General features: G+C 33.8%; 5 protein-coding genes across 15 annotated transcripts; 4 read left to right on the top strand and 1 right to left on the bottom strand.

Moving 5' to 3' along the window:
* Window positions 1–12,799: 12,799 nt before the first annotated feature.
* Window positions 12,800–16,922, top strand: LOC104900323 (hypothetical protein). The gene is made up of 5 exons (XM_010687722.4): window positions 12,800–12,980; window positions 14,631–14,882; window positions 15,592–15,803; window positions 15,905–16,163; window positions 16,475–16,922. Exons 2-5 carry the CDS (start codon window positions 14,631–14,633, stop codon window positions 16,763–16,765), a joined length of 1,014 nt encoding a protein of 337 aa, XP_010686024.2. The 5' UTR covers window positions 12,800–12,980; the 3' UTR covers window positions 16,766–16,922.
* Window positions 16,923–17,042: 120 nt separating this feature from the next.
* On the top strand, window positions 17,043–21,222 carry LOC104900322 (hypothetical protein). Of its 2 annotated transcripts, XM_010687719.3 has the most exons (5): window positions 17,043–17,334; window positions 18,496–18,743; window positions 19,306–19,517; window positions 20,097–20,367; window positions 20,707–21,222. In XM_010687719.3, the coding sequence occupies exons 2-5, from the start codon at window positions 18,498–18,500 to the stop codon at window positions 21,013–21,015; spliced, it is 1,038 nt and encodes a 345-aa protein (XP_010686021.2). In that variant the 5' UTR covers window positions 17,043–17,334; window positions 18,496–18,497; the 3' UTR covers window positions 21,016–21,222. The 2 variants fall into 2 exon arrangements, with proteins under 2 accessions (XP_010686021.2, XP_010686022.2); XM_010687720.2 differs by having other exon boundaries at window positions 17,043–18,743.
* A 1,843-nt stretch (window positions 21,223–23,065) lies between these two features.
* LOC104900321 (hypothetical protein) lies at window positions 23,066–26,798 on the top strand. 2 transcript variants are annotated; one of them, XM_010687718.4, is made up of 5 exons: window positions 23,066–23,576; window positions 23,780–23,995; window positions 24,677–24,888; window positions 25,515–25,776; window positions 26,164–26,798. In XM_010687718.4, exons 1-5 carry the CDS (start codon window positions 23,391–23,393, stop codon window positions 26,509–26,511), a joined length of 1,224 nt encoding a protein of 407 aa, XP_010686020.2. In that variant the 5' UTR covers window positions 23,066–23,390; the 3' UTR covers window positions 26,512–26,798. The 2 variants fall into 2 exon arrangements, with proteins under 2 accessions (XP_010686020.2, XP_057252281.1); XM_057396298.1 differs by lacking the exon at window positions 23,066–23,576 and adding an exon at window positions 23,586–23,681.
* A 1,781-nt stretch (window positions 26,799–28,579) lies between these two features.
* Window positions 28,580–41,826, top strand: LOC104900320 (hypothetical protein). 6 transcript variants are annotated; one of them, XM_048633748.2, is made up of 16 exons: window positions 28,581–28,869; window positions 29,661–30,054; window positions 30,337–30,580; window positions 31,264–31,532; window positions 32,421–33,182; window positions 33,268–33,326; window positions 34,184–34,246; window positions 34,364–34,452; window positions 35,330–35,395; window positions 35,482–35,688; window positions 35,812–36,111; window positions 36,212–36,283; window positions 37,560–37,630; window positions 37,722–37,779; window positions 39,919–40,171; window positions 41,075–41,826. In XM_048633748.2, the coding sequence occupies exons 2-16, from the start codon at window positions 29,771–29,773 to the stop codon at window positions 41,662–41,664; spliced, it is 3,387 nt and encodes a 1,128-aa protein (XP_048489705.1). In that variant the 5' UTR covers window positions 28,581–28,869; window positions 29,661–29,770; the 3' UTR covers window positions 41,665–41,826. The 6 variants fall into 6 exon arrangements, 5 of the variants coding, with proteins under 5 accessions (XP_048489705.1, XP_048489704.1, XP_010686016.2 ...); XM_048633747.2 differs by adding an exon at window positions 29,512–29,559 and having other exon boundaries at window positions 35,482–36,111; XM_010687714.4 differs by adding an exon at window positions 29,456–29,559 and having other exon boundaries at window positions 35,482–36,111.
* Window positions 41,827–53,300: 11,474 nt separating this feature from the next.
* On the bottom strand, window positions 53,301–65,527 carry LOC104900318 (transcription factor TGA9). Of its 4 annotated transcripts, none has more exons than XM_010687711.4 (13): window positions 64,802–65,527; window positions 64,512–64,683; window positions 64,032–64,123; window positions 63,331–63,407; window positions 62,768–63,046; window positions 61,721–61,762; window positions 61,421–61,480; window positions 61,221–61,298; window positions 60,822–60,870; window positions 58,591–58,862; window positions 57,349–57,570; window positions 55,096–55,238; window positions 53,301–53,670 (listed from the first exon to the last, which is right to left on the bottom strand). In XM_010687711.4, exons 2-13 carry the CDS (start codon window positions 64,634–64,636, stop codon window positions 53,580–53,582), a joined length of 1,530 nt encoding a protein of 509 aa, XP_010686013.2. In that variant the 5' UTR covers window positions 64,637–64,683; window positions 64,802–65,527; the 3' UTR covers window positions 53,301–53,579. The 4 variants fall into 4 exon arrangements, with proteins under 4 accessions (XP_010686013.2, XP_010686012.2, XP_010686011.2 ...); XM_010687710.4 differs by having other exon boundaries at window positions 58,591–58,874; window positions 64,512–64,688; window positions 64,802–65,521; XM_010687709.4 differs by having other exon boundaries at window positions 58,591–58,874; window positions 64,802–65,520.
* Window positions 65,528–71,051: the final 5,524 nt, after the last annotated feature.

Here is a 71,051-nt window from a genome sequence, read left to right as displayed (position 1 = left end):
GTGATATGGTCTACATTTTCAAAGATCTAAAATTGGTTTGGTCTAACCTTTTCTAGTTTCATCTAGTCTAGTTTGTTATAGTTGTATGACTGAATTTGACCATATTTTTATGTCAATTTATAATGAAAAATATGTTCATGTGGGTTGTTGTTGAAATTGTTGCGACATATTATTTTCGAAAATCTAATTTTCATCATTTTTACTAATACAAAATTAAAAATATTTAGTAATTAATAAACAATTTTTAAAAGGTATGATCTAAATTTTTCTAAACTAATAGGTCAAATTAGATTTTATACAAATAAGTAATAATTTCCAATAATAATGGGGATCAGAATATAGCCTAAGATATTCAAAGTGGATTTTGCCTGGTTAATTCAAAGTGGACAAAACACAAGTACAAAAGAGTGTCCGTACAACCTCAAACTCTAAGGCCTAAGCTTACCTCATTCCCTCAATTTAACTGTTTCACTTACCTCGTTCCCTCAATTCTACGAAGATCTTAATACTTCCTCCTTCATTCTGAAATAAATGAAACGATTTCAAAAAACTCTTACATAAAAGAGAAAATTATTTTATTTATTTCAAAATGTAAAAAGTATATTAAGATGAAAATTCAGCTCTTCAAAATGATTATGATCCATATATTATCTTTCAAATTAATTCAGACCACTAAATTTCCTATAAATATGACTACCAACAAATTTCCAATGATTTTATCGGATTAAACATCTTTTAAATATTACTTCTTTCATTTCCCTTATTATTTATCCCTTTCCCATTTTATTTTTTAAATTTTCATAGTTATATTGAGTTAGTAGGTGCTTTGTTTTCTTGTGGTATAAGAGAAACTATTTTTAAAAAAATAAGATGAATGTTCCTTGCACAAGTGCGAGAAATTTAGCGATCTCAATTTATAAGAGGAAAGAATCAAATCCTTAATCAATTACGCCGACTTTAATCTCACTTTGTGACGGAAATGAATCAAACCCTCCTTGCAACTTGCAAGGATTGAGCAAATACTTGGTGATGGTCAATATTGATTATCGAACACAAAGGACAAAATAGCACACTTACTTATGTAATGTATTGGATATATAACACATGTAAATATGTACTAATAATTTAATATATGAAAAGTGATGGAACCTGAAAGCTCTTTGTTTATTTTAATGCACTAGATGACAAAAAAAAAAGGTTTATATGAAAATCTCTATTCCTAAACACAAGTAGGTAGTAGGTTTCGAACTTGTGACCTCAAAGTACCACCTCCACCAAGCAAGTTTGATTATGGCTATCATACATGTGTATATGGTCCTAATTTACGGTCAAAATAGAATACATGAACAGTGAAAAGATAATTATAAGAGTTTCACTTTCAACGAAACTTCAATCCTCCAGGTAGGACACTTCGGAGTATGATCTGGATAAAGAAACCGCAAATCAACCTATTTTATCTAGTTTGGATTGGTTTACAATTTCAAAATATGGATGATTAAGATTTTGACTATCACATTTTGCGGTTTGGGTTTGATTTTAATTTTTAAGAATTAAACGACATCATATGCCGCAAATTATAAAACTCGTGTTACAAAACAGAAAAATGTTGGTTTGATTTTAGTTTTTTAAAAACTAATGGGCAAAGTAAGGAGGGAAGCTAAACACAATTTGAGAAATTACTAATAACGTTTGTGACATTAATAAAAAAAAAAACATTCATTGCAAATTATAAGCACTTATCACAAAATAAGGTTATACTACAAACTGTACTGAACCAAACCGTTTGACGCAGTGCGGTTTGACTTGAGAATATGTTAAACCGTTATTTTGTGATTTGGTTTGGGTCATTATGTCCCAAACTGCACCAAACCAACTCGTTACCAAAGTATGAAGGGTAAAAAAGTGGTTTATGCATGAAAGAAAACTTCCTAGGAGGAGACCTAACAAAACTAAGAAAGGTAATAGATACAAACCATCAATCCTAAACTGATTAGGATAAAATAATTATATACTAAAATCGACTAAATCAAAAGGTTCTATATCAAATACAACTTTTAGTAAAATCGACTAAATAATTCCACTTTTACTTAGCATGAAATTCTACTACATGTCATATATATTTATATGTCATCTAAACAATTAAACTGAACTTAATTTAATTAAACTGGCATAATTAAATTGCATTAAATTGAATTAAAACTATGAGAGAAAACTAATTAAACTGAATCGAATTTGTCTGAACTGAACCGAATTTTCATTAATTCAGTCTAAAAAAACGGAACCCTTAATATTAGATTTCTCTAGAAGAGTTTCAACGTGGAATTTCTTTTCTCCTGCCTTTTCACAAATCCAAATATTTATATAATGTGGACTGGACAAGACGAATTTAAGTAGAAATTGCCTTACATTCTCAAGCTATTAAAGGCACTAGGGACTTTTGCAGAAGCGGCAAAACTCTAAACATAAAGCATGCAAATTATGAAATGGTTCTCAACAGAATCTCTATATATAACCAAACCATTATTTTGTAAGCTTACACCTTGATTAACACATAATTTGGAGTATAAAGTAATTCCACCATTAATAAAATAAATGTCCAAATACAAAGGGAATATATATGTAGTAATGGAATTAGTGACTTAGTGGTGAGTCGTCATTTCATTGAAAAAGATTCAATCTTGTGTCACTTTTTCTTGCTTAAATTAGTAAATGACAAGAATGTATTACTATAGATAGAAGATTGAAGCACTTAATGGCTACCAGTCCTAATGTTACAAGTTACAACTAGACGTTTTAAATCTCTATTTTCTTTATTTAGAATTGATATAACCTAATTATTTTCCACCAGTATGATTCTGATTTAATTACATTCTTTATGGATTTTAGTTTGTTTGTGTTTCTTTAGTATATATGCTAATTCCAATTGTATTAAATTATGCCCCCATATACTCTATCGGTCTCAAAATTAATCTCGAACCTTTAAGAAGACTTTCGAGGAGGATCTTTTCGAATTACTAGATTGGTATAAAAAGTGATAAGATGAACAAGTTATGAATATGATCAATATTAATCTCAAGTACGTATGTGAGTACAAATCAAAGAATTAAAAAAACATGTCAACCAAATTAATTTACTAAATACGTCTAAAGGCCCATAGAAATATTAGGATAGTCCGAGATTATGAGATAAACTCAATCAAAAAATAGGGACATTATTCGAGTTTTGACAAATTTGTATATATACGTCTTGGATGACATATTAGATATTAGTATTTTAGAATAGGGGATATTGAATTTTTTTTAAAAAAAACAACTCCAATATCATATAAGTTTAAATTTTTTTTTCTTGAATTTAAGATATTCAGTTGAATATCATGAACTTAATTGTACATTCAACATGATATTTAATTTAAACCACCACTTTGAATTATTTTCTTTAACTGAAGTACTTCTTCCATTTTCAAAAGGATGCAACAAAAGGGTATTTTATGTGAGACATGAAACATTCCTTTGTTGCATGCATCTTTTTGAAAACGGAGGAAGTATTATTAGTGTTTTGGGAAGCAGAGCATAAAGAGAGGGGGGTGTAGGGCTTGCAAGTCCACCAATAACTTCATCATTAGTATGATAGTCTTTTTGGCTCCTTTCCAAAAGGCCTCATAATATATAATATAATTGGTTAACTCTTACAAACTAAGGTAACTCCTTCTTATATCTCCAATGTGGGACTTGGGATGTATCGCCAACCAGCGGAACACGACGCCTGACCACCACAATATCGATCAGGAAGACTTTAAGACACAAGGCATATATCGAGCACAGATTTCCCATCGTGAGGTCATACTAAGAGCCTCCACACCTTTTTAGATCTCATGCACCATGCTTCCAAGCTATGCCCGCCAACCCACATGTTTTCGCTCCATGCTTCTAGGTTGCACCCCAGTCATTTTATTCTCTACAATTGCATGCACATGCATTAACTGAGTCACCTATCTTCGAGAACCATACAAAATACCACCAAAGACTTGTGTCGTACCCACGCCCTAGAGCTACACCACTTTGCACCCTGTGTGCTCCAACAAGTCGACCATTGGGTCCTCGACACCATTGTATGAACGTTCCAGCTCAACAGTAGTCCACTCTTATACCATTTGTAAGAATATGTATCGGAGGCGTTAAAAAATCGGAAAATCGAAATCAGAGTCCTAGTGCAGTACTGTTCGTGGTTTTCTCCCTATTTAAGGGTTTCCACGTCAAATCTTCTTGTGTTCTTTATTACTTTAATTCTTAATTCCTCCGTATATTATACTTTGATTGCTCGATTTGTTAGCGAATATGATACATATTCCTACACAAGGGTTAAACAGGAGGTTCGAATTAATGTTATCACCATGGTTGGTGATGAGACTAGGTTTAAGTTAAGTCTGACAGAAGAAAAAAATTATTCACCAAAGATTTAGGCCTGCAAGATGTTGAAGCTGTTTATACCAATTTTTCATGTAAACCCTAATTTCTTCTCCTTTTTTTTCTTTTTTTTTTACCAATTTTTCAAATACCCATATCAAGCTAGCAATTTATTTTATAAAGAATTGAGCAAATATTATTTCAGTGGTCAAAGTTCATAAAACTTCATCGTATTCGATTTTTATCTAAGTAAGAAATTAAAGTCATATTGATTGAGATATTATGGTTATACTTGTTTATCGTTAAGTATAGTATTTTTGTAAAGAAAATCACTTTATCAATGTTTACACTTACACTTGTCCATAGTTACTGTAAATATTTTTTTCGGTATACATTCCCATTACCATATCTTTTTATAGGCAGCATTTATGATATAAATATTGATGAAGAAAAAGAGATATATGAGTTGGAGACTGGAGTTGCATTTCTTAGGTGAAAATCTTCCCTTGATCTAGTGAGACTTCTACAACTTAATTATATGACGAATTAGCAAGAGGGGGAACCAAGGAAGAACACAATGAAATGTTGACGCGGAAAAACCCTAATGAAAATGGGTAAAAATATCGCTGGTGGCTATGAGTCCACCAATTCACTAATGCAACTATCGTCAATGGAATACGATAGTCAATACAGATCTAATGCTAGGAATTATTAGTGTATCTTTATAGTAGAAATGTAATCTAAGGAAAATTAATGAAAGGAAACAATATTGTTTGTAATTGCTCTAAGTGTTTGGTCTCAAGTGAATGTAGTCGTTATATCTTGTGATATCTCTTGTATTTATATTCCTTGACACGTTCCAATAACGGCTCCCTTGACTCATGTATTTCTCACGAGGATTGCTACATCTACTCACTGAATAGACTACCCATTAGAAACAGACAATTAAAAAATAAATAATTTTGTTGAGTTGGACTTCACTTATTATTAATGTCTATCTCTAGTCGGTAGATTACCCAATGGGTAGACAAAGTTTTTCCCTCCTCGTCACTTATAGGCCGTTGTTTGTGAGCTTAGTATGGACAAGTGGACAACTCGCTTAGTCGCTTAGTCTAGACAAATCGTCCCTTGTGAACGCCGACTAAACCTGTAGGAAAAAATCGAGCATAACATGCATCATCATCGAGGTTGATCTAGTAGTTTTCTTTCTTAAAAAGATACATATAAAAAAATCGAGCATACCAAATTGCGGATAAGCTAGCAAAGGAAGGAAGGATAACTTAGATGTTAATGTAACTAGGTTTATGTCCACCCCACCTAGTTATATTTTGAACTTATGGGACGAGTTTGTACTAAGGCTTTTAGCCATTAATGCTTAATTCATTTCCGTATTTCAAAAAAAAAAATGGCGCATACAACATACTAAACAATTTCCAAGATGGATGCTAGCTATGTGTACGTATAAATATTATATATAGTATTAACAATTAGATCTGTAAACTAGACTTATAACAAAAAGAATAACTTAATGAGAAATTGATGCCATGATAAGGATTTACCTAGACACTTCCACGATTCTCACCTATATATACTCCACAAAAAGTTTGAAGTGACAAACATATGCATATAGTATAATATATCTTTTCTTTCCTCCCTTGTTCCAACCTTTTGCATGTGTAAACTTTAGATTATGTGAAGCTACTCAGCAATGTATAATGGTTGGTTTGCAATTGGGAATCAATCTATTCACTTGTTGATGATATTATGGTGGTAAATGAAAAAATATTTTATCCTTTCATTACTGGATTATTCTTAGTGTTTCCTTGTTCTTATCTTTGACTTTTAAGACTACAAGATAGTATAATGGCCAATAAACATGCAAACACTCGTCCATAGTTTTTAGATTGTTTAATGGGTAATTATTAAACATAAAATTCTCTTTTCCTAGCCGAGTAATGTGGTAATCTCACTTTTGAGTTGAGAAATGGCAATAGTTTTAAATGAAACATAAGATGAAATGACACTATTTATTTATCAATTTTGATTCCAATTCATTTTGTTTGGGCTCATTTTTTGGACCAGCTCACCTATGACAAAGTTACTAAAATACCCCTACATCTAGGGAAGCAAATCCTCCACCAGCTGGAGCTGACTAAAATACCCTCGTTTATTGGGGCTCCTATCCTTTATAAATAGGGGTTGTCTCATCAGACAAAGGTACGCAATTCTAAGCTACAAAAACGAGAGCATCTCTCTCTACATTGATCCCTTTCTCTCTCTACCTCAATCATCAACTGACTTGAGCGTCGGAGGGGTGATCCCGGGACCACCCCGGGGTAGGCTAACCTTGTTTTGTAGGATTCCGACGTACGGACAACGGAGCTCAGACATACCTTCTTGGGGCCTACATCAAGTCTCTCAGCACACATCATCATTTGTGATCACCCTCAATTTCTTAGCAGAAACAATCGTCGTTATATAAGAAAAACATAATTAAGTGGAACCTTATCAGATTCGTCTTGATGCATACTATCAAATTATAACGTTTTTATATTTTTTTACGTGTGCACAACTAAAGTTATTAATGATTAAAGAAGCGTGTTGATTTACGTGAAAAGAAAACGTTTCGTTTAAAACAGAACGAAGGAAGTATATATATACAATTAGAATAAATAGCCTATGTGTCACCCAAAGAAGTATGCTCGCCATGTGGCAGCAAAACCATTCTCCCCAAGCTTCGCCTTGCCATGTGTACTACTGATGGACGCCATTGCACACGTGTCATACAAGTATATAACCTTTGATTGTGCTGTCTAATTACGCCCTCAATCGATGATTAGAATAATCAATTGCAATCTCTTATATTAGGTAACAATCAAACTATCCGTGAATTATGCACAATCAATCAATAAAATCAACGTTCTAGAATAGGGGTGATCATGAGTCTGATTTGTTCATGAACCGTTCGAGCTCGACTCGTTAAAATCTCGTCTCAAGTTCGAGTTTGGCTCGAGCCATTAGCGAGCTAAGCTGAGTTGAGTTATGACAAACTCGACTCGAAAAGCTTGTGAAAAGGCTCGATTACTTTTTAAATATGAAAATAATATATTATATATTCATACACACATAATTTTATTATTCAAGATATTACACAATGATAAGTTAATAGTTTTATTATCAAAGAATAAACTCAAAAAAATAAAAAGTATTCAAAAAAGAAATATAAAGCCTCTAACTCCAGACATTTTTGGCTGTTTTTGGGACATTTTGGACTTTTCTGACATGGTCAGATTATCTCCATAAACACTCTTAGTAGTGCCGATGTGACTTCTAACGTTGCGAGCGAGGGGGCTTGGCACCATTTGCATTGCCTCGAAAAGTTTTCGAACACCCTCATTTGTTCATTTCTCGTGAAACCTAAAATTGCCTCGAAAAGAACGTAAAAGCATCCATATATTTGTTCCAAGCAACATGACTCCTTTCCTATGACCTCTCATGGCCATAGGAGGCATCCCGTGACGTTAGGAGCTCGGGCCCCGAGAAAATCCAAAAGCGTGTATTATAACCTTCAATTTCGGCTGTTTTTGGCACATTTTTGGACTTCTCAAGGCCTGGTCATATTTTCTCCCAAAACATTCATAGGAGTGCCGATGTGACTTGTAATGTTGCGCGGGTCCATGGCACAATTTGCATTGCCTCGAAAAGCCTCTAACTCCCCCATTGTTCATTTCTCGTGAAACCTAAAATTACCTCGAAATGAACGTAAAGGCATCCATATATTCATTCCAAGCCACATGATTCCTTTTCAATGACCTCCCATGGCCCTAGGAGACATCCCGTGGCATTCGAAGCTCAGTCCTCGAAAAAGTCCGAAAGCGTGTATTATAACCTTCAATTTTAGCTCTTTTTGGAATATGTTTGGACTTTTCTGGACATGGTCATATTTTCTCCTGAAACATTCCTAGGAGTGCCGAAATGACTTGTGACGTTGTGCCGGTTCTTGGAATAATTTTTGTTGCCTTGAAAAGCCTACGAACACCCCATTTGTTCATTTCTCGTGAAACCCAAAATTGTCTTGAAATCAACATAAAGGCATCCGCATATTCGTTACAAGCCACATGACTCTTTTCCAATGACCTCTCATGTCCCTATGAAGCATCATGTCGCGTTCGAAACTCGGTCCCCGAGAAAGACCGAAAGCGTGTATTATAACCTCCAATTTCGGCTGTTTTTGGGACATTTTTGGACTTCTCCACGCCTGGTCATATTTTTTCCCGAAACATTGATAGGAGTGCCGATGTGACTTGTAACGTTGTGCGGGTCCATGACACAATTTGCATTGTCTCGAAAAGCCTCTAACTCCCTCATTTGTTCATTTCTCGTGAAACCTGAAATTGCCTCGAAATGAACGTAAACGCATCCACATATTCATTCAAGCCACATAACTCCTTTCCAATGACCTGCCATGGTCCTAGGAGACATCTTGTGGCATTCGAAGGTCAGGTCCCGAGAAAGTCCGAAAGTGTTTATTATAACCTTCAATTTTGGCTGTTTTTGGGACATTTTTGGACTTTTCCGGACATGGTCATATATATTTTCTCCTGAAATGTTCCTAGGAGTGCCGGAATGACTTGTGACGTTGTGCCGGTTCTTGGCACAATTTGTGTTGCCTCGATAAGCCTTTGAACACCACATTTGTTCATTTCTCGTGAAACCTAAAATTGTCTTGAAATGAACATAAAGGCATCCATATATTTGTTCCAAGCCACATGACTCTTTTCAAGTGACCTTCCATGTCCCTAGGAGGCATCCCATGGTGTCCGGAACTCGGACCACAAATAAATCCAAAGCGTGTATTATAACCTTCAATTTCGGCTGTTTTTGGGACATTTTTGGACTTCTCCAGGCCTGGTCATATTTTCTCCCTAAACATTCATAGGACTGCCGATGTGACTTGTAATGTTGCGCGGGTCCATGGCACAATTTGCATTGCCTCGAAAAGCCTCTAACTCCCCCATTTGTTCATTTCTCGTGAAACCTAAAATTGCCTCAAAATGAACGTAAAGGCATCCATATATTCATTCCAAGCCACATGACTCCTTTCCAATGACCCCCCATGACCCTAGGAGGCATCCCGTGGCATTCGGAGCTCCGGCCCCGAGAAAGTCCGAAAACGTGTATTATAACCTTCAATTTTGGCTTTTTTTGGAATATTTTTGGACTTTTCCGGACATGGTCATATTTTCTCCAGAAACGTTTCTAGGAGTGCTGAAATGACTTGTAACGTTGTGCCGGTTCTTGGCACAATTTGTGTTGTCTCGAAAATCCTATGAACACTCCATTTGTTCATTTATCGTGAAGCCCAAAATTGTCTTGAAATAAACTTAAATGCATCCACATATTCGTTCCAAACCACATGAATCTTTTCCAATGACCTCTCATGCCCTAGGAAGCATCCTGTAGCGTTCGGAACTCGGGTCCCGGGAAAGTCCGAAAGCGTGTATTATAACCTTCAAATTTTGCTGTTTTTGAGACATTTTCGGACTTCTCCGGGCCTGGTCATATTTTCTCCCGAAACGTTCTTAGGAAAGCCAACATGACTTCTAACGTTGCGCGGGTACTTGGCACAATTTGCATTGCCTCGAAATGTATCTGAACACCCCATTTGTTCATTTCTCGTGAAGCCCAAATTTGCCTCGAAATGAACGTAAAGGATCCCATATATTCATTCCAAGCCACACGACTCCTTTCCAATGACCTCCCATGTCCCTAGGAGGCATCCCGTGGCGTCCGAAGCTTGGTCCATGGGAAACTCCGAAAGTGTGTATTATAACCTTCAAATTTGGCTGTTTTTGGGACATTTTATTATTTTTCCGAGCCTGGTCATATTTTCTCCCGAAACGTTCCTAGAAAAGCCGACGTGACTTGTAACTTTGCACGGGTGTTTGGCACCATTTGTGTTGCCACGAAAAGCCTCTGAACACCGCATTTGTTCATTTCTCACAAAAGGTTCCTAAGAGTGCCGACATCACTTGTAAGATTGCTCGGGTGGTGGGCATCGTTTGTGTTGCCTCGAAAAGCTTCTAACACCCCCGTTTGGGATCTTGTTAGATTCGTCTTGATGTATACTATCAAATTATAACTTTTTTATATTTTTTACGTGTGCACAACTAAAGATATTAATGATTAAAGAAGCGTGTTGGATTGCATGAAAAAGCAAAACGTTTCATTTAAAACAGAATGGAGGAAGTATATATAAACCTAAAATAAATAGCCTATGTCTCATCCAAAGAAGTATGTTTCAAATATTTTATTTACATTCAAATTAAACATCGAATGTAGGTTGTATGCAGAGAATAAAGGAGGAAAACAATACAGGTTTTAGGGCGTCTCGATGGATTAGAGAAGAAAGAGAGAATGTTCATGTGTGATACTGAAGTTAGGGTCAATAAAATGCATTATAATCTGGAATCTATGATATAATTAGCATAATTTAGCACTTAACTAATCTAACTAATATACTTCAGCGTTTAACGAATTCATCTAAAAGCAATTTAAGGCTAGCGTAACTAATAGGTCCAAGCGTTTAACTGATTCTACTGCTAGTTTGATGCACGCGCATGATGTTAGCATGACATCAGCCGGTCTCACATTAACACTAACATGAGACCGTCTTTTCAAAAACAGACTCAATAAACTAAACCCATGGGCGAAGCTTCGCGCATATATCTAATAGGAACCATGAAAAACTAGTCATTGGTAGGTTCTTTTTTGTCTTGATCAAATGAACAACTAACATTAAATGATTGTCATACAACCATTTGAACAAGTAATGGTAGTTAAGCCTTTTTCTAGTGTTCAAACGAGTACTAATGGTCCTTAAACAACCATTTATACAAGAGTTGGGCCTAGACTGAAACCCTGAGAGCGAATAGGCCCAGGAGTTTCATTGCTTTACTTGCTAAGAATACTGTTACTGTAGTGGAGCTACTTTTATCAACATACTTCATTCTATAGTTCTATACTTCTTATTATAGGGTTTTAATATGATTAATTTGGGTTTTTGTATTGAAAAAGGACTTGCCATGTTAAATCAAGTAGAGGTCATTTGTGGGTAAAATTGGGCTCTTAGCTTAACCTATAGTTTTATCCGTCAACTCGCTTTAGTTTCGAATTAAATATTGGAGTTAAATTTATTTCATCTATCTATCATCTATCAAATTATACCTAAAATAAAATGAATGAGATATATGTCACATTCATTTTTCGCCTAAATATTTTGTGAAATATTTCAGGAATAAAATATAGTATGACAAAACAAATTATCTTCTTTTAATGAAAATCTTCAATAATCTTCTCAAAAATTATATTATACAAACTAATTTTGTTAAATTTTTATATTAATTATGACGTTTGTAAATTTTATAACATTTAAATTTAATCCAGAAAAGAGTGTGTGCATTTGTTGCTTTCCACCTCAAGAATGTTATTTGTCCTTTTAAAGAATGTTCAATAGCAATCGGTTTCTACTTATCTCTTTTTGCTTTGAGATTGAAGTTTACCTCCCTCTTTGGCAAAATTAGACACGTTATTCTTCACAAACGCATCCTTCACTTGCCACAATACTAAAGTTGGCAAAAATTAATCCAATCTACCAACCTAATTCGAATCCAATCCAATATTAACGAGTTAAATTTTGAACACATTTAATTAAACCAGACGATTCAATCTACTCCCTTTAATTAAATGGATTGGTTCAATTTGAAAATTTCAACCTAAACCGTTTACTTAAATGCGTCATGTTCGGATTAAATTGATTCAATAATTCGTTTATTTTGCATTCAAAGAACCTATTTTTCAAGTTAAATGAATTGGAATTTGTATTCTTGTTATGTATGGACTATTTGCACTTCAAAGTTGTTAGAATATGAGATACTTAAATAATTATAATCCGATCGCCGTTAATGAAAATTGAAATATGCTATAAAATGGGTTAGTAGGTCTTCAGGTTGACCTATTAATTATCAAATTGGGTTGCGTTGAGAATCCCAACCCATTTAACTAAACAAGTTGGGTTGGATTAAGGATCTCAACTCGTTTAAGTAAACAGGTCAACCTGAATGCGAACCAGATCGACCTATTGTCAGACTTACTGACCAGTTATCACCCAAAAGAAAAAAGAACCAAAAAAGGGTGGAAATTAATTTTCGAGATTTCTTGTGGTAAAATACCTTTGCCAAAAAGAAATTGGTTGGTTATGTACTTATGTATTAAGGGTATAATTTTTTACATTTGGATGAAGTGATTGTACTTAAGAGAGTCAGTTACCACTTTTGGATAAATCTAATTAATGGCTTATCTTTTGGTAGCTCTATCATATATGTATATGGCTATATGCTATAGACTATAGTGGAGAACTAGTAATAAATCTGACATCAGTGATTCTCTCATTAAAAGCCCAGTAAAAAAATGGTAAAGTGGCACTCATCAAACTATATGGGTTTCTGGGTCATCCTCTACTGACAGCAGCTCAATGCTCTGAAACTTCATTTTCTGGGATTTTTTTCTTCTTCTAAGGTAACTTTTGTCTTTGATTCTCCACTAAAACTCTTACTTTAATGTTTAAATCTGCTTGTTTTTGTGGTTAAGCTAATTTAATGGGATGTAAAAGATTGAGTCTTTAATGCCAAGAAATCTTGAAAACTTTAGTAAAGATTGAGTCTTTAATGCCAAGAAATCTTGGAAACTTTAGTGATCTACATCTAACATCTTTGGAATGATAAAATGTTGCAAAATGTGTATAAAAGAAGCTGCAGGGTGCTCCTGAATTCTGGGCTTGTATACCCAATACAACAGCTTCTTTTGTTTACCTTGGAAATTGAAACTAAGCATGAAATTTGAAAGTTAATACTGTGATATTACTTTTTGCAAGCCAATTGACTTCAGTTAGAAGTGTGTTACTTTAATGGTGCTAAACCTTTTTGAGGTTGATTTATACTGTGTTGAGGTAACTTGGGTTAGATTAGATTTCTTGATGTTAGTTGTTTATTAATGAATCCATGTAACACCCACCCTATGAAGCATGGGTAACTTCAATTTGGCAACTGTATGTGCACGGGTCGTGGGTACGTTTAGATACTTAGTGGAAACTTGAACTTACTTGACTATGCTATTATCTTATTCGTCTTACTTAATTAATTAGATTATAGTTCGTCGTGTAATTTGTAAAAGTTCATTTAATTTCCTTTAACTATATAGTAGTAGTACATATTTGAAATGGATTAGTTTTTGATGTATTATATAAAACTCACTCTATCCTCATTTTCTAACACACCTGACGTATTTTGTGCTCGTTTCGTGGCTTTACATACCCAATTTGTGCAATCTAGCTCACACCCACCTAGGATAAGTGTAATTGTATTTTTTTTCCAAATATGATACTAATTGAGCCTTACTGATTGCAATTTGCAAATATGGCTTATTATGTGATGGTACTGAGTATTGTTTTGGTGGAATGTCACTAACTCCAACTGCACAAAGTTGGAGAGAGTTTTATTTGTGCTCCTAACAAGGAAATTGCAACTATTTTTAGTCCTTTGCCCTTATGTATGTGTGTGAACACCTAGACTATTTTTTATCTACTACTTTCTCCATTTTTTTAATAGATGTTACATAGAAAAAGTGGAGTGTTTTTAAGAAAGGTGGAGAGAAAAAGTGGGGATCACTACTTTTTGAATAAAAAAACATTTGTTAAGGAAAAAATATGATTATTTTAAAGGAGAAAGTAGGGGACCATCAACTTGTTAATAGTATTTTAAAATTTTTATGGTGAAAAGGGATCCATTTATATTTTATGGTATGTAGCATCTATTATGACATTTCCATTTAAGGGAAATGTAGCATTTATAAAAAAACGGAGGAAGTATATTATTTATGGATGAACCTCTTATATTCTTTCTATTACTGTCTTTTGGTCATTTTCACATAATACTAATGTATCCAAATTGTTGGTCTTGTGAGACATTATTTTCATCACTGTTTTAAGTCCTTTTCTGGATTCCAAATTTGGAGATTATTTTCCTCAACACTCATACATTCAGGTCTAAATAAATGTCTAAAACTCTTAATGATATGATCTTGAGATATGCAGAATAATGTATACTATAGTTCAGCTTATGTTACTTTTGTCCAATGCAAGGGATGAATATCTTCCTTTTTCCTTCTCAGATGTTTGTGCAGATAGTTGTATCATTTGCTATTGTTCTTCTGGGTTATATTTACAAGTTGATAAAGTCTCCCCCTCCAAAAATATGTGGTTCACCTGGTGGTCCTCCAGTGACTTCACCAAGGATCAAACTTTCAGATGGCAGGCATTTGTCATATAGAGAGGCAGGAGTTAACAAGGATGAGGCTAAATACAAGATCGTAATCGTCCACGGATTTGCTAGCTCAAAGGATCAAAATATCCCAGTCTCTCAAGTATGAATCAACTCTACTTCATCCCCCATCCCAAAGGAATTGAAACAAAGGGAACATTCAAGTTACTAGTGTAGTAATAAAGAGTAGAAATTTCAATAATCAAAGTATTTTGTAACTTTATCTACATAATTAATAGGATGATGATCCTATAGAAGGTTGTTTTGCTTCATATAGTCTCAAAAGTAGGTAAATAAATGTTGCATTATTGGCTAACTGTAAAACTAAAACAGAATTTTTATGTAGGAGTTTCCAACTAATACAATAGTATAGATAGAGTACATTGCAAAACTATCTTTTTTATTTGAATTGTATCTCTATGTAAAATTCGAAATTCAAATGGTATATACATATTATGCAAAAAAAGTTTTGTTTTTCATTTTGTTCTGTTTATTACAAACTGCATAATATCCTTTGCTTACATGTCCTAGTTTCAATGTATTGGCTTTGTTTATAAGTTGGCTTACATGTAGCATTAATGATTAATAGATGTTAGATGGAGATAAACTTCATGGATGCAAAAGATAATCTCTGTGTTTGCATAGAAAATTGTCATGTATCCTCAGAGTACATGTTGTGTATCCTTATACATGTAAGGATATGCTTCACAGTCCTAGGTTCAGTCTTTCTTTGACATATTTATTCATTGGCAAAGGAAACATAAGTTGATTTTCGCTGCTGTGTTAAACTCGAATTATCAATTGATTGTCAGGAACTCGTTGAGGAGCTGAAACTATACTTCCTGTTTTTCGATAGAGCTGGATATGGGGAGAGTGACCCTTATCCAGAACGCTCTGTGGAAAGTGAGGCATATGATATTCAAGAACTTGTTGATGCTTTGCATCTTGGATCAAAATTTTATGTCATTGGAATTTCCATGGGAGCTTATCCAGCATACAGTTGTATAAATTACATCCCACAAAGGCATGACACCGAACATTTAGTTGAGATGATATTTTTCTGAAATGATCCTGGTGCAATTTATGTTATGCAACAGCATTCTAATTTTTAACCATACTCCACAGATTGGCAGGGATCTCTTTGGTTGTTCCATTTGTCAACTACTGGTGGCCTGGTTTCCCTGATCATGTGTCCGGAAAGACTTTTAGGAGACTTCCTCTACAAGACCAATGGACCTTTCGAGTGGCACGTTATGCTTCTTGGTTGTTCTACTGGTGGATGACTCAAAAATGGTTCCCTTCATTGAGTCTCTTGTCAGGTGATCCATCTGTTTTCAGTCGACAAGATATCGAGATCATGAAGAATATGCCAGAAGTTTCACAGGTAGATCATCTAAGATAGTACTTCTTGACTTCTATTCATGTTAGTTTCGTTTTGAGAAATTATAGAGGGTAACTTTGTACTAAGAACTTCATCCATTATAACCCCAAACTTTGCAAAAACACACTTGAAAATACTATATGGTAACCCTGCAGAAACATATCTCCTTGTAAAATATGTTTCTCTTATATAGCTCGATTTTGATCTATGAACTACATCACCATTGTGAATTGTATTGTGAAGGACACAACTAGATTAGCATTCTATGAACTACATCACCATATACTAATGTTCTGTTTTACTTGTAATCTCAGGATAAAAGCCGCCAACAAGGTGATTTCGAATCCCTTCATCGAGATATAATGGTTGGTTTCGGAGATTGGGAATTCAGCATCTTGCATCTTAAAAACCCTTTCCCTGAAAATGAAGGTTCAGTACACTTATGGCAAGGCTATGAAGACAAAATAATTCCTTTCGAAATTAATCGATTCATCTCAGAGAAGCTTCAATGGATTAAGTACCATGAAGTTCCTGATGGTGGACATATGTTTATGTTCAACCCTACCATGTGTGAATCTATCTTGAAAGAACTGCTGCTTGGATAGTTTCCATCCTGCAAGCCTCTATACCTATAGCTACTCCCATTAGTCTGAACTCTGAACCTCCCTTGTAATACTGGATTATATTATTTGTGGTTACATTACATATAGAATAATGTATGAACTTGTTATATTTGTAATTTGTATCTCTTCTTCTTTTCAATTGTCATACTTCCCATGTTTTTTTTATCCATATGAGCCACGAAAGCAGTACAAAGTACAAAGAAGGGGAGGTGGATGTCGTATTTCCCATGTGAGTGTTACGAAACTAATGTAACTGCTGATTCTGAGGAAATTGGACAGATATGAAGTTGTAACTGCTGAGAAAGGTCTACTACAAGTGTTAAATGTGGTGCTACCAGGAAGTTATGACTTATGATGGCATACATGCATGTCATTTTGTATATTTTTTTCCCTAACTTGTATTTTTTTTGGACCTATACTTCAGCATTATAATGAGAAGCAGAAGAAGTGCAACTTCACAGGAAGCTCAGGTCTTAACTATGCAGTAATGAGGCAGATTCAACCAGTAAATTAATCTCTGAAGTGGAGAAGGCTACATGAAGAAACTTTGAGTAATTTCTTATTACTTTGTCATATTATTCATCTTTGTCCTATAGATATCTCATTTTATCTTCTTTACTATATGCTTCTTTTTCTCAAGTAAAATGAAATGACTAACAAGGAATATATTCAAAAAAAGTTACTTATATACTTGTTTCAATATTGATAAAGGTTATATGAATGACTTATTTTTCCTTGATTTCCATTATTTAAGTTTCTTGATTTAACTCTGTAAAAACGTTTTTCCTAGCACCAAAACTGCATATCTTTTTTTCCTTGTTTTCATGATTTCAGTTTCCTCTTTGTGGAAAGGTAAATTTGTTAATAATTTTTCTTAATAAGTAATTGTATGACCAAAGTAACTTGTTTTGATGCTAATATATGACATGCCTTTACTAAAAAAAAGTAGAATAATGGAAACATCAAGAAACTTTTTTCCTGAAATTTCAGTCCCATGTTTTATTTTAGACTGAGAGGGGTTCCAATAAGTTCTCTTCATCTTATAAAATAAGTTTCAGGTCCAATAAGTTCATATTAGGTGTGATCAGGTCTAACACAACACTCAAATATAAGTTCCGATAAGGGTCAATCAAGTCTAATAAATTCAGTTCAGATAACTTTAGGTTTTTTCAGGTGAAGAGAACGCACCTTAAATGATAAGCAGAAAGGAAAAACAAATTAACAAGAAAATGAGCAAATTGGATGGCAAAATGAGGGGAAAATAAAGGAAAATAGGGTCACTAAAACTCATGTGTCAATAAACTTGCAAGTCAACGCAGGAAAAAAAATAAAATCAAACCTTACATTTACAGTTTTTGCTACATAAAATACTTTCTAAAGTATTTATCTCAAAAAAACCATCTTATATGGTAATTTTGACAAATTTTCCTTAATGTGAAAGTAAAGTATGGATTTTCCTACCACCAAAAATTGCATTATCCTTTATTTTCCAGGATCTCCTAGTTCTTTGAATCTCACTTTAGTATAAAAGTAAAATCTTACTAGGTTATTATCAAATAAGGCAACTTTTTTTGATATCAGGATTGATTTTTGTGTTTAATGCCTCATAATTTTTGCTCTAGTATAAAATGGTTTGTCAATTTTGTAAGTTTCTTTGAGATAAATAGTTCATGTTTGTGTAGACTGATTAAGAAATCATAAGTGTATTGCAGAAATGTTAATTGCAGTAATTGTGAGTGTTGTTGTGGTTGGAGGAATATATCAGTTGATAAAGCCACCTCCTTCAAGAAGATGTGGGATAACTAATGGTCCTCCTGTTACTTCACCTAGAATCAGACTGAGTGATGGAAGGTATTTGGCTTACAAGGTCCGAGGAGCACCTAAAGAAAGTGCAAAATACAAAGTCATTATAAATCATGGTTTTTTTGCATCAAAAGACACTTATATACCTGTGTCAGATGTAAGAATTCTGCCTATAATCACTTTGTAATGTCCTAAAATTGAATTTGTTTGTTTTATGATCCTACTTCCTGCTTAACATAATACCCGTTTGTTGCAGTTATTATGTTGCGGAAGAAGTATATTGAAATTGCATTTTTTTAGAAACAATTTAAAGTAGGGTTATGATTAGAGTTGGCAATATAAATAAATGAGTCGTGTTCATGTTCATGTTCGTCTTTAGGTCAATCTTGGGTTGGTGATATAATATATCAAAAGCTATGTGATATGTAGGATAGATGCATATATTGCAAGTTGGTCGAATTTGGTTGGGTTCGGGTTGATTTGTATTTGTAGTGTCACGTTTGAGTTTCTCTCAGTTATTTTGTGTTTGTGTCATGTATTGTGTCAATGATTGTGAGTTCTTGTTATGATCTTACTCCATATGGTGTAAGCAAAGTGTTTTGAAAATCTAATCTAGCTTTGTTTGTGCTTGCCTCCCAAATTTTCATCTTAAATTGTGGTTCACTAGTAGAAATTAAAGTTCAAAAAAGATGCTAATATCCTTGATGGCATGCATGCAGGAGTGGTTGCAAGAATTGGGCATCTTTCTTGTTACATTCGACAGACCAGGATACGTCGAAAGTGATCCAAATCCTTGTCGCTCACCAAAGAATGATGCTCTTGATATTGAAGAACTTGCTGATCAACTAGAGTTTGGCTTGAAGTTTTTTGTCATTGGAGTTTCAATGGGTTCTTACCCTGCTTGGGGTTGCCTCAAATACATACCTCACCGGTACAAAACTGTACAGTTTATCCAACATTATCCTGCTTGTTTACCACCTCGCTCTGTCCTTAAATAATAGGCCACATTTGATTAGGTCGACTTTAAGGATTTAGCTAAACTAACATAACAAAGTAGTCTTTGTTCAAAATTCTTACAAGGATGTCATATAGAACTATAGAAGTAATCAACCGACTAAATTCAGATGGCATATCATTTTTGTTGAGATAATTATGTAGGCACTGCAAAGATAGACTTGTATTTATGTTAGGTTTCATAGAGTATAAGAGCCTGAAATTACAGAGCAGCTTCCGAAGGAAATTTCAGGAACTGTAATATTTTCTACAATATCAGCAGGAAATCGCGTATCTCCTGATTTGTACATGAATGCAGGAACCAGTCCATGCACTAGGTGCTAAAGTTGTGGAGCAGCTTCCATAGACTGATGGACCAAGTACTGAATTTTGTTCCTCTTAATCCCTTCGACCTCTATATTGGGCTCTTAATCCTAACAAAATGTGGCCTTTAGTCTAGCAACCAATGAAACATTGGATCCGGTTGTGATAATACTTTCTTGAAATGTTTCTGCAGGCTTGCAGGAGTGGCATTTGTAGCTCCAGTGATCAACTACTGGTGGCCTTCGCTTTCTTCTGATATATGCAGCAAAGCATTTAGTAGAATGCCTTTGCTGGAGCAATGGAGACACCGGTTGATCCACTATTTCCCTAGATTAGCATGGTCGATACAGCGATGGTTATCTTTCCCTACAATGCACTCTATTATGAAGAACAACCCTAAGACTTTCAACAAGAACGACTTTGATGTCATGGAACTCTTGTCACAAGTACCCGCTCCTGATAAGGCAAAACTTCTTGTTCTCACTTCTATTTTAACTGTGTGCTAGGTGATCTTTATCAATTTGTATAAATGTTTGAGCAACTTCTTAATGCCAGTTCCTTAGACTCATGATTTTTGAGTTCTTTTTTCTTTCTTTTTGAACATTTGGAGAATGAAGTTATACTTTTTACTGATTACAGCTTAAGTCCACTGATTCAAACTGATTTTTTGTGAAATTCTGACAATTAAACCTTCTAAATGTTATGTAGTCCTTGTATATTGCCTATAATTTCCTTCAAGTCCTTTTTATATAGTTCTAATATCATGGAGTTGGGCATAAGCTTGTGATTGTGTCTGAATGCAGGGCAAGATAGACCAGCAAGGTGCATACGAGTCCATGTACCGAGACTTTGTAATCTGCTTCGGTTCCTGGGACTTCAACCCATTGGAACTCACCAACCCATTTCCTGAAAACAGCAGCAGCTCAGTTCACCTATGGATGGGACGCGAAGATGGGGTTGTTGCAAGAGACCTACTGCACCAGGTTGCACAAAGACTGCCTTGGATCCGCACCCATGAAGTTCCATATGCTGGCCATCTTTTCCTACATGACAAAACTCTGTGTGAAATGATGTTAAAGTCACTTGTGCTTGGAGGAAACACTCCATTTTGAGTGCATACTTATCTATCATATATTGATAGTGTTGAAAGATTAGTAGCTTGTTAAGATTTGTGCCTGTTTTGTTGTTGGACATTTTGATTTAGTAATCTTTCTTATCCTCCCTCCGATTGCACCAGTGTTTTACGTGGGGATATTATATTATGCGAAAGCAACTTGAATTCTTACTTGTTTAGTGAATCCACAAATTTCATTTTGATAGGGTAAGTGTTTGTTGGCACGGCGAAATTTTCTCCTATGGTATATAAATCGTCCCTTCGATCGTCAACGAGAGATATGCAATCAGAAGATCACACTAAACCTAATGAAGTAACTTTTTAGCTACAATATTCGGAACTTATCTAGTCCTTGTTCACTTTAATGTAAGAAATACTAGTTATATTTAGTGAAAATCCATTTTAATATACTTCAGTTTTATTTAATAAATTTCAGTTTTAATCAGCAAATTATGTATAAATTAGATTATTTTTTTTTAAAAAAAAGAACACTAGCTTAGAGAGAGTAGAGGAGATTGCTTGTTTTTTGACAACATTAGACTGTCCAATTTGTTGTTATTAGGCTTTGAACTGAAACAAACAGAATGCTTAGTTAAGATTTGCTGGGAAGTTGGGGGAATATCCCCCAATAATCTGATACCTTACGTGATGACTTGAGCAAATTGCAACATTATGTTTACGTATTGAGCTAATAATATTTTTTTTTTTGGTAGATGCTTTCTCATATGAATTTTTTTCTATAAAATTTAAGATATACAACGTCTCGATTCTCGAGCAAAGTAGGGTGAAGAGAAGCATCGTAATTTTAGGTTATGTTCTTTTCACTTTTACAATACTTATTTTTAACCAAAAAAGTTCCAATGAATCTGATAATATATATACTTACATCATAAATTTGACATAAGTGATATCAATTGTCAAAGTAAATTTATAAAAAAAAAAACTTTGTGTGTCTTGTCATAACAAAAAAAAAATAATTCTATAATAGTAAATTGTTCGGGCTAGGTTAAGATTGATAAACAAAAATTTGCCAACTAGTAGATGATAATTTATCCAACAGAGGCATACTAATACAGAATACAATTCTAAATTTCTTGATTAGGAGAAGGTCATTGATCTCTCACACTTGAGCAACAGGTGATAGTCTAGTGGTATTGGCATTATCACCGATCCCAGAGGTCACTGAGTCGAGTCTCACCCCCTTCTTTGCAAGGAACTTCATCCTACCTTTTAAAAAAAAATTGATCTCTCACTTGAAAACCAATCGTTATCCGCTCCTTTACTTCCCCCCACTCCCAACGGACTTTACATGCGTATAAGTCTGATTAACCTGTAATAGGATCAGGTTCATTATACACTTCTCCTTCAAACTTAAAAAATAATGAAAAAGTAAACTACACCAAAATTCTAAACATTATACACATATTCTTTGAAGGTCAAACCATCTATCTTAAAAAACAACTCGTTTATCACAATAGTTCAATACTAGTTTTTATATACACGCGATGCGTGCAAAAATAAGTAGAAAATGAATTTCTTTTAGGGAATGTAGAAAATTAAATTAATTGTATCTAATAAATTAGGGATATTTGGATTATTGATGGTTTTCTTTTTGTAATGTCTTTTTTTATGTTTTAAATTAATTAGGTAGTTTTCTTTTTTTTAATTTTTTTAAAAATTAAATTAAGTAGTTTTTTGACAGGAAATTAAGTAGTTAGAATAGAGTAATGAGGGTAAATAGAAATTTCTAATATTTCGGTGTTCTACCCCTTTTCCCATTTAGAATAGAGATAATTTAAGAACATCGGAGGAGGTAAATCAAACCATATCGACACGATTGTCGATTACACATTACACTTACACCTCTAACGAACCTAAAACTTACTGCAAAACCAATTACCAAACCAAATCTGGTTAATACTAGAAAGAATATTCTCACGAAGGCAGTGCACCAAAAAGAATTATTCTCAAGAAAAAAAGCATTTTCTAAAGTTTACATTAGTCACTCATCCAAGGCACACATTTTGCAAAAGATTTTAAACACATTCTCTCTTATAATCAACCCATTAACAAGAACAACAACATCAAGAATCTAGCAACCATTCTTTGAACTAAGACACATTACAATTTCTCTTCTTTGTTCTTTCCATCAAAGAGAATTCATAAAAAACACCCAAACAAAATCATGTCTTCCACTCCAAAAAATTTAACTATTTTCCCACTAGAACAATTATTCTTAAGAAAATAATTTCAAAACTTATACATTCATTTTTATTTCTATTTTTTATTCTTTAATTTTTTTATATTTTTTTTATAACTAATGAATTTTTTATACATTTTTTTGAGTTAGGAGGGAAATGGAATAGAAAAAAAATGCGCTTTTTATATTTATTTGCAAACTCTCTAAGCAAAAGGTCTTCAGCAGCATTTGTTAGTCAAAAGAGAGGTGGAGAGAGAAAGAAAAGCGCAGATCTTTTTCTCATCCATCTACTTGAAGATCTAAAACTTGAAAAACCCACTTTTAAGTCTCATTCTTTAGTCTTCATCAGAACTTATAAGGTAAAAAAAATGGGAGAAAAATAACAAAATTAATCAATGCCCTGAAATTTTTGATCTTTATTTCATTCTTATTTCTTGGGAAAATACAGAAAAGAAAAGAATGAAGTACTTTTCTTGCAGTATTTATTTTTTTGGGCAAAAAAAGTAGTTTTTTTTATTGGGTAACATTTGAAAGATCTCAACTTTTTTTGTTTTTATGACAGCATTTGCAGATGGGTAATATCTCAGGATGTGGGCATAGAAGGAGGACTTCAAAATCAATGGATGAGATTGAAATTGAATCACCCAGAATTAGATTGAGTGATGGAAGAAATTTGGCTTATAGAGAAACTGGGGTTTCTAAAGAAGAAGCAAATTTCAAGATCATTATTGTTCATGGATTTGGCAGCAACAAAGACATGAGTTTTTCTGCTCCTGAAGTACATAATCAAAACTCACTTTTTCTGAATTTTTGTTCATTTTTTTTTGGAATTTTAGAAAAATGGGATCTTGATTTTGATGGGTTTAATGAAATATTGGGATTTGAATTAGAAGAACTTTTGATGAATGATTGAAAATGGGAATTGGGTTTTGATTGATTAATGTAATTTGTTGAATTAGAGAGTGATAACTGATAAGACAGTGACTTATTATGTGTTTGAGTGTTCTGTCTTTCTTATTTTCTTTGATTTTTGACATTTTACTTGGAAATTGGAATACATATGAAGTAGAAATATCTATGTTATTGTTTGTTGGATCAAATTAGTTTAATTGTGATTTATCTGCCATGGATTTGAAATACAGATAGATATAGTTTGGGATAAGTGTGGGAGATATTCTGGGTAGTTGTTATCTGGTGTGTTAGATTTAAATTTCAGAGGTCAACTTGTTTTAAATGATTGGATGTGAGAAGAAGTATTATGTCATTAAGATAGAGCATATTCTCTTGTACCTTTTTTGTGATCCTGGAATCAGATTTTGTTAAGCAATTGGTCCCAAAAGATACCTAGAACTAGACTGTAAAAAGGGCTGCATCACCCTCTATGTGTGATACTATGATGCAGTTAGTTGATTCATTGTTTGAGACAGATCATCTTGATTTACAATGATTTAGTTTTCAGGGGATAATTCAAGATCTGAAGATATATATGTTGCTATATGATAGAGCAGGCTACGGAGATAGTGATCCTAACCCGAAAAGGTCCCTCAAGACTGAAGCATTAGATATCGAGCAACTCGCTGATCAGTTAGAGTTAGGACCCAAATTCTATGTTATTGGAGTGTCACTGGGATCATATCCTACTTGGAGTTGCCTCAAGTATATACCACACAGGCAAGTATATTATGTTAAGAGTCTTTATTTCTATTTGAACTTAACTTGTTTGCTCTACTTATTGGCTTTCAACTTAACTTTTTCGAATTAATTTGCACCTGTTACAACTTATCTAGTTGTTTGGGTATTGGCCTTGAACTGAACTTATCAGTGGTTATTCATTCTGAACTCAAGTCATCAATACTTATCTGTCCTGAACTTAACTTATGTGTACTTATTGGTCCTAAACTTGACTTATTTGTACTTATACATCCTAAAATAAGTGAAAGGTCAGGAGACAAGAGCCTTAGCTGCATAATTGTATCTCATCTGTGTGATTTGAGTGTAAAGCCAGTCGGAACTTGATTCTGTCCAAATCAAGTTTTATACCATTTCTTTGTCTACCATTACTCAAGTTCTCGACAACTTGGTGGTTAATTTTGATGGAGACCTTGCTTGTAAATAATTGAACTGATTCAAAACATGATTGGCCAGTCACTTCACTCGTGAAGTTTACGGAAAAATAAAAAAATTGAGAGAGGTTGGCCGAGAAACAATTGATTCTCACCTCATCTTTTATTTGGAACTTTCTTTTCATGTGTGAAAAGCTTATCTGACCTCTAGTCTATGAAATGATATTGGTACAGGCTGCAAGGCATTGCTTTAGTGGCTCCAGTTGTCAACTACCGTTGGCCTTCTCTCCCTAATGCTCTCATCAAAGATGACTTCAGAAGAGGTCTTGTTAAGTTAGGTTATTTTGTTTTGAAACACATTCCTGGTTTTCTATATTGGTGGATGACCCAAAAGTGTATCCCTACCGCCAATGTAATGGAGAAGAACCCTGTATTTTTCAGCGAAAGAGATATGGAAGTTCTGAAGAGAACTCCAGGATTTGAGCTTCTCAGTGAGGTACATATATATTTCAGAATCACAAACTTCTGTACTAATAAGTGGCAGTTGTAGTAAATAATAATGAGTGCAAGTGTAATGTTGCTAAAATGTGTCCCATAAAAATGTCTATATTAATGCTCTCCATTTCTAATTGTGTTTTTTCCGTAAATTTCCATTACCTTTATATACACCCTTAAAAATGGTAATGAAGATTTGTAAAGACAAAACACATACTTTGGGAATACTTGGAGATAAGAGTTGCATGATCATGGACATTGACATAGGCCTTTCATTGTAAATTACATAGTAATATCACTACATTAGAACCTTATATGCTGTTCATCACGTCTTACTGAATCTAATGGTGACAATGGTGTTGTTGTGTCTCTTCCTTGTCTCTAACAGAACAAAATAGAGCATAGAAGTGTTTTCGATAATCTTCGCCTTGATTTAATGGTGGGATTAGGTAAATGGGAGTTTGATCCATTGAAACTAACCAATCCATTTCCCAAAGACGATGGATCAGTTCATCTATGGGCAGGCTTCGAAGATAAGGTTGTTCCAGTTGAACTTCAAAGACATGTAATGGAGGATCTGCCTTGGATCAAATACCATGAAATTCCTCATGGTGGGCATCTGATTGTGTATGATACTGAAGTATGTGAATCCATTTTAAGGGCGCTTTTGCTCAACGAGGAACCTGCGAAGTACGTACCATTACCTGGTACCCCAAAGCTGGTAGCAGCATCCTGATTCTTATTACCTCTTTTTTTCAGTTAATCTGAATTGGTGATGTTTTGTGAAGTAAAAAAAGTTGATGAATTTGTAAAAAGAATGCATTTGAAGTTTTATTAGTTCCATTGGACTGGAAAAATTAGAGAATCTAACATGATTCTTATTATGGAGCCATGAAATGTAAGTGAAGATGAAGATAGGCTTCAATTATTGCATAGCTTGTAACCTGTACCTGTGATATGTACTGCAGTCTGCAGAGTCATTATTGTAAATATTTATGTATACTACATAAGTATTTATTACTACTTCCATTAGTTAAGATGTTGAAGTTCACAGGTAATAACATGACCTTTGTTTTTTTTTTTTCACTGCAATGTAACTGATTAATCTTTTTTCCATGGTTTACTTGCTTTTAGATGCCTGAAGAGGCATAAAAGCTGAGTTCTGTAGGTGAGAATTATATTTATTTTTTCACTGCAATGTAACTGATTAATACTAATCTAAGCAATTAAAACGAGCAATATTTGGTCTTAACTTCTATCTCTATGTGTAATAGAAGAGTGTATCTGTGTATATCAGTAAATGTAAGTAATAGGGCCGTGCAAAGACCAGGATCGGACTGGAATTTGGACCGGACTTGATTCCAGGTTCTCGATCGGTTCGGACGAATTGGACTGGAATTTATATTATTTTAGTAAAAAAAAAAGTTTATATGTTAAAAAAGTAAAAAGTTAGAAAGTTAAAAACCTGCAATTATTGTTAATAATCATACTTTACTATTATTGTTAATAAAGTAATAGTACTTTATACATGTGTAATAAATAATCTTCAAAAGTTGTACCCTTTTTTTCTTAAACTATCTGAAAAGGTTGATTTGTCTAATAAATTTTGAACACACTAGCTATCCTCATTTAGAATTAGATAAATATGGAGGGTAAGACCATGTTAAGTTCACATTAAAAAGATAAGTTTCAATAAAATAAGTTTAATTTAGTAGAAATAAGTTCAACTTGGTAAAAAATAACTTTAATTTAGCTTTAGCATGAGAAAAAACAAACAAAACAATCAATAGAAATAAATTTTGTTTAGCAAAATAAGTTGAACGAACAAAGCCTCGATAAATTTATTTTGAAGTTGTCTTTTTTTTTTTTGAAAGGATATTTTGAAGTTGTCTTAAACACAAAATAAGAAAAGAGAATATAAAAGGAGTATGGTACTTCCGGTCTCTAATCCTATCCTCAATTGCAATTTACCACACTATTTCTCTCTCTAAAATTCAACGAGGTAGAAATAACTCAATATAAAAAAATTCAACTTAGCAAACAAACAACTTTAGTTCAGCAAAATTTAGTATGAGAGAAAACAAACAAAACAATCAATAAAAATAAATTTTGTTTAGCAAAAATAAGTTGAACGAACAATGCCTCGATAAAATTATTTTGCACTAACAACCAAAAAGTGAACCATCTCCATTCTCTCTTATAGAAATTCTCGATTCCCTTTAGGGTTCTCCTTGAGAGGATTTTCTCTCCCTAAGGTTTCTTTTTGGTAGGGTTTTTCCCACCTCCATCGCTAGATTTTTCTTCTTTTTTGAAGGTTTTTCCTTCATTTTTTAACCTTCTTTCTCTCTCATCTCTTTTCTTCTCGGCCTCAATTGTTAATCTTTGTAGGACTTCCACTAGTGTTCGTACCGATGGTAATCCCCAAAAACTCCTTTCATTGCTCCAATAAATATATCTCATCCTTAAGATGATATCTATTTTAAAGTGTTCATTTTCTTTTTTTGTTCGTCCAATGAAGGAGGAAGATCTAACAATCTCTATTCTCTGTAAAAATCTAGAAGACCACGAAAGTATTTTTCACCCAAACGACTATACACCAACGGAAATTAAGCCGAATTAGAGTGAACTCACATATTGTATTGCTTCGTATGAAGTTTATTTTTATTAAGGCTATTTTTAATTAAATATGAGGTATCTAATTCTAAGTTGTTATATATTTGTGTCGAAATTATCGATTTTTCATAAATTAATTGTAAATACCTTTTAGCCATCTCTTATAAATTATTTTGAAGTTATCTTAAACACAAAATAACTAAATAAGAAAAGAGTGACAAGGGTACGGTATTTTAGGTCTCTAACCCTAACCCTCAATTGGAACTTTTCGACATTATTTCTCTCTCTAAGATTCACACATTTCAGCTTCTCATCTACTCAATTAACAAATTAGCAAGCGCAATTTCGTAATCGCATCATCAAATTACTTTCCCCCAAAATTTCAGGAGCAAATACGAAGAATTGGAGTTAAAGGATTGCGCGCAAATTTAACTTTTTCGACGAGATCGCAAACTTTTCATCTTCTTCCAAAATTTCCAAGGTTTGTATTTAATTAGTACCAAATTTCAACGGAATTTTTAATATTTGAGCATGAATTAGCTTAATATTATATCCAGATGTTGAGGGTTTAGTTGAACAATCAAGTTGGTAATTGAACTTGTTGAAACTCTAATTGTTATGGATAAGAAGTTTGATTTTATCTGAAATTGAAGTAATTTGGGTGTTTATATTAGCTAAATGTGACTAAACCAGTTTCACAAAGTCTTAGATTGTGTTTTTGCTGCTGGAATTTCTGCATTTTCGTGTTGAATTATGTACATATGGACTCAATGTACTGCATTATGCATAGACTGGTTATATCATTAATGTAATTGTATTACATTTTCCTCCAAGGTGGATTAGGGGAGGGATATGTTTGGTCATTGGAGTAGTTTTGTTGGAGTGCTTGGTTCTATGGTATCCCTTTATCCATGGGTTGCTTTGTTCTGATTAAAGCCGGGTTTGCGAAATTGGTAGTAAGTTAACTTAAAATCATGTTGTACTCTCAGCTGGCTTAGGATGAGGAGGGATTTGAGCCTCTATAAGCAATTCAAAAGGTCATAATTAGTTAAGTTTTATGCATGCAGGATACACTTTTGTATATCATGAGGAAATTTAAAAGATACAACTTTCTTTTTGACAGTTAATCCGAACTTAAAAAAGCATTTTGAGAGTCATAATGCTTGAGATGGTAAGGCATGGCTCTTTTTATGCATATGCGCTTGTTGTGCTTATTTTTATCAGTAGTATGCTTAGTTGACGGTTTTCGTTTGTTTTTGTCTCACATGACAGGAAATTTATTACTTTTTGCAACATGTGGGGCAGGTGACAGGAAATAATTATTTGGCACTTGTTTTGGTCATCTTGTTAAGTTTGCTGCTTAAATTTGTTCTGAGCTGTGCATGGTCGCTGATGGTGTAATGGCTGGTTCTGTGATCCGGGGTAGTGTCATGTCGTCACCTGCTGTGCCACCATTACACCAATATCTGTCTCTGGACCATATTTCATTGGGCACTCCGAAGTATACACGTTTAGGAGAAGCGAGGAGTGCTCTGGGTTTGTCTCTAGGAAGTGCATCTGAAGATATTCCATTCAGAGCTTCTAGTTTTAGACCTTCCCAACCTGTGTCCACTGAAGAGCTGAAGCAAATCCGAGAGAGTGTTTCGAATTCCTCTTTAAAGGCTAGGTAAGACTGGTGAAGCAATTTTGACTTTTTGCAGAACATGATTGAAGTACTAGATAAATTGTAGTACTAAGTTGCTACAATCATGCTTACTTGTCTTTGGTACCCTTATCAGTATCTTGCTCTATTGATCTTGACTTGCAGTAGTTAGTGCTACTTTCTTAGATATTGGGCACTAAGAATCTGTTGTAGCTATCAGCCCATCAAGGGTTCATTTGATGCTGCTGTAGGTCACTAAAAGCAGATAGTTGATGATTCACATTCACTTTGATGTGTTTTTACCAGGGAAAGGTCGAAAATGTTTCGTGATTCAATAAATAAATTGGAAAAATATAGGGAAGCCACAGGCTTTAAGAAGAGGCAACGTATTGATCTCTTGTCGAATGACAAGGCCGGTGGAGCAAGTTTATTGAAGATGGCAGGTCAACCTCCTCGTAATCTTCTTGACCAATCGGCTCAAAGATTAGAGGACAAGGCCAAGTGCGGTGGGATGAACAAGCGTTTTCGCACAACTGCTGGAGAGCTTAGGGTTTGTATCTGCAATTTACTCACAGTCCTTTTGCTTCTTCCTTTCTTTGCTTATGATTATAGTCCTAGAAACTTTTCAGGATTCTATTATCTTTATTTGTAAGGGAAGGACTTATTGTCCCCTTATATGCCTGGTAGACCATGACAGTTTACTTTAAGTTGTTCAAGAAAAAGTTTATGATATGTTCTCGTTTCTAAGTGCTTGTTATGCCCACTTATTTTAGACTAAAGTCTCTAAAAAATTTTCCCTGGATGTTTGTAAGAAGGAATTGCAAAGAATTCTATCTTCTTTTTGGTGAAAGGGGAGAGGAGGGGCAGCTGTCCCTGATAAGGTTATGTAGATAATATTGTAGAACCAGTTTCTTTTTTATATTAATTGGAAGTCCAGATCAGCCCCATGAGCTTTTAGCCAAAGAGATGCTGAATACTTATTTAACAAAGAAATGCTAATACTTGTGAACCCCCAGATTGGGAAAATTCTATCATTTCTTTTTCACTGAATTCACACATTACAGCAACTGAAAAATGTTGTTATGGTACCTTTTTCCCATTATCTCTATTGAATGTCACATAATAAGTTTTTAAATGCTCCAAAAATAGTTTTAGGACTTTAAGTATTTTACTAATACTTAATACATGAACTGCATGATGTCCTTGAAGCAATAACTGAAAGATTCTTTGCAGGTTGACAATAAATCTGGTTCTCTGTCGAAGGATCAGATTATTAATGAGAAGGACACAAACATCACTAAGGCTGTAAGTGGGGCTTCTGTTCCCGAAGAAAGGACACTGAGACTCTCCGCTGTGGGGGATGGTTGGGATAAAAACATGAAGCGGAAACGCTCTGTTGGGGCAATGGCAAGTAGATCTGGAGATGGTGACTTCAAAAGATCAATGCATTCAGAGCTCAGTTCTGATTCCAAATCGGCTTCTTGCGACGCCTCTTCTATAAGGTATTGCTTGTTTCTTATAATGTTTGGTATCAGAGAGTGGCAGATCCTGTTGTAGCATACATCCTGAGAAGGTTCTCTTCAGCAGTAAATGTAATCAAATAGTAGTTGTATTTCCATCCTTTATTTTGTTGTGGTCTTTTGCTTTTATTTTGAAGGTTTCTGTGCATTTGTTTGTGGGCTGTTGCTAGTACTTCCTCCGTTTCTTTTAACTTGCTACACTTTGAATTTCACGCTTGCCGATGTACTATTTTGACTATTAATATCTTTAATTGTGTATTAGAGTAAAGTATAAAAAATTGATTTTATGAATCCAACGACATATTACATTATAACATTTGATTTTATATAATAGTAAATAATGCATGGTCAAACCACATAGATGAATAGTGGAATTTTTGAAGTGTAGCGAGTAATTTGAAACGGAGGAAGTAGTTAGCTTTCTGTCAATTCAGGTTTTTGTTTTTCAAGAATATTTGCTTAGCTGCATTCTCCAAAGGGACAATGAAATTGTCTCTTAGATTGGAAGGGCTGGATATCTTGAGTAACTTGATGTTCCCAAGGTAGGAATACCTCAGTTGACCTGCTGTCTGTGCTTCCATGTTTTTGAATTTAGTAAACTTGTTGTGGGCTAGGTGGACAAATCATGATGGTTTCCTTGGTCTGAAAAAAATCTTACCTTGGCCATCATCTTTGGGGCTGTTGAGATGAGTTGTTAGTGAAAACTTTTTGATGATGTCTGTTAAATCTAAAACTTGCTCTGAATAGTTACTACATGCTTTACATGCACCTGACATCTAAGGGATCTGACAAGAAGTTTATGCTGGCCATTTCTTTATGTCGCTTGTTATATGTTGGATGAGTCAGATTTTTTTCTCTTTCTTTTTAAAGATTGAGTGGCAGATCAAATGCTAAGCAAGGGACCTCAACTGGAAGTCCTGTAAAAGGAAAGATATCTAGGGGTCCACGGAGTGGTCCTGTCATGGTGGTGAACTCTTCTTCTAATGTTCAAGCCTCCTCAGATGCATGTGAAGGTTGGGAACAGTCTACAGGTACCAATAAGGTGATATCACTTGATTTGATGCAGAATCATCCTCGGGCTGCTAATTCGTCTTATATGCTTGGACAATGGGGTGGCCAGCGACAACAGAAAAGTTCACGTAGCAGAAGAACAAATGTGGTTTCACCTGTCTCAAATCATGAAGAAGGTCAAATTCCTTCACTAAAATATTCTCCACCTGCTATTGGTGCCAAGAGCTGTTTCAATGGTGAATCGGGATGTTTGGAATCTGTTGACATTCATAACAATAATGTAAAAAGTAAAATTAAGGTTGAGAATATGCCATCTCCTGGTCTTTTGTCAGAAGGTGAAGAAACAAAAGGCACGGACCTCAGATTGGAAGAGAAAGGACCAATTTCTAGTGATGTCGTGCTAAATGGGAAGGGTAAAATGCGTGCTTTTATCTTTCCTACCAAGAGGAATAAAAATGTTTTGAATGAAAATGTTGGTGATGGCGTGCGGAGGCAAGGAAGGACAGTGAGGGGCTTACCCTTTTCAAAGCCGGGGCTCTCACAATGTGAAGCTAAGTTGGAGAATGTGTCAACAACAAAACGTATTCAAAGTGCAAGGCCTGGTCCAGATAAGATCAAAAGGTTTTAAGATCTCTTACTCTCTATAAAATGAGGTTGGTTCATCTTTTTTGTATTTTTCAGTCGCTGATTTTTTTTTTATTTGCAGTAAATCGGGACGTCCACCTTCAAGAAAGGTGTCAGATGGGAGGACTTTCACTCGTAATTGTAAGATTTGAGTTCATTTTTCATCTAATGTTGCTTTTAATTAGTGTACAGACTGTTTTAGTTTGGGCAGTGTGAATTGCAACTGTTACAGTAGTTACAAGCTAGTATGTTTGTTGTGTACTGTACTCCCTGTCCCTCCTTATAATACATATGGTCTCTTTAAATATAATGTTAAAATTTATTAAATTATGTTACTAGTATTAGTACCTCATGTCCTCATCCCTCTTTGTCGGAAGTGGAAGGCCAGTTCAGTTTCCAACTCTAGAGGTTCTTTACTTCTTCTATTGAGTTCACTGGATAACTGTTGCCAAACTGGTTTCTTTTGTTTTAACTCATTATGACATGTGAGTCGCACTAAAGCATTGAGATGACTGATGGAAATTTGGTTTCTTTGAGGACTGTCTATCAAGAATATTAGACTTAGTTTATTCTGTTGTAATAAGGCTTCTGCAACTGCGTCCTTATTACATATCTGATATCACCTACATAGGCTTACCTTTGTCCTAAGTACTAAGCAAAGGGCATTTGATTTATTAACTATCATGGATCTTTAGATCTACCTTCTATTGTCATTTGAGGCATCACTCATAGTTTAATCTACTTCTTGTATATTATTGATTCTGTCTGACAGAATAATTATTGATTTGCCGTCTTTTTCTTTTGGGTTGAGGGGGGCGGGGTGCTGCAGTTTGCTAGGTTTCAATGGTTGGTATACTTGTATTGATTTTGTGTTTATAAAAACCACCATATACTGGAGTCTAAAACTTACTGAAACACTAATACTAAATATGTTTCTTGTTAACGTATCACTTTCTCTCTGTCTTGCTCTCACATGCACCTATTGTTCCTCCTACCAGGCGAATCTGATGATGATCATGAAGAATTGCTGGCTGCCGCTGCTGCTGCTCGCAAGGCCAGCTGTATAATTTCTGTTTCCCTTATCTCTTGAATCTTAATCTATTTGTGTGTCCAAATGCTCTTTCCACAAGCTTTTTATATATATTGCCTGTTTAAACTTTATATGCATTGTTTTGCAGACATTTCTTGTTCTGGTCGGTTCTGGAAGAAAATGGAACCATTTTTTGGTTCTGTTAGCTCACAAGATGTAAGCTATATGAAACAAGAGGTAATACAGTTAGACAGGACATGTTATATACTCCCTCCATTTCTTTTTTTTCTTCCTGTTTTCCTTTTTAGGCCATTTCAAAGAGTTCTTCCTACTTCAAATTTTTTCTATTTATGGTGTTTTCTGTTTCCTTATAATGCCCCGAATTGTAGTTAGTACTATTTACTACACTTTTCCTACTTTTTGTTCTAAAAGTGGGCCCACATGGAGTCTTCATTTCCCAATTATCCAATTTAATATACTTCCTTCATTTTGTTTTAAATAGAACGTTTGCTTTTTCACGCAACCCAACACACTTTTTTAATCATTAATATCTTTAGTAATAAAAAATCTAAAAAAGTTATAATTTGATAATATACATCGAAACGAATCTAACAAAATCCCACTTGACTATGTTTTTTTATATATAATGGCGATTAATTGGAGTCAAAATTGATTAATGAATAGTGTCATTTCACACAATGTTTCATTCAAAACAGAAACGGAGGAAGTAATTTTCTCTCGCTTGTCAAAAAGCAAAAAGTATACGTAATAGAAAAAAGTGTAGGATTTTATCAATTATACTTCTTGTATTAAATAAACGCAACACTTCCTATTATTAGAAGTTTTAAGTTCAGTAGAATTTTTCTTTATTTGACTAATGATTCTCTCTCTCTCCACATGATATAAATCATCTTTTTACCTCTATTTCTCTCTTCATTTCATGAGCACCCTTAAATATTGTGCCTCTCCCCTTGCACTTATTATAGAATGGAGGAAGTATGTTCTCACACACGCACATGCACGCACGCACGCGCGCGCGCACACACACACACACACACACACAAGACTTGATCATAAAGAGTTTGCTAATATCTAACTGTTGCAACACTTGTAGTTGAGCCTTGCAGAGGATCTAGAGGACAGCTTATCAGTGATTCAGGGTGCTCAATATAACATTGTGGTATGTTACAACTTGTTTTCTTACCTTGTTCAAATTGGTTTGTGCAGCTCTTATCTGTTTATTTATGATGCTATTTATTCTGGCAGGGTGTGTTCATGCACAAAGAAAAGGCTGATGTTTCCCCTAGAAAGAGAAGTTGCGATTCCAATCAAGTAGTAGATAAGGATGAAGTATTATCAAATGGATTGACTGAGGGAAAGAGGTCGGAAAAGTTTTCTTCCTTGTACCAAAGAGTTCTGTCTGCTTTGATTGAAGAAGATGAAAGTGAGGGAATTTACAATGGGAATGAAGGAGTGAGTATGTCATTTCAGTGTACTAGTGATGACTCTCACTGTGGCTCATGTAATTATGTTGATGCTGATATTAGAGACAGAGACAGACTTGACTCTGAGGCTGAGTCAATGGTTGATTTTCAGATTCCAAAACGCTGCTCTGGAGACCGATTTTCTTGTAATAGGAGTGTCACATCAAACACAACGAGGAATGCAAGTATGTCTGATTCTTTGTATAGCAGTGGAAGGTGGTTGGGAGATGATGGTCTCTCTCACTCAGATGCAGAGTTTGTTAGTGGAGTTTGGCAGAATGATATGTGTGGGCCACAACCTGGAGATCTGATAGCATCTGGAACTTTTCTTGATTCCCAATATCCGCTGATGTGTGTTGATGATAGACTAATGTTGGAGCTGCAGAGTGTTGGATTATATCTAGACGCAATGGTAGTGCATTCGTTGCCATCACATTTCATAGCTTGATACTTTGGTTCATCGAACTCTATTATTTGGTTGTTTCTGTTCTTACTCGTGTCCTCTGTTGTAGCCTGATCTGGCCGATGGAGAAGAAGTGATTGACAGAGATATCATGGAGCTTAAAGAGGGGCTCTGTGATCAGGTAGGGTTTTAGTATTTTTTCTACTATTTGACAAGCATTTTTATTTTGCAGCGTAGTTGACACAAATGTCTAGTACTTTACAGTATATTTGAACATGGTTACATGTATTTATACCAGAGAAGGATTTCGTGTTTGGCTAGTTGGCCTTAGTCGTTTCCCTTAGGGGGTTGTTGAACTTATTACAGAAAAGCTATGTTACTTGGACTCTTTGTTTCATTTGAGTACCCATGTCCAGTCCTAGCACTTCGATACGCATATGATACTTCAACACTTCATTTTGGGCCAAAACTAGTTATTAGGCCCGGGCTACGCCCCGGGTAAGGAAAATTTTCTTTTATTAATATTATAATTTAAGATGATAACACTAAATATTATTTGGTCTAGTGGTTAAGACTTTAGTGTATGTTCTTGAGGTTCCGGGATCAAACCTTACACTATGCAATTTCTAATCTTTTTTATTGTTGTGGATTGCATGGAGTAAAACTCCCTTAGGGAGAGCGTCACGTGTCACCATTTCTGGCTTAGGCACGCCTTTTAATATATTAGTATAGATTATGCAATTTTCACAAAATAAACAAATCGGTCACTTAGATAGGTGCACGTGTGTGACATGGGTACTAGAGTCCGAGTAACATAGCAAAATAGTCAAAGGAAGGTACAAAATATCCAGAAGAGGTTAAAAGAGGTTTGGAAACATCTAAAAGGTTCAAAGACTCTCAGTTTGACTAATTTTACAACGTTGTTGGTCTATCGTTACTACTACAAAATTGCATATTATTTTCACTACTACCAGTATTACTTCAATAGTTGTGGTTGGAGTTAAGTAGTAGCTTAATCATAGTAATGCTAGTATTAGTAGTTGTCGTTTTTCTTATTTTTTTAATTTTCACAAATATAGAATTTTAAGAATGCTAGTATTAGTAGTAGTTTTTATGAATTTTGTAACTTTCACAAATATAGAATTATAAGAATGCTAAGTTCAGTAAATTATAGAAAATTATACAGTAACTGTTTTTTTTAAAAAAGTTCAGACTTCATAATAAGCAAAAATAAGTTGAAGGAACAGCTCTTTAGTTTATGAATTATTGAAAATCTAGTTTCTGGGAATAGGAACTGGAAACTCAGAAGGCCGTCTGATATTCAATTGAGCTCTCTGGATTTAAATGTTCTTGCTATGCTCATTGTTGTCTTTATTAAGCGATTCGCATGCTTCTATCTCCTTTCCTGGTCCTCTTCCTCTCTATTGTCCTTACATGTTTGCTGTGGTTCATTGCAGATTGGGAAAAAGAAGGGCAACTTGGTCAAGATTGATAAAGCTATTAAAGATGATAAAGATATGGAGAAACAGTATGGATTTCCCCTAGAGCCAATGTAGCTTAATGCCTCCCCTTTCCTTGCTAGCACTCCCTCCCCTCACTATATCCTTTGTAATTTGCAGGTGCATTGAGCAGGTTGCCATGGAACAGCTGATACAGATGGCTTACAAAAGGCGAATGGTAAACTTTTCTTTATTTATTTCTTTGTTCTTCCTTTCGCTATTGGAGGTGATAATGAGATGTCTTGTACACAATTTTCATAAGTTGATTTGAAACTACTGGCATTATGTCATTCACAAATTCACCTTTTTATCTTATCTGGCTTGGGACGTGAGGGTGGGATTGTTCGTGTGGATGCATCATTTTTAATGGAGAGGAAATATTCACCATTGTTTGGCTTTGAATTAAATCATCAAATGGACTTAATTGTAACGATGTATTAAGTTGGATTTGCTTACATATAGGATTCTGCCTCTCATTTCCTGTTGAGGTGATGCTGTATAGTGCATACATTCCCCCCCCCCCCCCTAGGCCCTACCTTGCTGGGTTTTTTTTGTAATATTGGGTAACGTTGCTGAATATTCAACTTTTAAGTTGCCTTTGTGTAGCATACAAGCTTCTAAAACTATATAGGCGGTTTTTTCAATCAATATGCTCTGTTGACCTCTTAGTTTCAAAAGGTGCAACGCGTGAGGCAAAGGGAGGCGCAAGGCGCACACATCTTATAGGCGAGGAGCAATTTTTTAAAAAATAATTTTAACTTTGTTAGTGTACTTTTTTGTATTGAATTTCAGTGGATGAACCCATATATGATTATAAACAATAACAGTAATTAAATCCCTATAAAAAGAAAAATGAAAAAAGCCGTCGAGAGTTGAGATATCAGAAGGGGAAGGGAACATGAATATGAGGGGAGTGGGACTGTGAGAGTATGCGCTGTGGGTTAGGTCAGCCTAATTTTGACTTCTTTTACATTCTCTCCAATCAAATGATTACTGAATTTTAAATAAAATGGAGAAAAGAAAATAATTTGAAAAAAAGAAATATAAAACTGAAAGCAGAAGCTCAAGGATCCAGATCGAAGAGGAAGAGAGAAGATGACAAAATAGGACGATGAAGAGAGGAAAACCAGATCGAAGAGAGCAGAGATCGAAGAAAACTTACTTGAAATTTCTTCACTGGCGGCGATCACCGGCAGATCTGGTGCCAGAAGTCACCGAGGATGCTCGTCGGCGATCTCTGTTGTAGCTGGCAAGTCAATAGACCTATCAAATCAAAAAATAGTTCTAATTCAAATTAGGGTTTTGCCCTCAAATTGGGGATTTTTATTTTTAGGTGAAAATTTAAAAATTTCATGCAATTAAGTGGGATTTTGCTCGGAATGTGTTAATGAAAGCTAGGTAACATTTAATTTAAAAAATTTTCGTCTTCTTCAAGTTCAATTCAAATAGAGTTGTTTGCGCCTCTGCCTTTCCCAAAGGTGGCTATAGGCGTGCGCCCGACGTCGCCTCTCGTAATGCGTTTCGCCTGACTGTGTAAGATGCGATTTGGCTAGCGCCTCCACTCGTCTGCCGCCTAGGCGTCCCCCAATGCGCCTTTTTAAAACTAAGGTTGACCGTGGGAGAATCGAAGAGGGATTGTGGCTTGTGACTCTTCTTCCCTTGATAGGGAGAGAGGAAAGAGAACTCTGGATACTGAATCCAGTGAGTAGATCTGACTATGAAGATGTGTAAATTTCTTTAGCTTGCTGCAGCTTGTTTGACATCTGCTTAGCGACTCTTATTACGTCCTATAGTGTCTCTTCACTTTGGTGATTTGAATGCTATATAATGTGATTATTTTCTTTAGGGTTATATCTTTCTCTCTTGTGGACCGTGTGGTGACTGGGTGTTGGTATTTTCAGATTTTCACATTCAGAAAGGATCATTGCGTTATTTTCTTTCTCTTCGATCCCTCATTATCCCTTAGAGCTCTTTGAAGAAGATTTTGAGTCTGTGGAGGAATCACCTTGTCTTTATAAGGTTACTGTTGCTGGACGCCATATTATGTAAGACAAGTATATTAGTACTTGCACTGTCTGCTTCAGATTGGCGAAGACCATCGTAGCAGCTAAATTCTTCAAAACTTGACTGTATACTTATATGATCGTACAGGTTAAAAAAGTTGGATAAAGAGCCTTTTGTGTTTCTGGTGCCGTGGTGTGAATTTTCGGAAATCTTTGGCATATATACATGATGCTTGGATTTAATATCTTATTTGTGATCAAATTAGCTTGTACAGCTGTGAAGTCAGAATTTTAATGTGTTTTTATCTCTATAGGCTTGTCGAAGAAATAATGCTTCCAAAACTGTAATGCGCAAGGTGTCCAAGCAAGTTGCAATGGGTTTCATAGAACGAACTCTTGTGAGGTGTAAAAATTTCGAACTCACTGGAAGGAGCTGCTTTAGCGAACCTGCTCTGCAAAATGTTCTGTTTGCATCATCTCAAGTCAATGAAGCAGGTGCTGTCACTGCAACTGATGGTGATATTTCCCATGGAGCTCCCAAATGTCGTATGGATGCTACAAAAACTGGTATTATACTTGACTTTATAAGGAGAAAATCTTTTATATACCCCGAATACTTTGAAATAAGCAATTCTATATCATAGTTTTCTCTATAAAATTCAACTGTTATGCCTTTCTATATAGAGACTTTCAAGGTAGAAACAATCTGATTTGACTTTGAGTTGATTGCTGCACTGCTCTAAATTGATTAAAGGGTAATAACCATCACCATGTTTTCTGTAAGTAAGAAAGTGGTAATTAATTGAAGGTCAAATCTGATCGTTTAAAGTTGCAGACTTGCATTATTAACTTAAAAAGTCATTAAGGTAGTTGCTTTAAAATATCTGTATAAAGGTTGTACTGAAATAATTTCCTATTTAATAGTTCAGGTAGATGCATTAGTTTGTTAAAGACTACAGTGTGTTGGGAGGTCGCTGAGTTCCTTCGAGAGCACTTCATATGCTTTATCAGATTAGAAAAACTATATAGCTACAAGCGGTTGAGCTTGAAGCATTAATGCCTCTGTTACATAAAGAATACAGGTTCATTAAAAAGTCGCCACTCTATATATAATCGCTGGTAACCAGAACCTTTTGTGTGATTCAAGATAGTTTCATCTAGCTTTTTTTGAATCTTAATATAATGCACATCTTCCTCCCTAGTGTGTTTCTTTTCTATTTATCTTGTGTCATCGTTCTGCAGCACAGTGTTCTCTGTCTTCAGCAATTGGTTTTGCCAATTGGACAACATATATTTGTTAGGATAAGATTTACCTCAGGCGTTTTGATAATATTTTGGATATGTTATATACCTTAGATTTATTATCTTCCATATTCTTCAGTTCATGTGCAGTTTTTTTTAGCCTGCTGTGTCCTCTATTCCTTCTCTATTGTGTTTTGTTTTCTTATTCAATTTCTGTCACATGTCCAGATTTCACCTCGTTTAGTGTGCTGGATTCTTGCATCGATAATCTCGGAAGAGGTTATATTAATTCTCCACAAGCTGTCAATCGTTCTTCTGAACATGGTTTCAAAGAATTCGAATCATTATCACACAAGGGAAAGAAGAGGGAACTACTCCTTGATGATGTTGGTGGTAGCTCCATCATTACTGGGGGAGCTAAAGGAAAGAGAAGTGGGGGAGACCGAGATCAAGGTAGAGGTGCGCTGATGGCTAGTGCTGCGTGCGAGACTCAGTCTGTCTTAAGCTTCAGCAGTGAGCACAAACTTAAAACCAAGCCTAAGAATTCAACCGTGGCTGTGCAACCAACATCAAGTTCAGTCCAATGGCAAAGCTCTGAACACAACAAGAGGGTCCAGGAAATCGGACCTTCAACTGGGAATGTTCCGGAAGAAGCTTGTGAGGTAGCAGATGAGCATATTGATTTTGATGCCATCCAACTTGGTATTTCTAATGATACCAATGGACCTGAGGATTTCAGCGATTGGTTTAACGGAATGCAAGATTGTTACTCAGCTGGTTTAGAAATCCCCATGGACGACCTTAATTCGGTGCTTTAGATTGTGATTGTATATATGTGTACATTTATTTTGGCTAACTAGACTAACATTGCTTAGCATATTGAATTATTTGCTCACTTGGGCTCTAATGAAAAGGCTGTAAATAATTGTGATTAATTGATTTAATTGCGTATTTGTTAAGATCTAAGGTTAGTTTACTGATGCTTAGTATACTTTCCAGTGTATCTTACTGTATCTTGACTTTGTTCACTTTGTTAATTTTGTTATTAACGAGTTAGAAATACAGTTTTCATCAAGATAGAGAAATCATTTGTCAAATGGGTTGATTATGTTCTTATTTTGTTTCTTTGTAAGGGTTGGAGACCCAAGAATTTGACAATTGGAGTATAAAACCGTTAACCAATTAAGAACTGTTCAAATTTCCTATTAATTTCACTGAAGTCTCATCAGTATGGTGCATTACAAAGTCTAGTTCGAATGAATCGCTATACTTTTACTCCCTTCTATCTCAATTAATTGTTTCTTGTGGTGTCAAGGATGTCTTGGCTTAATAGTTGAGATTGAGGTGCTGTGAACGATATTGTTACAGGTTTGAATCCTCCCTCTCTTTTTTTGTACTTTGTATTGCCTTCGTGGCTCAAATAGATAAAAAAAAATATTTCTTGTGGTTCATTTGATAGGTGATGATAAATTGTTTTTGATATAAATATATAATTGAGTTTACAAATAATTATGCACCGAATTCTCATGGCGATGTCCATAGACTATTATAATGCTTGTTTAATTGAAATATTTTCTTCTTAAATTTTCAGTTTTATTCATTAGCGCTTCATTTATGGATAAAGGTACTAAATTTTAATATAAATTAATAATAACACATGTTTGAGGACGAAATTATTATTATGGATATTGGCATATGCTTTTTTCCTTACAATATTGTATGTAAATTATTATACTTGTTGTATTTTGTATGCGTCAACTGAATGCATCAGGGGCGGGGCAAACATAACGGGGGCCCTATACGCTCTTATAAAATTGGACCCTTCATATTTAATTTATAAAAGATATTAGATTCTCAATTTTAAAAAATACTTTTATATTGAAAATAATATCTAATTACATCATATTAAAATAATCTAAACAAAATCAGCAACCACACATTGTACATCAATTTAAAACCGCCCATCTCTTGAACTTCTCCGGCAAAATTTGTTGAATTGAAGTTTAAGAGTAAATTTTATTGGAAAATTGCAAAAAAAAAAAAAATATAGGAGTATGAGTAGAAATTAATGAGAGAGAGTTAGGAAGAGAGAAAAGAGTAGCTATTAATAGGGAATAAGCAGCCAAAGAGTGATGGTTAGTATTAATGTGAATAAGTGATGAGTCAGCAGTCATAATTGAAAGAGTAAAAACTAAAAAAAATTGCTCCTACCAAGAATCGAACCCGCACCCCTGTTGCCAATCCCTTACCACTTTACCACTAATCCAAATGCTTTCCTTTTGTTTTAATTTCAAACATTTAATACATATAATATATTTCGAGGCCCCTCTATTTTTGGGGCCCTATTCCGTCGCCTATACAGCATGGGCCAAGAACCGCCCCTGGAATGCATAGTCGACCAAACGAGTTGGTAAACTCATGCACAAGTTTTAAAAGATATGTTATTTATAGTTGACCAAATAATTATCGTTGGCTTTGACAATAAATTAAAAAAAAAAAATGTACCTATTTTGTTACAATTTTATTTCTAAATCAATAATTAAAAAGAACAGATGTTGCAATATCTTGTACAAGATCTCTCGACCTTTAGTAATTAGTACTACCTCCGTTTCTTTTTAATTGTTACACTTTGACATTTTACACTATTCACAAATTGCACTTTGACCCTCGTTTGTGATTTATATGTGAATAAAAACATAGTCATGTGGGATCTTGTTAGATTCGTATTAGTATGTATTATATTAATATGTAGTTTTTATATTTTTTACAAATACAAAATTAGAGATATAAAGGCTTAAATTAGTGCATCGGCATGCGTGAAAAATGTAAGTGTAATAATTAAAAAGAAACGGAAGTAGTAATTAGCAATTAGCATTCAATTCCAAGATAAGATGCTTGTTATAAGCATTGCTGTTACATACTAAATTATCCTAAACAATTGATCTATTCTTGTATTATAAGTTGTTTCTTTAATGTGTATTTTGATGTTTATCTATTGTATTTGTCAACTACATGAGCTCAACTATCCTTGTCCCACCACCCATTCCCCTTAACAACTTGAAATACTTCTCTTAATATAGTACCAAGTTTTTGCCTGACCTAATTTTGTGGTGGATATATAATAAAGTTGACTTGTTTTGGGTTTTAACCTTTCCTTACTACGAGAAGACATAACTCATTTATTTTTTATCAACGATGTCTTGGCCTAGTGATTATTGAAGTGTTCTGAATGATATGTCACAGGTTCGAATCCCCTTCTCCTTCTTTGTACTGCCTTCGTGACTCATATGAATAACAAAAAAGACATAAATCATTTTTGTTTTAGTTGATGAATGAAACGGGTCTAATACAAAGAATATTCCAGGCCCGACAATGTTTTGAGGTCCAACACAATCTTTACCATTGAGCGAAGATAACTTGGCACAAGACATGCCTCTATGGAATTGTTCTTTGCATACATGGTAAGTTGTAACACGAGTAACAATTAGTTATCAGTTATTTATTATCAAACATCTTTATACAAATAACTTATACAATCAATTCAAATCAGTTTATATAATCAGCTAACAACTATCAGTTATCCCCTGATTGTCAAACAAAGTCTTTATTAGATACAATCAATATACGTCCAAAGCTTAGGCCAATTAATTGGTAAAAGAGAAAAGAAAGGTCTCAAAATTCTTGTATTGTTTAGTTTTTGTGTGTGCTCAATCCTTTATTGACTCATCCTTTCTTGATCCACATGCATGAGCCAGCTGGTTTTGGCCCATTAACCAGACGACCACAACCCATCTCATATCTCCTGATAACCAGGTCTAAGCCCTTGTTTTCTATCTTTTTGGATTGAACTGAGCTGAATTGGACAAAACTTAAGTGAATTGAAACTGTAAGAGGAATTTATTTGAACTGCAACGAATTTCCATTAATTCAGTCCACAAGAACAAAGTCCGAAACTAATTTCTTTTTAAGTACTTCCCTTCATTTTCGTTAGATGGCACAACTTAATTTCCTTTAAACATATTATATCTGGCAGAAACCTTCTCTCAAAAATAGCCGTGCATGGTGGATTAACACTTTGATTTGGTAGAAAGGATCTAAATGCACTACAGATATAGAAGATACGGTGATTTCTCAAAAAGAAAATACAAGTAGCAAATTAAAGCACATTTTGGCAATGACAATTATAATTATTAATCATATTACAATATCCATTCTAAGCCACTCATGATAATGGAACCAAAAGTGTAAAAGCCAGAGAAGGTGTAAATGTATATATTAATTAATACTCAACTTTAATTAGATTTGATTAGCTAATCACTAATCAGTGTCTAATGATGTGATATGGATAGGAATAATAATGATTACGGTAATATGAGTATTATGTTGCATGGATTCCCTGTCATAAGCTGGAAATTTATCTTCTTTCTTAGTAAGGTCACTAATTAATTAAACAGTGTTTTCAACTGTATGTGTGCATATATCATCACCTAATTCATACTTACTTCTAATCTTTTTCAAAAAATTGTGTTTTTATTATGCAGTTTGATCAATTATGCTGCTATATCTTCTTATTTTATTGTATGTGTGTATGTTAGGGGAAGTGATGGAAATCAATCCGAGGATCTTCTGAAATCGAAAGGAAAGTGTCAAAAGACTATCTCAATCAAAAGCTTAAAATGATGGTTGAGACCTCAGGAATAGATTTATACTCTATCAGAAAGTTTTAACCGACTGAGCATGTATGTTAGGGAAGTGATGAGAATCAATCTGGGAATCTCCTAAAATCGAAAGGAAAGCTCTAATCGAGTGAGCTATCTCTTACTCTCGTATGTTATTAGGTTGCACTTTTGTATATATATGGGGGATGCTGAGAAGAAAGTTGCAAATCCGCAGTTAGAATATTATTTAATGGCTTTTAGTCTTGTACCATTTTTTTGCTCTAAAAAGAACAATTAATACCATTTCATTTAACGATGAGTAACAATTACATCATGCTTACAAATATTTACGTAAGTTTGTATGAGAGCATGCACTATTTTATTCTTACAAACTAAAAGTTGAAAAAATTATATGTTTGGTTCACTGTGTGAGAAAACTTCTCAGTTACTTTTCAAGTAGCTTGCATGTTTGACAAATTTGACCATATTATTTAACTTTATTTTTAAGAAAAAAGCTAAATACAACTCTAATGGTTGCATATTTAGTTAATTTTCAGTTTGTGATTATGAGGGTCTTAAAACTATTTGAACTTATAGTACTCGTCAAAATAGATTAGAAACTACTCCCTCCGTCCCATAATATAGTGCTTACTTCTCATTTTTCACGGGAATTAAGGAAAATGGAGTGAGTGGTAGGATTTCCAAAAATATATATTTAATAAAGTGTTTTTTTGGTACTTTTGTATTGAAACTAGTTATTTATTTTCTTTTTCCTTTAAATAAAATCAAAAGGCAATAAATGTTCCTTGGAATGATGTAAAGCAATAAATGGGGTCACATGTTTTGAGAGAAAAGTAGGGGTATTTTGGAAAGTTTGTATAGAAATTAAGGATAATTTTGTCCAAATAAATTGACAAAAAAGAAAATAGGCACAACATTTTGGGACACCAAAAAAGGAATGTAAGCACTATATTATGGGACGGAGGGAGTAATTATTGTATTATCAAATTTTATATATTTCTGGTTTTATGGCTCCAAAAGTTATGTAATTTACTACGGTGTCATAATTATGACAATTTAATTTTTTACGGTTTTCAATATATATCACTAACTATTAATATCATTTTATTATATATTAAAAATAAAACTAGAAATTAGATAATTTATGTTTTCAAAAATACATATTGAGACGAATATAATAAAATTTCACATAATAACTTTTTGATATTAATACCAGTAAGAATTTGAGGTCAAAAGTTTATAACTTAACTACAAAGTCAAAAATCAAAATGGTCCCAATTTGGAAAAAAAAAAAGAGAAAGCAAGTTGCATGTACATAGTAACAAAAAAAATCATCTTACTTACCCAAGCTGAGTCATATTAAATTGAAAATTTGATTACCGTATTCGGGAACTTTTTTTGTTTCAAGAGCTTATTTAAGTGTTTAAAGATTGAAACTACTTGTTTGTTATCGTTTTCAATTTTTCAGTTATTTTTAAAAGAAAAAGTTATGAATTTTTTTTTGTGAAAACTACAAAAAAACAAAAAGTTTCCAATTATTGCTAGTGTTAGTATAAGTTCGATTATATCTCATTTCATTATGCAGTTTATATTATTATATGAATTTTAATAAACTTTAAAACCGAATAGTACTCAAAACTGACTATGGTACCAAATATAATTGTCAATAACAAAAACATGCCTCATAGACATTATAGAAAGTGCGAATCTATCTTTGTGTTTGATCTTTCAAATTTGATAGCAAAAAATAAACTTTTGAAATTCTCAGGCTCTAAGTTGAAAAATTATTCCTTTGCAACAACCATCCAACGGACTAATATATGTTCTATGGACGAAATGGACTGTTTGAAATTAATGGACTACGTTCATGGAACAGTGCCACCATTGTAAGTTATGGACTACGTTCATGCTTTTTGTTTGTGCACCTAACTTTCTACTCATCAAGAAAGTTAACCTATGTAAAGAATGTTGTATTGCGCATTATTTATATATATATTTTTCAAAACTGTACATTATTAACATTGGTAATGATCTGTAATGCTTCTATTTGATACTTCAGTTCTGACAAAAATTTGAGTGACAGACAATATACATTATATTGTGAAGTTTATTTCCTAACACTAACCTTTAGGAAGTATAGGAAGCCATCTAACCTTTTAGTAAGATGGGGAGTCACTTGTTCATTTACAATTGGTTATGTGCACATATATATTTGCTTAATAATGTTAATTAGCCAAAATAAAAAAATATAAATCTGGTAGTAATGAACTTAAATGTGATTTTATTACTACCTAACTAATAGGGTATAGAGGTTTTAGCATGTAAACCTTTCATGTGTTAGAGTTTTTTTTTGATATCGCGAAAATTTGTGTTAGAGATTTGACATTGCTATTTTCGATCCTTAATTGACTAAACTGAAAATATGACGATTCATTTGTTCAGTCCTAAATGGAATGCATCATGGAAAATATTTTATAATGCAATGCACAATATAGATATCTTTTTTCATTTCAAATTAAACAAAAACAAATCTTTTAGGAAAGTTTTAAGCATAAATATAGAGTTGTAAGACATACATCTATATATATAGCTCAACCCATATCAGTTTAACCTAATTAAACATGCATCATGTCTATCAGTTTCACCTAATACATTTATCAATTTAACCGAGAACATCTATTAGTTTAAACTTATATATACATCTATGAGTTTAAGTGTACTGTTTAACCCATAACATCTATCAGTTTAAACACATAAAGTGATAGTTATTGTCTATAAACTAGCTACAACCTCGTCCCATTTATTTAGACGTCTCATGCAAGACGCTTTGATATATTTAATACTTATGCGGTTATGCATAACCTTTTGAAGGAGGGGATCACCATTAACATATATTTCTTACAACTATTCTTTTATTTTCAATGGAGGATTATGTTGGGCAAAGTTACTATGCTTTGCCTGAATAACAAGATCTCCTAGTTGAGCCTGCACTTGAAACAATCTCTTCTACTTTAGTTGCTTTATCCTTAATGTTTTTAATTTCTTAATCTTGATTGTATTATCTCTCACTATAGACTTCTTTATTTTCTCTATTCTCCAATTAATACACCACAAATGGAAATTTTGTTGTTATTCCTATTCATCCCTATCTTTTCCATTAACAAGACGACATTTTTTGGTTAGTTCTTATGCACCAAATCCACTTCCTCTAGCATGCTATATAGAAGTAGTATATAACTATAAGTGCTCATTTTTTCTGTTAGATAATCCTTGTCAAGTTATTAAATATTTACAGAAAGCAAAGCAGCATTCCACTATTTTATCTTCTCACCACCAGCCACTTTGTTTATTTAGCCTTCAATATCTAAATAAAATGCTTTGTTAGGAGTTAGGAGGCAATTTTTAAAACATTATATTATTGTTATAATAAGTCCTTGGTCTCCCACCATCTCTGTTAATATTGGGACGGGATGGTTGTGATTGTTGGATGGACAACAAAACCTATGTGACATGGAAACGCTTGGATTTATTAGTACTAGTCTTATATGCACGTTATGTATGTGAAGTCAAATGATGAGTGATAACTGCTTTGCTATTTGTTAAATTTGTTTTCCTCTTTTTTTTTTTTTTAAAACTAATATAATGATAAGTATTGTAAAAAAAATTTCTAGTTAAGGGTATATTGGTAAAAAAAAGACGGACATTAAAATCTTCAAGAGTTTCCATATATAATAGAGATGAAATCGGTTGAAATTTTAAGAGTGGAAACATTATAGAGTTGGGAAAATATCAAGTCCATGAGATTTAATTATTGATTTGTGCTTCATATATTATAAGTAGGGACGTTAATGAGATTAGTTTGCTCGTAAAATATTCGAGCTTGGCTTGAAATTTTCTAGAACTAAGAGCATAGCAAAGTTCAATTCGAAAAATTCGTGAGAAAGCTAAAAATATGTTTAAGCTATATTATTTTTCATAATAGAAATTAAATAAAAGTCTTACTTGAATTGTGAATACTTGTAAAAAAAACTCAAACTAGTTCCTATGGGGTGCAACATGACTTATAATGCGTCTCGGGTGCTTCGTACCATCTGAATTACCCCAGAATGCCATGAAACCACCCATTTATGATTTTGTGGTGCAGCCACGGAGTGCCCCCGAAACGATTGTAAAAGTTGTTCTTATGCCCGTTTTATTCGTGGAAGTCCTTAATATACCATCTCATGTCCCCTTGAGGCATCCCACGACATTCTGTGCACAGGTCCCGGAGACGTCTAAAATCGTGACTTATAGCCTTCAATTTTGACCGTTTCAGAGCTTCTTTGGGCCCGGTCATATTCGCCGAAAACCTTCCTATGGGGTGCGGCACGACTTATAATGCATCTCGGGTGCTTCCAACCATCTTAATTGCCCTATAATGCCATCAAACCGCCCATTTATGATTTTGTGGTGCAAGCACAAAATGCCCCCAAAACGGTCGTAAAAGTTACTCTTATGTCCGTTCAAAGTCGTGGAAGTCCTTAATATACCATCCCATGTCCCCTCGAGGCATCCCACGACATTCGGCGCAAGTGTCCCGGGGACGTCTAAAATTGTGACTTATAGCCTTCAATTTTGACGGTTTTAGGGCTCCTCCGGGTCCGGTCATATTTTTCGACGGAAACCTTCCTATGGGGTGCAGAACGACTTATAATGCATCCCGGGTGCTTCCACCATCTGAATTGCCCAAGAATGCCACCAAATGACCAATTTATTATTTTCTCGGGCAGCCATGGAGTAACCCCGAAACGGTCCAAAAAGCTATTTCTATGTCCGTTCAAAGTCGTGAAAGTCCTTAATATACTATCCCATGTCTCCTCGAGGCATCTCACGACATTCGGTGCACGGCTTCCGGGGACGTCTGAAATCGTGACTTATAGTCTTCATTTTTGACCGTTTTAGGGCTCCTCCGGGTCCGGTCATATTTTTCGCCGAAAACCTTCCTATGGGTGCAACACGACTAATAATGCATCTCGGGTGCTTTGCACCATATGAATTGCCCAGAATGCAACCAAACCATCCATTCATGATTTTGTGGTGCAGCCACGAAATGGCCCCGAAACAGTCGTAAAGTTGTTCTTATGCCCATTCAAAGTCGTGGAAGTCCTTAATATACCATTCCATGTCCCCTCGAGGCATCCCACGACATTCAGTGCACGGGTCTGGGGGAGGTCTAAAATCATGCCTTCAATTTTGACCGTTTTAGGGCTCTTCCAGATCTGGTTATATTTTTCGCTGAGAATGTTCCTATGAGAGCGCGACATGACTTATAATGCATCCCGGGTGCTTCACACCATATGAATTGCCCCAGAATGCCACGAAACTACCCATTTATGATTTTGTGGTGCAAGCACCAAATGCCTCTGAAACGGTCGTAAAAGTTATTCTTATGCTCGTTCAAAGTCGTGGAAGTCCTTAATTTACCATCCAAGTCCCCTCGAGGCATCCCACGGCATTCGGTGCAAGGAACCTGGGGACGTCTAAAATCCTGACTTATAGCCTTTAATTTTGACCATTTTAGGGCTCTTTCGGGTCCGGTTATATTTTTCGTTGAATCTTATGGGGTTCGACACGACTTATAATACATCTCAAGTGTTCCGCACCATCTGAATTGCTGCAGAATGCCACCAAACGATCAGTTTATTATTTTATCGTGCAGCCACGGAATAACCCCGAAACGGTTGTAAAACTTGTTCTTATTCCCGTTCAAAGTCGTGGGAGTATTTAATATACCATCCCACGTCCCCTCGAGGCATCCCACGAAATTTTGTGCACGTGTCCCGGGGACGTCTAAAACTGTGACTTATAGCTTTCAATTTTGACCGTTTTAGGGATCATCCGAGCCCGATTTTATTTTTTTGCCGAAAACCATCCTATAGGGTGTGGCACGACTTATAATGCATCCCGGGTGCTTTGAACTATATGAATTGCCCTAAAATGCCACCAAACCACTCATTTATGATTTTGTGGTGCACAATGGAATGGCCCGAAACGGTCGTAAAAGTTGTTCTTATATCCGTTCAAAGTCGTGGAAGTCCTTAATATACCATCCCATGTCCTCTCGAGGCATCCCACAACATTTCGTTAACAAGTTTCGGGGACGTCTAAAACCGTGATTTATAGCCTTCAATTTTGACAGTTTTAGGGCTCTTCCGAACCCGGTTATATTTTTCGTTTAAAATTTTCATGTGGGGTGCGACACAGCTTATAATGCATCTCGGGTGGTTCGCACCATATGAATTGCCCCAGAATGCCATCAAACCACCCATTTATGATTTTGTGGTGCTGCTACGGAATGGCCCGAAACAATCGTAAAAGTTATTTTTATGCCCGTTCAACGTCGTGAAAGTCCTTAATATACCATCCAATGTCCCCTCGAGGTATTCCATGACATTCGGTGCACGACTGCCGAGGACGTCTAAAATCGTGACTTATAGTCTTCATTTTTTACCGTTTTAGGGCTCCTCCAGGTACGCTCATATTTTTCGCCAAAAACCTTCATGTGGGGTGCGGCATGACTTATAATGCATCCCCGATGCTTCGCACCATCATAATTTTCCAAGAATGCCACCAAACAACCAATTTGTTATTATGTCGTGCAACCACGGAATAACCCCGAAACAGTCGTAAAACTCGTTCTTATTCCCGTTCAAAGTCGTGGGAGTCCTTAATATACCATAACATGTCATCTCGAGGCATCCCACGACATTCGGTGCACGGACCCTGGGATGTCTAAAATTGTGACTATAGCCTTCAATTTTGACCGTGTTAGGGCTCCTATGGGCCCGATCATATTTTTTGCCGAAAACCTTCCTATGGGTGCGGCACGACTAATAATGCATCTCGGGTGCTTTGTACCATATGAAATGCCCCAGAATGCCACTAAACCATCCATTTATGATTTTGTGGTGCAGCCACAGAATGTCTCCTATAGTCGTAAAAGTTGTTCTTATGCCCATTCAAAGTTGTTGAAGTCCTTAATATACCATTCCATGTCGTCCCCTCGAGGCATCCCACGACATTCGATGCACGGGTCCGGGGGACGTCTAAAATCGTGACCTATAGCCTTCAATTTTGACCGTTTTAGGGCTCTTCCGGATCTGGTTATATTTTTTCGCTGAAAATGTTCCTATGAGGGCGCGACACTACTTATAATGCATCCCGGGTGCTTCGCACCTTATGAATTGCCCCAGAATGCCACCAAAGTACCCATTTATGATTTTTTGGTGCAGCCATGAAATGACCCTGAAACGGTCTATTTAAATAGATATAATGTAATTTTTTTTTACTCAAGTTCACTGCTAAGGTAAACTAAACTATAAAATTTAAACTCAAAAAAGCTCGAGACTCGAATCGAGTCCGAGTAAAAGTGTAAAGAGCGAGCCAAATAACATCATGCTCGATCTCAATTAAGCTTGTTAACACCTGTAATTAAGATTATGATATTACCAATTAAGTGGGGAGCTTGAATCATGAAAATTGAAGATTAGATCCTCTATTTCCTTTTTTTGCTTACATTATCATTTGCAATAATAATCTTAGAGACAACTATAGAATTACATTGAATTAGTGGATTCGATATGCATGGAAACATTGCTTGTACAACCACTTGTTCTTAGTTACGTGCAATATATATTGGTTTGGATCACTTAGTGTTTCCTCCCTAGCCATATCTTCTAATCCATGCACATATTATATGTAATAAAAACAAAAGGAAAAGCCAAAGAAGAAGAAGATAAAGCACGAATTATATTTCATATAATATGATATATAATCGCACACCTTTACATTGTTGCTTTGTTTTTCTCTTTGTTTGGTTGTGGAAGGAGGTGGGAAAGAAGCTTCCTTTTGATTTACAAGTGAAAGATAACCTAGTGATATTTGAAAAATAGAAAAATAATGAAACAAGAAAATAAAAATAAAAAATAAAATCTAATTCTGATGATGCTGGAATGATTGATTCTGATGATAGCCTGCCACAAAGACTGTACGTAGTACTGCACACATTCTTCAATTTAAAAGGGCGAGAAGTGATTTTGTTGATGAGGTTGCACCATTTGTAAATCTTGGGCTGTTTGACATCCATTATCGTTGCTCATCATGTGTCTGAAAGAACAATAAAGTGAAGATAAATTAATTAGAAAATGAAGTATTTAATATAACGTACCCTCTATTGTTTATGAGTTGCAAGAGACTTACACTGCTAACATCATGGTACATCTATAGCATAAAAATCTTTTGAACATCAATGAAGTAATAATGGGATGGATTGCACTAATATTGGTACAAAGACTCTATTCTTCTCACCTTTATAACAGGAAAATAAGTTCTAAAAAAGTAAATTTTATAGGTAAGTTTCTACAAGTGAAGCTTAATGCCAGTGTGGGCTATCTAAGTGCAATTCACAATTACAAAAGGACGTTTTAACAAATTTAGCTAGGTTAAATAATATAGAATTAGTCGGATTAAATTAAACTCATCAGGATTAATAAGTTTTAATAAGTTCATATAAATTTAGATGCGCGAATTTCAGATGAAATCGCATGCAAATATAGTATTCGACATCTCTAACAAAAACTATCTTATGGTACATTTCCATGTATGGTCATGGTTGATTGGTTGGTATACAATGTATACATGCATGATTTGTTCCATTCAAACCCGTTGATTGTTAAGTAGTCTAATCCACTAGTCTTTATTATAAACAATAGTTTACTTTTTTTATATCATTTTTTGAGGGATTGTGATCTTGGAGATCTACTAGAATTATCATGTATGTCTATCTGGCCATAATTCAGACAGTGACATGTCAACAGATTAGATAAACGTACAAGTTCACTAGTAACCTAATATTTACCTTAATTATTTTCTAATAACCTTTTGAGAACCTTTTCATAAAGACAATTAGTCTCTTGAAAGACCTAGCATATATTTGGTTCCTTTCAAGTTTTTAGCTATCGGCTAATTGCCTAACGATAGATGAATGTCAATGATATCTTTATTATCGTTTTATCCTAGTTGTAAAACTAATTAAAATCATATATATATTTCATCTGTTTTTCAATACTTACAACGTTTTTTATTTTATGAAGCTCACTACTAGAATATGGATGTATTTTTTTCTCCTCTTGATATTTGTGCAGACTTTAACGTTACAAGTATTAAAAAGACGAAAGAAGTATATGATTTTCAAAGGCTAGCTTTTAGATAACAGACAAAAGATGAAGTGTCGATAATGCCTTTAATCCAAGTACCGTTTGCTCTTCCAATCCGGCGATTTTGTCTCCTATATATAAGTTGCTTTATTCTATTGTATATACTTAGTCAAACCTTGCTTAATTAATCAAACACTACACTAGCTAGCTAGTAATAAGTCTCTCAAAGCGAAAAGTATGAATCATAAACATCTTAAAAAGTCCATAAAATCATACTATTACTACTACCTTGGAATTTTATGATCTATACTAAAACCCAAATAATAAAAGTTAAAATGACAAAGTCATTATATTATTAGATGATGAAAAATCTTACTCTCTAGGACGAGACGACCAAAGAGAGCTTAATGCACGCAGTCGACCATAATATTCTCCGATTACCAGAAAACATCTTGCTGCTTGTCGAATCGTTAATATTCTACGTAGTTGATGAAGTGTTTGTTGCCTCAAATTATCAGCCTAAATTTCAGGAGAACAAACAACAAACATAAAAAAGTTTTTAAGTACATCAAAACAAATCTGTTAAAAGTAACACAATATCTTAATCATATCTATCTATACAAATATATTAACATGCGTGCGAAAACAAGAAACTGTGCCACGTGGCGCTCTCCCTAGGCAGTTTTAGTTCATGCAATCCATTTACAATAAAAAAAAATAAGAAATTGCATAATATAGGGTTTGATCCCTATACCTCAAGTACATATATTAAAGTTTTAACCGTTAGGTTAAGTTCTATTTAGTGTTATTATCGTAAAATATTATATTAATAAATGAAAATTTTCTTATCCGGGGCATAACCCGGACCTAATAACTAGTTAATTAATTAAAATGTACAACTTAGCTTAACCACTAATTAGGTAAGGAAGAGAGAGAAAGAGAGCGCAAATGGGCGGGCCGGCGGGCCCCAAATGGGTAGTCTTGAAATAAATTTTCAAAGAAATTGACCCATATGAAGTTGTTTTCTATGTTTAAGATTTGGACATTTCCAATCATAGAGTTTAAGGAGTAGATGAAGGGGTTGAATTTTTTTTGTATTCTCTTTCAACAAAGATGTACATTTTAATATATTATTCTTACCAAATTGTATATATTATGTTTTATTTTTTCTATATAGTTTATTTTTGATATTTCGTTTTCAAATCACTTTCTGAAAATGACATTATTAGAATATAAACCATGCATCAAATCTTAATCAATGTAGCAGGAAGATGTTGGAACCCTGGTTTTAAGGTGGAAAAATTCATCTGTTTACTTATTTTTGTAGGGTATAAAAAGTCAATTTTAGAAGGTTAATTTAAAGCTGAGGTCAGAATTATGTCATGTGCACGTTTGCCCTTCAGGTGTACTATATATCCACAAAAATGCGGCGGAAAACATGAGGGTTAAAATCCCTGGATTATGGTCTGGATAAAAGTACAATTACTATTCTAAAATAAATATCTAACCTATGTTACTCGGACTCGAGCTCGGCTACTTATGTCTAATATGGGTACACGTTCAAGTGTTAGACTCGACTATTTTGTGAAAGTTTTAAATGATTTTGGCCCAAAATAAAGTGTCTAAGAGTTATAACCATGTACAAGTGTCGAGTTATAGCTGTGAGAAATAATATTAGATATTAACAGTAATCTAATTAAGTAATATTGTGAATTAAATCCGGACAAAAGTATATGTGCAAATTTGATCACAAAGGTTGGAATCAATAAATAGTGGGCAAGGGTTGATCTCCCCTGTAAATGGCTATAATTATAATTAATATTTTTTGGATGTAAATAAACGACTAAGCGCAATAACGTAGACAGGATTGATGGCAAATCTTAGGTACCACGCACCTCCCAATCCACGCAGATATGATGATTAATATGATTGCTAGCTAAATTAGACCAATTAAGATCTCTACATATTATTATGGTTAAAGTATCATGAAATATGTAACTTAAAACACTTGGTAAACTACTTTGTCTTCTTTCTCCCTTCTTTTTGAGTAGAATTATAAATGTTCTATTTCAAGAAGTACCTAAATCTGTCATTTTCAGAAACCAATTGCAAAAGATATGGAGTACTTTTTGTCAAGAAGTGTCTAATTAATGGAAAAACTCTTGGTCCACTATTCTTGTCACTTTATATTAGGTTTTCTAAATTTTAAATTGACAGACATACAATTAGTGGTAATGCTAAATAAACCCAAACATGCAACATCAAAGTTTAATTGGAAAACATTAGATGGTGGTAAGACTCTTAAGTATCTATACTAAGCCAATCACCTCTCCAAATCAGATTAGGACACTCCAATTCCTATTTCTAGAATATAAAACACACTAGAATGAAACCGCGTCCTATTCTCTTCATCCCAAATTTGACTGTGACGATTTCAAAAACACATCTTTGACCAATAATTCATAGCAATTATTATAATACTATCTCGTCTTACTATGTTTTCTCTCTTATATATTGGTCAAGTTTTCTCGTTAAAGTTTGTAAAGTTCGACATGAAAAATCAAATTGCGCGTTGTAAACTAATATGTGACGGAGGGGGCATGATATCAAATCACAAACTAAAATTTACCTGACGAATAAAACCTTCAAGATTAGAAAGTTTGCCCAAAGCAATAGCCATTTGATGCATGCCATCAGTAACAGTACTAGTAGCAATGGTATCAACTAATGACTGTTGAAGTTGTTCTAGACCTTGTGAAAGTGCCTCTTCTGCCTGTTGCGATGAGTGTTGTAAACTATATATCCCCATTAGTTGTTGCTCCGTTAAAGGGTCTAATTGTGCTGTTAACATCTATAACACAACGCAAAACAAAAAAAAAACACATTTATAACCTAAGATTTGAGGACATTTTAGTCATTTTACTAGTGAGATTTCACCATCAATCATAATTTGGATTGATAATGTGTTAAATAGTTTGTAGAAGTTAAGATAATGTTCAAAAAGAAATTATTAAATCCCATACTTTGAGGGGTTTATTTAATTTAGAGTGTAAATTATTTAGTGATTTGAAGTGTTGAATTAGTGACACATGCATAAACTAAAAGAAGGCATCAAATTTCTTTATTATTGACAAATTGCTTAGTAATTTGACATTAGAGCTACTTCTTTTTAATTCCACACTAAAATCAAGAAATAAAATCTTCCTTAATAAGACATTAAACTTTAGACTAAATCTACGAAGAAAGTAACACCCCCGAAAAGCACATGCACTTGTCAAGTTCTTAATCAATTGGTCGATTATCTGAAAACAACTTATTATTGCTTTGTTTGGTGTGTAGAGAATCATATAAGGCACTGATACAAAAACTCGTATAATACTACATCTATCCGGTAAATAGTTAATTCACTACAAATAGAAAATTAAAAAACTGTTTAAACTGATGAGTTAGATTCCACTATTTATTTATTTATTTAATTCTGTTTATAGTGGGTTGTTGGCCCACTGGGTAGATAAAGTTTTTTCCTATGAAAATTTAGATGCACTTCAACGTAAGTGCTACTCCTAGGTCATTGAACAAAAGTTTAGATCATACTTTAATTGTTAGATGTGCTCAATCAAATATGATGTACATTCGCAAGAAAAGATTACTCCTATTGCATATTTGCATGTGAACCCTAGCTAATATAGTGCCTTATATATATAGACCTGGTTATTTGACGGGGCAGATAGGACTTCATAGGTAATTTTAGTGGCTAATGAGTCAAATTAAGCAGGCCTATACAAATTGTGGTTTAATAACGTACAAGCCAATAAATGAGCAAGCAAAAAGAAAACTAAGTGCATGTAAATAAATTCTAAACAATAGTTACCTTGATAAGCTCTGAGGGCCTAAATCCACCCATCCACAGAAAACAGCGCTCTGCCGGAGTAGTCCACATTCCGGTGATAAGGTGAAATATATCGGATTTCGCAGCGACGCCCTTAAGCCGAAAAATTTCATCATAATGATTGATATAACCATCTACAATAATCCTTAAATCCCCATCTGATAAATGTGCTTGTAGAGCACCTCGGAGTTCTGTAGTGTGCCTATGATCGTCTTCTAGCCATCTTGCATATTCCATGTCAAATATAGCAGCTCCTGCAGCACCATCTGTAACCTCATAAGCGTTAATGTCTTAGGTAGCAATATTTTTTGATTCATATAAGCCACGAAAGCAGTACAAAATACAAAGAAGGGGGACATGTGACCTATCGTTCATAGCACCTCAATTTTAACCACTAGGTCAAGATATTCTTGGTTCTTAGGTGGCAATATACATATATAATATATGTTAATCTGAGCTACTATTATAAGTTACTATAACAAGGTCGCATTATTCAACGTGCAAATTTTTGTATCAGACGGCTTGACTCAATCATATCACTATTAGTTAGACGAACACCTAGAAGCTAAGTTGTTACTATATAAACAAGTTATGCAAACGAACCTTAAGAGTTCAAAAATTATACAAATTAAAGATGCTTGTACGTCAAGAAAAGTATGTAATAAGTTAGTTGTTTGATTGGATGAGACTAATTGGTGGAAGATCAACTGTGTTATGCTATGCATGTGTTTCTCTTTTCAATAATATGCATGAAATATTTGCATGTCATTAACCTAAACCTTAATCAATTGTTAATGAATAAACTTTACTGTTTAATGACTAAGATGTTTAGTGTGCCAAAACATTTGTCACACCTGTTTTGAGGGGTGGTACATGCATTTTTTCTTTTTTTTGACATCGAGGCAACATACAATAAAACATTAAACTAAATTAATTCTATTCATACGACAATGTTGCGCTATCGTATGGGCCTGATGAACTTGCTCCCTACTTATTTTTAAAAGACGGCACCATTGAAGGTACATGCATATTTGATACATCAACTTATATTATTGATCTTTTGGATATGAAATATGTTTGATCATGAGAGCGATAGCAAGAAAGTGTGATAAATGCCATGTTTTTTTTCTTTTCACTCTAATCTATTATGATGGTTGACACATTAAGGGCTTCTATATTACTTCCCCAATTTTTAAAACGTACGTGCATGAAAAAAAAAATTATTTATTTGGTCTCCTCGATATGTTATACAATTCTACTACATTTTTCGTGCGTTGTTGAAGAGCCTTGGGTATGAAAAAAAAGAATATTCTTGTCAAATTTTACGATTTATACCATCAAGTAGCCTTTTAAAAATGCAGTTGGTCATTTTTGAATATTTTTGGCATATACTACTCACTATTGAATTATGATAAAAATGACCAAAATGGTCGACATTATTCTGAATAATTGGCCTAATATTCGGTTGTTGTAGTATTAGGATTTGTTTTTTCATATTTAGGTTATGGGTCAAAATCACATAAAAATAAATTATTCGCCCACCAACTCGAGCAAGACATAGGTGTAAACAACTTACTAAAAATCCCATGAAATGTACATAAAACAATATTAATAGTTTCTGCTCTAAATATTGCTGTAATAGTTTGACATTTGTATTAAGTTCAAAAGTCTATCTTAAAGATATATTAAAAAAAGAAAATAAAAGAACATCAAAACAAACTAGAACAACTCTCTTACAAGTTGATCGATGCACTTGTTGGCGTGCTAATTGAGTATAACTAAAAGAGTTTGTCTTGTAAAAGACCGCCTACTTTTAAATTAAAACTAGGCAATGGTAAGCTCAATATTAAAAAGAGAATTAGCCCAATAGTGACTAAAATAATTTTTTTTGGTGAGTAATTTAATTCATTTAGTGACTAGGTCTACTTTTATATTAAAATTAGACCGTTTTTTTAAATAATTTTTGTAACTAAAATTCATACATATTTTTCTATCCTACATATATCACTTTTTAGGTATAGTAAGTTGAAAATTTAAATATTATTCCTATTATGAGTTTATATGTTTCATAATTACCATTAAAAGTTTTCTATTATGTTAAGATTATATTATGATCATGTTATTGAGAAAAGTAACAAAAATCAAAATGTGACATAGATTAATTAATTGTTAGAACATGAAGGAAAAATCAAGTTACAATAAAATAATATCACCTGAGCTAAGGTTTGCAGGAGCACCGCCTCCTCCACCCAAGAAATATCCCTGAGAATCCAAAAAAGGAAACAAATTGATTGAAAGTATACAATATGCCCCCAAAATGTGATGGAAATCCAGTTCATTGATTTGTAATGCTGAAAAGTTTGGATTTTCACTTGGAATATAATATACTACCCAAATATAAATATTTGCTAATGCGTCGGATGTTGGATAAGAAACTTATTTATACGTAAAAGTCGTTTAAACAAAAACTACTTTGAGAGAATAATATATAAATATAGGTTTTTTATTTAGCGGCCTAGAGGCACCCGTTAGCATTCGCCTAAATATTATATGCATAATGCATATAGTATCATGCTACAAAATTTAATTAGAAAGATAAGAAGTGTAGTAACCTGTGCTCTAGCTCTTTGAAGGTCTTGCTCTAGCTGTGCAAGCTTGATCCTGCTTGATTCTAGCTGCTGTACATAAGCCTGTTTCTCATAAAGAGAGATAGAGAGATGTGAAGATGCAAAATAAATTAAATGATTAATTCTTTTTATGATAAGAAAATAAAATACAATATGTTTTATGAAAGTATGTTTTATGAAAGTACCTTTTTCCTAAGTCGACTTTTCCTTGCTGCTTCTCTGTTTTGAGCCAAACGTCTAAGTGTCTGAAAGATTTAGCCATAATTAAGAAAGGACAATTAGGCATAAGAAACATTTAGCCAAAAGGTAAAAAAAATAGGAATATTTCCCTAATTAGTTAGAAAACTAATAGGAGAGAAATATCATAAATATTCTCAACAAACACTAGAATTTAAGCCCTATCGACATGTTGTACTTAATTAATCGTCGAATTGTTAGGCAATCAACCGGTCTCGAAAAAAACAAAAAGGGGATTTTGCAAGTACCTTTGCATCAAGCACTTTATCTGATTTGATTCCACCTTGTCTCTACAAAAGTAAAACCACTTTCATCAAAACAATTTCCTTAACAAAACCCTTCTTTTAAGAAAAATTAATCATATTTGAAAACTAAATGGGTCGATGAGATTTTTCGAAAGGGTTGTGTCATCTACAACAAGCCAGTTGATAATCGAATAAAAAATATATTATAAAAAGGACTTACATAGTGGTCAAAGTTTGCATTTTCAAAAGAAAAAAATGCCAAGTTACACCACTTATATGGCAAACTTTTATGTTACATGCATGTATTTTCATGTGCTAGGTAAGAGTTGTTATTACAAACATTGACATATTTTTGGTAAGCAAGGAATATTAATGATTAGAGAACTTACAAGGTCAACTTCATTTTGCTGTGTAAACATAGTGATGAGATGAGCAAAATCTCAAGGGTATGAATATGTGTTGAATATTGAGGTGAGGTGAGGTCTTACCACATGCATTTAAGTATTTTGTAAGAAAAAAACCAACAAACATAGAGTTTGGAGTAGGAAGATATGCATTTAATATAAAATGGACAATTTTTCTGTGATGTGGTTGGTTTTTTTTGTTGTTTTCTGATTTGGGTGTAATATGAAAGCCAAAAAACAAAGGTTAGGACTTTGAGTTATGGGGATTAGAGCTAAAACTGCTACTACAATAGTACTATTATCACAATATAATAATAGGAAAACAGTAAAATTACTGTGAAGATTCTAACTTTTACTTTTTCTGATGTGAAATTAAATTAACAGAAATCTACTTCTGTTTTTTTTTTAATGTCAGAACATTTTTATCAGAAAATCATCAAGAAAATGAAGAAAAAACCTGTCTTTTGATGTTATGGGTGTTTTTGGGATCTGTGTGTTTTTGTCTTTTTATTACAGTAAAATTTAGAAAAAACCCATTTATGGGATTCTTGTGATTAAATGTGTAAGAGGGAAAAAAAAAAAAAAAAGAGTCAAAATTCAAAAAGAAACAACACATAATAAAACCATAAAAAAAAAAAAAAAAAACCTTTTCTTGAGGTTGTTTTTGTGATATTCCTGTTCTTGAGGCATCACTAGCCATTCCTGGTTGCTGGTGTTGCTGGTGTTGCTGAAAACTACAAGCTTGTTGTTGTTGTTGTTGTTGATTTTGTTGTTGTTGTTGTTGTTGTTGTTCTGTTGTTGGTTTTCTGCTCATAGGAGATTCAGGTTGTTCTAAATGATGAGTTTCAGCTTGACTTGATGAAAAAGTGTTAATAGCTGATCCTGAATCATCTGTAGTACTTTCTCCACCTGACTTTGAACTTCCCTGATAATAACACAACATTTTTCAAATGGGTATTAAAAAACTAATCTTTTTTATTAATAAAAAGTATTATCTTCAAATAAGATAGTAGTAGTATTTAAATGATTATCCAAATACACAAGTAATACTAACAACAACAACAACAAAAAAAGACTCAGAGTAGGAAACTTCAGAAGACACAGGAAGGTTGTTGTTTTCAGTCATTAATATCTAAAAAAAGAACTAGTCAAAGTAGAGAGAGAACAAAAATCTAGAGAGAGAAAGTAAGGAAGATAAATAGTACTTACTCTGTTGGTTTGTTGAAATCTCATTGGCCATGAAGGGAACATCTCCAGAGTTGCTGCAGGTCTGGCTCCAAATAAAGCTGCACAAAATCACCAAAAGCAATATCTCCAATATCAAAAAAAAATAAAAAAAAAAATAAAAAAAATAATTTTTTAAAAATAATTTTCACTAAAGAAATAAATTAAAAGTTGCCAACTTTGAGATGTAGAAATAGTACAAAGAAGAAACAGAAAACCTACTACTGTAAAAAAAATGGTGCAGAAAAAAGATTGCAGTTATAGAAAGAGAGTAATAAAGTGAAATGATATAGTGTGATCTAAAGAAGAGGTCATGTTTTCCTAGTTTGTAAACCCACGCCATACTGTTTTTTGTTTCTAAAAATCATTTTTGTGTTGTAAATAGAAAAACCAACTTCACTGCCTTACACATACATAGTACATGTACATATATATATATACTCATTACCAAGGATGTTTGACCTCGTGGTTAAGATTGAGGTGCTGTGAACGATAAGTTACAGGTTCGAATCCCCTTCTTTGTACTTTGTACATCTACCTTGTATTATGTATGTGTGTGTATGACACATTCAAACTTCTTTCTTTCTCTTCCAATTTTTGGTTGTTTTATGTGGGGGGAAGAAGGTTGGTTAAACTTATTAAACGTCAGAAAAGGCAAAAAAACAGAAGAAAAGTGAGGATTTTACATGATTTGGCTTCATGATGTCCAATCTTAACTCCTTGCAGAACAATAGCTTGTTCTAGCTCTCCAAAATCAAAAGAAGATCCTCCTTGATTCCTGTGTTTAATTTTAGTTAAAAAAAACAACAAAACTTGTCATGTCATAAAATCTTCACCAAATAAGCTATACAACAAAATCACACTAAAAAAATATAATCCGTAGTTAAATGTCTGGTTATCAGTCTAAATGACTCGAGTTTTCTTGAATGTTGTTATGACGGGACCATATCCCTCATATCACAAACAAATAAAAAAAATAACAAATGGGATATTATCTTTTTCGTATCCCTCATCTTATAAAGGTTGCGCCTTTTAAAACTAGTAAATATTTAGAAAAAAGAAATTTAATATTCACGTTGATAGTGTAATTTGAACTAAAATAACAGGACGTCATTTAACAACCCAATAATTAAATTCGAACGGAGGAAGCTAGGAAGTATTATTACATGAAAGGATTAGAAGTTGTAGGGTTGATTCCATGATGAGGAACAGCAAAAGGAATGTTATGATGATTTGATGAAGGACCTGACTGTGATAAACCAGTCTCTCCAAGCCTATGACTTGATGCCATGCAAAAAAAACTCTTCTTACACCATTTTCTTCTGCTTCTAGCTAATTCTGAGCTTCAAAAAAATCAACCCAACAATTATTTTTTGTTGTTGATGTAAGAACAAATGAAATAAAAATGATGATCAAATTAAAGAAAAGTTTCAAGATATTTGTGACAAGTTTATACCTTTGAAGTATATTCTGTAAAATTGACTGAGTTAAAGCTTAAAAAGGTTGAAAGAAGAAAGACAAAAGTGTAGTTTTTATGGGTGTGGTTGTAAATGAAGAAAGATATCAAAGATGCAAACTTTAGTTGTCAAAATAGTTGAAAGATAAGTAGCCACCAAAAGAAGAAGATCAAAAGATCAGAAGATAAAGAAAGGCCAAGTCTTTTTCATTTACAACATGTATTTATATTTTCAACTTTTCAAGCTTTTTTTTCATATCATCATCAACTTTTTTTTGTGGGTGTTTTTTTTTTTGTGGGTGTTTTTTTTTTTTGTGGGTGTGTTTTGTTTTTTTTTTTTCTCTACTTCTCTATGAAGAAAACATGGATGATTGTTCTCTTTTTGAAGGATGGAAAGAAATGAGTTTATCAACTACTTCTGTGCAAAGTTATTATTATGAGAGTTTTGAAAGTCTCATCTTATGGTACAGAAAATCTTGTCTTTCAGAGGTCTGTTTCAGGGGGGGACCCACAACTACTTCTGGTTTTGTGGGGTTTGAAAAACAAAATAAAAATTAGTAGAATAATTTTATTAAAAATTGATTTGGATTTTAATTATATTAATGGGTTTTGAAGAGGGGGACAAATATATATGTTTAATTTTGTGGGGTCAAATAATATGTTAAGGGAACCCACTAGAATCACTAACTCCAACTCCACTCTCTCTCTCTCTCTCTTTTGCTTTCTCTCTCAACCGCCTATGCTTTGTTATTGGTTCTTTCTTAACAAGCTTTGCAAGAAATGCAATGGGTGTTAAAGAGCTGAAACGAGATCAAGTTTGGGGTTGCTTGGCTCGTCTCCGAAAATATTTATAGTACATCCAAGACTATTTTCTCCAAATGATTAAAATGAGCGAATGAGCAAATAAGCGAATGAGCAAAATGAACAGATGAGCAAACATTTCTACTCGTTTAAGAAAATGAGCACACACTTTTATTACAAAATGAGCAAGATGAGCAAATGAGTAAATGAGCAAAATGTCCATATGAGCAAATTTGGTGTCAAATGAGCACCCGAATTTCTAATTTATTACAAAAGACCCCTGGGTGTACCATGAGTGAACTTCTTGTCTCCTAACATTTTTACTCAAACTTGAGTCGAGCAGCGAGTTTAAATTTTCTAGTTCAATTTGACATAAAACTTAACTTGAGTTGAATAATTATATTACATATATTCTATAAATAACTTTAGATATTTTGAGTTTTTTATTACAAGTATTGTGCAAATTTTAAGTATAACTTTTCATTTAATTTCTATAATATGAAAAACAATATAGCTAAACATATTTCGAGTCTACTCACGAATTTTTTGAATCAAACTTTGCTATGCTCGACTCAGACAATTTTGAATCGAGTTCGAAAAGTTTGCAAGCCAGCTAGGCTCGTTAAGACCATTCAGGATACACTGTATCAATATTTAAGGTCAAACTTTAAACGTTAAGTCTATCAATATTAAAGGTGATCATGGGTGGGGCCGGGTCCGGCCGCGGCAAAAAAAATTGTCCATTGGTCAGGCCGAATTTTTGTGCCAAAAGTCAGCTATTTCGGGGCTAAATTAGCGGGCTTTTCGGGCAAAAAACGGGTCGGGTCAAAAAATAGACTACAAAGTCGTTTTTGGTTTGCCCAAAGCCAAAAAAATTATGGCCGGACCGTAAAATTATGCCAAAACCCGACCCAAAACGGGTCGGGTCGGGCCGAGCTTGCGGGCCGGGTCAAAATGATCAGCTCTAATCAATATATAGAGTTTCTAAAGGGTTTTACCTATTAAATTTGTTTAGGCTATTTTTAAGAGGCATAGTCCACTATTTTCTGCTTACTAATGGAAACAAAAATTGTTAATATATATTTGTTATTATATTTATAAGGTATTTTTAAGATGAATTTGATAATACAATTTTTATTTGTGATATTATAAGATATACACTAATGATGAAAACAAATTTTTAGAAAGTGTGCTTTTTAGGGATGGAGTAGTGTGTAATCTAGCAAAAATAGCATAAAGAGGATATGAGATGAGACAAGGTTTTCTTTCAAAAAAGATGGTAAAAAGAGAAACCAAAAGACAAGACTTTCTAAAGTTGGTTTAGCTGAATCTAATTAATATTCCCTTAATTGGGATTTGGATTTTACTTTTTATGGTCATTATTATATGAATTTCCAAGATTATATTGTTATTTAACGTTGTGCTAATTGCCCTGTCAACCAAAACATTATAAAAGACACCCACTTGTATAAATTTTATACTTGAATAACCACCCTTAATTAATAGATGAATTATCTGATATTATCTCCTTTGTTAAGAGGTCTACATCCATTCTCTGTCATCACCTAAAACATGCCATACAAAGATTCTCTTCTATTAATAGAAATTTCTTTCTTTGAGGTTGATATGTCTTAGAGGTTTATGGATCATATGATTACTGATTAATGTGATAGGTTTCATTTATATCCATATTAGGGCCCTTAATCCTTCAATTAGGTGTAAGTTTGCTTAAAATTCTTTTGAAGTTGTTGTTGTTGGCCCATAATATCTTGTTTTTTTGGTAGGGAGGAATTAAATAAATAAGAAAGAATAAAAGTATTTTCAATAATTATTTGTTTTAAAATTTGTTCAACAACAAAGGGATTGATGTTTTTTTAACAAAAATATTATCTTTCTTGTATCAAATGGAGGGACGATGACGGAAAACTAATCACATAAATTTCATTCATTTGTTTTCAATTCCTTTATATCTGATCGAGTTTCTTCTCTTTACCTGATTTTTATTAAATTTGATAATATTTTTTTTACTAATTAAGTTATATAGTTGATTTTAACTTGTTATTAAAACTTGTTTTTGTATTAATCAAAGTAAATCTCACATAAACTTATTTTTTACAAGCTAAAGTAAACTTATCAATCCCCTGAATTTATATTAGCTAAAATATAATAATGGAAACACTTTTTTGTTTCTTGTTTTTTCTCTACCTTTCCTTTTTCTACATAGCCTTTTGCATGAACTTGGAACACATACACATAGTGAAATAAAGAGGAGATAAAGTTTGAACCTTTTCCTAACACACTTGCATTACTATATCTATATTTGTATCTAAAATAATGCATTTCCACATTAAGAAAGAGGCATAAACTTTCACGTAAACATCAAAATTTAATAGAAAGAGGTGGCACCAAATTTTGTTTCTTTTGTTTTATGTTATGCTCATCCATATATATATGTTTCTTCTTTTGTAGGTGATTTTATACCTTCTACTAATTATTCTTTATGCAATCAATGATTGGTGCAAAAAAGATAAAGTTCACAAATCAACTTTAAATACTAATTAAGTCCTATTGTAATTAAGTCTTACCTCTAGTAATATTATAACTAGTTATTAGGTCTGAATTATGCCCCGGGTAATAAAAATTTCATTTATTAATATTATATTTTAAAATGATAATAACACTAATACAACTTGGTCTAGTGGCTAAAACTTTAGTATACGAATTTGAGGTCACTGGGTCAAATTCCTTGTTTAGGAATGCCTTTTAATATGCCTATACTATTAAAACCTATACTATGCAACATGAACTGAAACTCCCTAGGAAGAGCATCACGTGGCACAATTCCTTGTTTAAGAACGCCTTTTAATATATTTACATGTAGATTCAGCTTCTTAATATGGCTCAATGACTTGTTTTTCATATGGAAAACATATGAGAGATTAGCTAAGCAATCAAAAGATTCTATCATTAATTCATTATTATTCAATCTAATCCTTGATATATATATTTAATTATGTTACTTTTATTTGTCCAAAAGCAATTGGTTCTGCTCAAATGTTATTAGATGTTGATCTTGTTATTATATTAACTTAAGGATCTAATTAGGCTAAACATATAATCTTTGCTTGTTGCTTAAGCATAAAAGCAAAGTTTATTGCTTTCTATATTAATTGTCTAAAGGGTTGAAATTGGTCTCTTTAAAACGGCCATTTCTTAAGTCAACACCCATGCTTAAGTGACTAAGTAATGTTTCAAACTTGCAAAAACTAAACAGGAAAAAAGGAGGCAAAAATAAAGTTTTTACTGAAAAGTCATGAAATTATATAATTGATAAATTTGGAATGAAAACGGAGATAAGCCCAATCTATTGAAACGTAAGCATGTTATTTTTAATTGAACAATTGTATTATGGATAATCTATGATAATGTATCCTTGTTAATAATGGATCATAACTTAATCAAGGGATACAAATCCATCAGAACTAATTAATAATTTCCTTGAAAAATTAATACTTATCTACTTTTCCTTCATAGAGTATATATGTTTTTTTTTTTGTTTCTATTGAGGAGTTTTCCACCGCCTTCTGCGAGTAAACTAATCTTTTGTGGGAGTTTGCATGGGTACCTCAAAGAGCAGCATCTCTCTCAGCTGGGATCTTTTCCATATATTATATTCAAGGCTCGAACCCGAGACCTTGGCTAAGAAGCGAGAGTCACTTAACCACTCACGCCAACCCCAATTGATCTTAATAGAGTATATGAAGGAGCAAATGTAGCTTACTTTAGTGTCTGTTTGCTTTCTGTTTTATGTTTAATTAGTTGTATTATCATTAGGCCTTAACATCATACTATACCTGTAAATCATACTAATATACCTAATTTTGGATATGTTCTCATCTTCATTTATTTTAGCTGAAATTAGCTCACTTTACAACTAATAAGAGCTAATAAGTTTATATAACGGCTAATAAGTTCAAATAAGAAATAAAAAGAATTATAGTAAGTTTCAATAACTAAAAATGAGTTTAAATAACTTCCGGTATGTTAATGTAACGTGATAATGTCTACATTCCTGAAATTCAAGCAAGAAGAATACACGATTATTATTTTGACAAAAAAGAACAATATCATTTATGAAAATAGATCAGCAAAAAAAAAATGTTGACGTACACATTTACAATCAAACAATTTAGCTAACACCATAATATCAGTAACTTCAGTTGCTACAACTTTAAAAAAAAGTTGATAATCTTTGTTCCTCAATATGCAATCTCTAAATAATTTGTTATTGCATCAATACTTCAGCAAATCTATAGAACATTTTTTTCTTTATTAGTAAATTTGGAATATTCTTGTTCCAGTAAAATTTAAAGAATGTATTTTTCTTATGGTTGGAATATTTGCTTTCTGATGCATTTGCCTATTCTATCAGTATCAGAGATTCAGAGGACACACCAAAGGTTCCTCTGCATAAGAAAAGATGGACATGATGGACAATTGGACATATGTACATTATCTCTTATTATTGCATTTGAACTTTTATGTTTGCTCATTATTCTTGAGCAACTCAAAGTTAACAAGTGTCATATATAAACAATGAAAACAAAGTTCTCTACTACTATTGGGTAGATTGTTTACCCGATAGTCAATTTTTTCGCTATTTTTTCTAGGATGTGTTTGATTGGATAGAAAATAAAATTGATGGACATTGGTTTTTCATGAAAATCATTTTCCAGTAAAAAACTTAATTCTTGATAGATTTTCCTTTGTTTGGTTGCAAAGAAACTAACCAGGAGAAGGTAAGAGAAGTAAGGGAAAGTATAGCTTCCCTTACCTCATGAAGAAAAATGATTTCCGTCGTCCTTGAAAAATAATGTTCCTCCCATATTCCCTTCTCTTAAGTCCAACCTAAACCAAATAAAGAAAAGTATGGAAAATAATTTTTCAGGAAAACGCTTTCCTCCTAACCAAACACACTATTAGTTTCCAATATTCACTATTAGAATGGAAATTTATTTAAAGAGTTGGCATTTGGCAAGCCCGCATTCTTCTTTTCTTTTCAAGAAAAAGAAACGAGGGTAAGAACTATATTTAAAGAAAGGTTCTCTGGCTGATAGGTGGAAAAGGGGTAAATTCGTAAAAATCTACATGTGTAGGTCCATATTAATTACTCTTCTTTGTGCACTAAATTTTCCATTTGTATTATTGTTCCTTACAAGGGTCACTAAAGTGTTAAAGATCAGACGGAAAACTGAAACCAGGCTCTGCATAGAAAATCATATAGGAGAGATCATTGGATCATGAGGTAAGCATTCATCATACACCTAGAAGTACCATGTGCATGGTATACCAAAGGTTATTTTTTTACTCGTTTGGAGCTCACCTATTATGTGATTATGCTCATTTGCAGATTTCAAATTAGCAATGAGCAAGAAAATAGTATTGGAGT

This window comes from Beta vulgaris, chromosome 7 (genome assembly GCF_026745355.1).
Source record: "Beta vulgaris subsp. vulgaris cultivar EL10 chromosome 7, EL10.2, whole genome shotgun sequence".
Taxonomy (NCBI): domain Eukaryota; kingdom Viridiplantae; phylum Streptophyta; class Magnoliopsida; order Caryophyllales; family Amaranthaceae; genus Beta; species Beta vulgaris.
This window is presented reverse-complemented; position numbering and strand designations above follow the sequence as displayed.

Excerpts from the sequence above, each read along its gene's own strand:
- LOC104900323 (XM_010687722.4), top strand. The coding sequence starts at position 14,631 with ATGTTTGTGCAGATAGTTGTATCATTTGCTATTGTTCTTCTGGGTTAT. Across the intron at positions 14,883-15,591 it reads AAAATATCCCAGTCTCTCAA|GAACTCGTTGAGGAGCTGAA; the intron begins GTATGAATCAAC and ends ATTGATTGTCAG. Across the intron at positions 16,164-16,474 it reads ATATGCCAGAAGTTTCACAG|GATAAAAGCCGCCAACAAGG; the intron begins GTAGATCATCTA and ends TTGTAATCTCAG.
- LOC104900320 (XM_010687716.4), top strand. The coding sequence starts at position 29,771 with ATGGTCGCTGATGGTGTAATGGCTGGTTCTGTGATCCGGGGTAGTGTC. Across the intron at positions 34,247-34,363 it reads TGCTGCTCGCAAGGCCAGCT|ACATTTCTTGTTCTGGTCGG; the intron begins GTATAATTTCTG and ends ATTGTTTTGCAG. Across the intron at positions 37,780-39,918 it reads TGGCTTACAAAAGGCGAATG|GCTTGTCGAAGAAATAATGC; the intron begins GTAAACTTTTCT and ends TTATCTCTATAG.
- LOC104900322 (XM_010687719.3), top strand. The coding sequence starts at position 18,498 with ATGTTAATTGCAGTAATTGTGAGTGTTGTTGTGGTTGGAGGAATATAT. Across the intron at positions 18,744-19,305 it reads CTTATATACCTGTGTCAGAT|GAGTGGTTGCAAGAATTGGG; the intron begins GTAAGAATTCTG and ends GCATGCATGCAG. Across the intron at positions 20,368-20,706 it reads AAGTACCCGCTCCTGATAAG|GGCAAGATAGACCAGCAAGG; the intron begins GCAAAACTTCTT and ends GTCTGAATGCAG.
- LOC104900321 (XM_010687718.4), top strand. The coding sequence starts at position 23,391 with ATGCGCTTTTTATATTTATTTGCAAACTCTCTAAGCAAAAGGTCTTCA. Across the intron at positions 24,889-25,514 it reads CTCAAGTATATACCACACAG|GCTGCAAGGCATTGCTTTAG; the intron begins GCAAGTATATTA and ends ATATTGGTACAG. Across the intron at positions 25,777-26,163 it reads GATTTGAGCTTCTCAGTGAG|AACAAAATAGAGCATAGAAG; the intron begins GTACATATATAT and ends TGTCTCTAACAG.
- LOC104900318 (XM_010687710.4), bottom strand. The coding sequence starts at position 64,636 with ATGGCATCAAGTCATAGGCTTGGAGAGACTGGTTTATCACAGTCAGGT. Across the intron at positions 61,481-61,720 it reads ATAAAGTGCTTGATGCAAAG|ACACTTAGACGTTTGGCTCA; the intron begins GTACTTGCAAAA and ends TAAATCTTTCAG. Across the intron at positions 53,671-55,095 it reads TGGTCGTCTCGTCCTAGAGA|ACACATGATGAGCAACGATA; the intron begins GTAAGATTTTTC and ends TTGTTCTTTCAG.